The sequence below is a fragment of the Oreochromis aureus genome, linkage group 3 (assembly GCF_013358895.1).
Source record: "Oreochromis aureus strain Israel breed Guangdong linkage group 3, ZZ_aureus, whole genome shotgun sequence".
Classification (NCBI taxonomy): domain Eukaryota; kingdom Metazoa; phylum Chordata; class Actinopteri; order Cichliformes; family Cichlidae; genus Oreochromis; species Oreochromis aureus.
Window position 1 is genome coordinate 25,071,169 of NC_052944.1, and position 72,089 is coordinate 25,143,257.

A 72,089-nucleotide genomic window follows, 5' to 3' on the forward strand; every position below is an offset into this window, starting at 1 on the left:
TCCAATGTGTTTACTATTGTCCTAGGTGTTATGGTTCTTTCATAAATGTCACCAAAGCACAGACTCCTCCCTCCAACTCCTCCATAGACTCCAATGTTAAAATGGCTCAGAAAGTTCCTTTGAAAATCAGAAGAGCAGGCTGTCTTTACACTGTCACCACGTCCATATAATAAACTCCACAGGCATGAAAACTGAGAATTAGGTAGACTAGACATTGCTGCCGCTCACGGTGAAAGAATTTTGTCAATACGACATGTACTTTTCATTTGGGAAGGATTTGTTTTGGGCTGACTTTTCTGTTCATTTTAAGCAGCAAAAGTGAGGTGCATGTCTGTGTGCGTGTGTATGGAGCCCCTGGCTCAGTCACTATAGCAACCAGGCTCACACCTGCCTGCCTAATGAGCTCTCTCTCACTCTGCCAAGATTCATCTTGAACACTTCTCTTTCAACAGCTGCTGTGTCCACAGTGTTTGCTCTACAGCCATCATTTTACCCTCAAAACGAAGCCATCGTTCTTCTCTTTCCAACAGCGTGTCTTTCCAAGCTCAGAGATGTAAACCTTTAAAACTGTGTGGATGCAAGTGGAGGGATCATATTTTAGTCATTCAGTGATTCAAAGAATATGAACTTTTAATATTTATTCAGATGTTTTCTGACTCTAAATGTTTTTTTCTCATTTCTTATGTCTTTCTAATTTACATTTAAAACATTTTCAGCTCTTTTCCAACTTCTTCTCTGTGGATGTCAGCTTTTAGCAGTTCAGCACTTTTGTTTTTAGGTGCAAATTTTTGTATTTTCCATCTCATTCAACATTTTTAACTTAAAATTCAGCAATTAATTCATTTCAGTGCATACATTCAGATTCAAGCATTCACACTGCAGTTTCTTCAGAAAATGCATTTTCTAGTTATTATTAGTGTGAATGCTTGTAAAAGCATTCACAGTATTGTTCTTCTAATCTTTATTATTATTATTATATATTCCGTACGTTTTTTGTACTCTATCTCCTTCAAAACCGTTCAACTTAGAAAAACCATTCAAACACCGTTAGATTCCTCTTCTTTTGGACACGACTGCTTCTACTTTTCTCAATTTTAACATTTATAATTTTAATTTTATTCAACTTTTTTCACCCAAAATTTCCCATATATTTCAATGGGGAGACCCTTCAAATCCTCATTCAACTTACTCATTTTCAAACTGTATCTACTTCAACATACGTTGACATAGAGCCACCATTCAAACTTTAAAACGAAGACAAGACATTCAACTATTCAACTTGTATTTATCTTTTCAATATCTGTTATACTTTTCTTCAGTTCCAGTTTAAGTTTCATGATGTTTTTTCAGCCGTTTCAGCGTTTACAATGGGTGTGTATGGGACGGAATGTTTGGGCTAGAGTGAGCCAGCTCAACTGCTAGAGTGAGAGGAGCGACAAAATTAATCTTAAAATATTTTTAAAATTGCTGCTGTGTCCGCAGCGTTTGCTCTACAGGTCTGATTTTACCCTCAAAACGTAGCCATCGCTGTCCTCTTTCATCCAATGTGTTTACTATTGTACTAGGTGTTATGGTTCTTTCATAAATGTCACCAAAGCACAGCCTCCTCCTCCAACTCCTCCATAGACTCTAATGTTAAAATGGCTCAGAAGGTTCCTTTGAAAATCAGAAGAGCATGGTGTTTTTACACTGTCACCACGTCCATATAATAAACTCCACAGGCATGAAAACTGAGAATTAGGTAGACTGGACATTGCTGCCGCTCACGGTGAAAGAATTTCGTCAATAGGACCTGTACTTTTCATTTGGGAGCGATTTGTTTCGGCCTGACTTTTCTGTTCATTTTAAGCAGCTAAAGTGAGGTGCATGTCTGTGCGTGTGTATGGAGCCATTGGGTGCAGTCACTATAGCAACCAGGCTCACACCTGCCTGCCTAACGAGCTCTCTCTCTCTCTCACTGTGCCAAGATTCATCTTAAACACTTCTCTTTCAACTGCTGCTGTGTCCACAGTGTTTGCTCTACAGCCATCATTTTACCCTCAAAACGAAGCCATCGTTGTTCTCTTTACAACAGCGTGTCTTTCAAAGCTCATAGATACAAATGTTTTAAATTGTGTGCATCCAAGTGGAGGGATCACATTTTAGTCATTCAGTGATTCAAAGAATATGAACTTTTAATATTCATTCAGATGTTTTCTGACTCTAAATTTTCTTTTCTCATTTCTTAGGTTTTTCTAATTTTAATTTAAAAACTTTTCAGCTATTTTCCAACTTCTTCTGTGTGACCATCAGCTTTCAAAAGTTCTGCACTTTTGTTTTCAGGTTAAAAACTCTGTATTTCCAGCTCATTCAACATTTTTAACTTATAATTCAGCAATTAATTCATTTCAGTGCATACATTCAGATTCAAGCATTCACACTGCAGTTTCTTCAGAAAATGCATTTTCTAGTTATATTTTATTATATATTCCGTACGTTTTTTGTACTGTATCTCCTTCAAAACCGTTCAACTTAGAAAAACCATTCAAACACCATTAGATTCCTCTTCTTTTGGACACGACTGCTTCTATTTTTCTCATTTTTAACATTTATATTTTTAATTTTATTCAACTTTTTCAACAAAAATTTCCCATGTATTTCAATGGGAGACCCTTCAAATCCTCATTCAACTTACTCATTTTCAAACTGTATCTACTTCAACATAGGTTGACATAGAGCCACCATTCAAACTTTAAAACGAAGCCAAGACATTCAACTATTCAACTTGTATTTATCTTTTCAATATCTGTTATACTTTTCTTCAGTTCCAGTTTAAGTTTCATGATGTTTTTCAGCCGTTTCAGAGTTTATAATGGGTGTGTATGGGACGGAATGTTGGGGCTAGAGTGAGAAGGCTCAACTGCTAGAGTGAGAGGAGCAAAAAATTAATCTGAAAATATTTTTTAAAACTGCTGCTGTGTCCACGGTGTTTGGTCTACAGGTATGATTTTACCCTCAAAACGTAGCCATCGCTGTCCTCTTTCATCCAATGTGTTTACTATTGTACTAGGTGTTATGGTTCTTTCATAAATGTCACCAAAGCACAGCCTCCTCCCTCCAACTCCTCCATAGACTCTAATGTTAAAATGGCTCAGAAGGTTCGTTTGAAAATCAGAAGAGCATGGTGTTTTTACACTGTCACCACGTCCATATAATAAACTCCACAGGCATGAAAACTGAGAATTAGGTAGACTGGACATTGCTGCCGCTCACGGTGAAGGAATTTCGTCAATAGGACCTGTACTTTTCATTTGGGAGCGATTTGTTTCGGCCTGACTTTTCTGTTCATTTTAAGCAGCAAAAGTGAGGTGCATGTCTGTGTGCGTGTGTATGGAGCCCTGGCTCAGTCACTATAGCAACCAGGCTCACACCTGCCTGCCTAACGAGCTCTCTCTCACTCTGCCAAGATTCATCTTGAACACTTCTCTTTCAACAGCTGCTGTGTCCACAGTATTTGCCCTACAGCCATCATTTTACCCTCAAAATGAAGCCATCGTTCTTCTCTTTCCAACAGCGTGTCTTTCAAAGCTCAGAGATGTAAACCTTTAAAACTGTGTGGATCCAAGTGGAGTGATCATATTTTAGTCATTCAGTGATTCAAAGAATATGAACTTTTAATATTCATTCAGATGTTTTCTGACTCTAAATAGTCTTTTCTCATTACTTAGGTTTTCTAATTTACATTTAAAACATTTTCAGCTCTTTTCCAACTTCTTCTGTGTGGATTTCAGCTTTTAGCAGTTCAGCACTTTTGTTTTCAGGTGAAAATTTCTGTATTTTTCATCTCATTCAACATTTTTAACTTAAAATTCAGCAATTAATTCTTTTCAGTGCATATATTCAGATTCAAGCATTCACACTGCAGTTTCTTCAGAAAATGCACTTTCTAGTTATTATTATTTTTTTCCTATTCCGCACGTTTTTCGCCGACTATCTCCTTCAAAACCGTTCAACTTAGAAAACCATTCAAACACCATTAGATTCCTCTTCTTTTGGAATGGTGTGCTTCTACTTTTCTCATTTATAACATTTATATTTTTAAAATTATTCAACTTTTTTTCAACAAAATTTCCCATGTATTTCAATGGGGAGACCCTTCAAATCATCATTCAACTTACTCATTTTCAAACTGTATCTACTTCAACATACGTTGACATAGAGCTACCATTCAAACTTTAAAACGAAGACAAGACATTCAACTATTCAACTTGTATTTATCTTTTCAATATCTGTTATACTTTTCTTCAGTTCCAGTTTAAGTTTCATGATGTTTTTCACCCGTTTCAGAGTTTATAATGGGTGTGTATGGGACGGAATGTTGGGGCTAGAGTGAGACAGCTGAACTGCTAGAGTGAGAGGAGCGAAAAAATTAATCTTAAAATCTTTTTAAAACTGCTGCTGTGTCCGCAGCGTTTGCTCTACAGGTATGATTTTACCCTCAAAACGTAGCCATCGCTGTCCTCTTTCATCCAATGTGTTTACTATTGTACTAGGTGTTATGGTTCTTTCATAAATGTCACCAAAGCACAGCCTCCTCCTCCAACTCCTCCATAGACTCTAATGTTAAAATGGCTCAGAAGGTTCGTTTGAAAATCAGAAGAGCATGGTGTTTTACACTGTCACCACGTCCATATAATAAACTCCACAGGCATGAAAACTGAGAATTAGGTAGACTGGACACTGCTGCCGCTCACGGTGAAAGAATTTCGTCAATAGGACCTGTACTTTTCATTTGGGAGCGATTTGTTTCGGCCTGACTTTTCTGTTCATTTTAAGCAGCAAAAGTGAGGTGCATGTCTGTGTGCGTGTGTACTGAGCCATTGGGTGCAGTTACTATAGCAACCAGGCTCACACCTGCCTGCCTAACGAGCTCTGTCTCTCACTGTGCCAAGATTCATCTTAAACACTTCTCTTTCAACTGCTGCTGTGTCCACAGTGTTTGCTCTACAGCCATCATTTTACCCTCAAAACGAAGCCATCGTTCTTCTCTTTCCAACAGCATGTCTTTCCAAGCTCAGAGATGTAAACCTTTAAAAGTGGGTGGATCCAAGTGTAGGGATTACACTTTAGTCATTCAGTGATTCAAAGAATATGAACTTTTAATATTCATTCAGGTGTTTTCTGACTCTAAATTTTCTGTTCTCATTTCTTAGGTTTTCCAAATTTTAATTTAAAAACTTTTCAGCTATTTTCCAACTTCTTCTGTGTGAACATCAGCTTTCAAAAGTTCTGCACTTTTGTTTTCAGGTTAAAAACTCTGCATTTTCCAGCTCATTCAACATTTTTATTTTTAACTCAAAATTCAGCAATTAATTCATTTCAGTGCATACATTCAGATTCAAGCATTCACACTGCAGTTTCTTCAGAAAATGCACTTTCTAGTTTTTATTATTTCATTTTCCGTACGTTTTTCGCCATCTATCTCCTTCAAAACCGTTCAACTTAGAAAAACCATTCAAACACCATTAGATTCCTCTTCTTTTGGAATGGTGTGCTTCTATTTTTCTCATTTTTAACATTTATATTTTTAATTTTATTTAACTTTTTTCAACAAAAATTTCCCATGTATTTCAATGGGGAGACCCTTCAAATTCTCCTTCAACTCACTCATTTTCAAACTGTATCTACTTCCACATACGTTGACATAGAGCCACCATTCAAACTTTAAAACAAAGACAAGTCATTCAACTATTCAACTTGTATTTATCTTTTCAATATCTATTATACTTTTTCTTCAGTTCCAGTTTAAGTTTCATGATGTTTTTCACCCGTTTCAGAGTTTATAATGGGTGTGTATGGGACGGAATGTTGGGGCTATAGTGAGACAGCTCAACTGCTAGAGTGAGAGGAGCAAAAAAATTAATCTTAAAATATTTTTTAAAACTGCTGCTGTGTCCGCAGTGTTTGGTCTACAGGTCTGATTTTACCCTCAAAACGTAGCCATCGCTGTCCTCTTTCATCCAATGTGTTTACTATTGTACTAGGTGTTATGGTTCTTTCATAAATGTCACCAAAGCACAGCCTCCTCCCTCCAACTCCTCCATAGACTCTAATGTTAAAATGGCTCAGAAGGTTCGTTTGAAAATCAGAAGAGCATGGTGTTTTTACACTGTCACCACGTCCATATAATAAACTCCACAGGCATGAAAACTGAGAATTAGGTAGACTGGACATTGCTGCCGCTCACGGTGAAAGAATTTCGTCAATAGGACCTGTACTTTTCATTTGGGAACGATTTGTTTCGGCCTGACTTTTCTGTTCATTTTAAGCAGCAAAAGTGAGGTGCATGTCTGTGTGCGTGTGTATGGAGCCAATGGGTGCAGTCACTATAGCAACCAGGCTCACACCTGCCTGCTTAACGAGCTCTGTCACTCACTCTGCCAAGATTCATCTTAAACACTTCTCTTTCAACTGCTGCTGTGTCCACAGTGTTTGCTCTACAGCCATCATTTTATCCTCAAAACGTCGCCATCGTTCTTCTCTTTCCAACACCATGTCTTTCAAAGCTCAGACATTTAAACTTTTTAAACTGTGTGGATTCAAGTGGAGGGATCACATTTTAGTCATTCAGTGATTCAAAGAATATGAACTTTTAATATTCATTCAGATGTTATCTGACTCTAAATTGTCTTTTCTCATTTCTTATTTTTTCTAATTTACAATTAAAATATTTTCAGCTATTTTCCAACTTCTTCTGTGTGGTTGTCAGCTTTTAGCAGTTCAGCACTTTTGTTTTCAGGTGCAAAATTTCTGTATTTTTCATCTCATTCAACATTTTTAACTTAAATTCAGCAATTAATTCATTTCAGTGCATACATTCAGATTCAAGCATTCACACTGCAGTTTCTTCAGAAAATGCACTTTCTAGTTCTGTTCTGTTCTAACAACAAACAAAGTAAAACTCCTGTGCTGTGGTATTTGAATGTTTGTGTGTCTCTGTGAGTTAGTCATGTGACACAGTGGTGACCTGTCCAGGTCTGCTTCTGAATGGAGGAGTAATAATATTTTAAAAACAAACAGACAAATAATGCAGAGCTGCACCTCACAGTGTGTACTGACGATGTTTTCGCACCCAGCTGTGTTTTGTTCCTCTAGAAAGCCACATGTGGGACAAACACAGGACAGCGAGTGATGGCTCAACATCATCAAAGGCCATGACTGGATCATCAACTCACAGAGCTCTGGACACAAATATCACTGCAACCTAACTAACTTGTTTTAATGATCAGAGTTTTCTTTCTTTCTTCAATAATTAGTAATTAATAATAGTAGGAATGTTTATATGTGTAATACATGAACTCAAAGTACTTCTAAATGGAGAGCACTGCGCCCTACTGAAAAAATAAAAGGTAGTATCACAATACAGCTTCAATAAAAGCTTTAAAGCCAATCATAAAGCCAAGAAAATCTAATCAAGCCCAAACAATCTTAAATCTTTACTCAGATTAAAATACAAGAGAAAGTGAAGTCAAGGTCAAATGTATTTATATACCATGTTTAAAACAACAGAGCTGATCACAGTGCTCTACATTCAAAATAAATAACTTTTAAAAAACTATGTAAAATCCAGAAAAAGTGAGAACAGCAAACAACATTAAAATAAAATAAAAAATAACATTCACAGCTTCAGATTAAAATACAAGAGAGATACACTAAAACTACAATAAAAGTATCTGACATTAAATGAATCATGAAGCAGCTTTTTCATGTTTTTATACCAAATAATTATTTTTTTTACACAATATAGATCTTTACACTCAGACAGTAAAAGTATTTGTTGGTGTTCATACCAGCACTTCCTAATGTAACTCTGCTGACTTTAAGTTGCTGCTATCAGCTACTAAAAATCACAGACTTTTTTCTCTGTGGAACAGGATACATTCAAAGTTTTATACAAAAGCTCAACAATGAATAAAAATATCAGCTGAATATAAAGAGCATGAATCTGAAACAGGACACATCTCTGTGTGCTTTATGCTGAAAGACAGTATCAACTATATATCATATTATTATTCAATATCATAAAAACTAAAGACTGAGTGTGTCTGATATTTGGGCAGCAGAGGAGCAACAGTGGATTCATTAAATGCTTCTTTTTGGCTTTGTATGGGCTCAAAATGTGGTCATAAATATTTTGTACTTGTAAATCAGTTTTGTATGTGTAAAAAGAATTTGTGTGTGCCTAAAAAAGATTTGTATGTGTAAAAAAGATTTGTGTGTGTAAAAAAGATTTGTGTGTGTGTAAAAAAGATTTGTATGTGTAAAAAGAATTTGTGTGTGCGTAAAAACGATTTGTATGTGTAAAACAGATTTGTGTGTGTGAAAATGATTTGTGTGTGTAAAAAAGATTTGTATGTGTAAAAAGAATTTGTGTGTGTGTAAAAAAGATTTGTATGTGTAAAAAAGATTTGTGTGTGTAAAAAAGATTTGTATGTGTAAAAAGAATTTGTGTGTGTGTAAAAACGATTTGTATGTGTAAAAAGATTTATTGTGTGTAAAAGATTTGTATGTGTAAAAAGATTTGTGTGTAAAAAAAGATTGTATGTGTAAAAAGAATTTGTGTGTGTGTAAAGATTTGTATGTGTAAAAAGATTTTGTGTGTAAAAAGATTTGTATGTGTAAAAAGAATTTGTGTGTGTAAAAAGATTTGTATGTGTAAAAAATTTTTGTGTGCGTAAAAAGATTTGTGTGTGGACTTAGCCAAAAAAAACACCTGCAAGTTACAAGTACGAATTTTGACCCTATTTGCAGTTCAAAAAAGCGCCCTCCGACAGCCAAACCCATCTGTTCTCTGATTGGATTGTTACATTTGTGATTGACATGACATTGACCAATCAGATGAAAGGAAGAAAAATAGGGTCAAAATTCGTACTTGTAACTTGCAGAGTTTCACACGGTTTTTTTTGGCTAAGTCCACACACAAATCTTTTTTACGCACACACAAATCTTTTTTACGCACACACAAATTCTTTTTACACCTACAAATCTTTTTTTACACAGACACAAATTCTTTTTACACATACAAATCTTTTTTACGCACACACAAATTCTTTTTACACATACAAATCTTTTTTTTTTACACACACACAAATCTTTTTTACACATACAAATCTTTTTTACGCACACACAAATTCTTTTTACACATACAAATCTTTTTTTTACACACACACAAATCTTTTTTACGCACACACAAATTCTTTTTACACATACAAATCTTTTTTACGCACACACAAATTATTTTTACACATACAAATCCTGATTTACATGTACAAACTGTACCCACTTCAGTTTGCCTACCAACCTGGCATTGGAGCGGATGATGCCATCATTCACCTCCTACATCGTTCCCTCGCTCACCTGGAGACCGCTGGGAGCACTGTGAGAATCATGTTCTTTGATTTCTCCAGTGCCTTCAACACCATTCTTCCCTCGGTTCTGAAGGACAAGCTGGAGAACTCTGGAGTGGACCATCACCTCACTACCTGGATTCTGGACTACCTCACCAACCGACCACAGTATGTGAGGACTCAGGGCTGTGTGTCGGACAGGGTTGTACGGGGGCCCCACAGGGAACGGTTCTGGCTCCGTTCCTCTTCACCATCTACACTGCAGACTTCTCCCACAACTCAACCCAGTGCTTCCTGCAGAAGTTCTCTGATGACTCTGCTATAGTCGGCCTCATCACTGATGGGGACGACAAGGAGTACAGAGGACTGACTCAAGACTTTGTGGACTGGTGCCAGCTGAACTACCTCCAGATCAATGCCAGTAAAACCAAGGAGCTGGTGGTAGACTTCCGCAGGCACAAACATCCTCCACTGCAACCACTGAACATCCAAGGTATGGACATTGAGGCTGTGGACAGCTACAGGTACCTTGGTGTTCATCTGAACAGCAAACTGGACTGGACTCATAATTCAGACGCCCTCTCCGCCCTCTGCGGAGACTCAGGTCGTTTGGAGTGGAGGGCCCACTCCTGAAGACCTTCTATGACTCTGTGGTGGCCTCAGCCATCTTTTACGGTGTGGTCTGCTGGGGCGGCAGCATCTCTGCCGGGGACAGGAAGAGACTGAACAGGCTGATCCGCAGGGCCAGCTCTGTTCTAGGATGCCCTCTGGACCCAGTGGAGGTGGTGAGTGACAGGAGAATGGTGGCTAAGCTGTCATCCCTGTTGGACAACATCTCCCACCCCATGCAGGAGACTCTGACAGCACTGAGCAGCTCCTTCAGTGGGAGACTGCGGCACCCACAGTGTGGGACGGAGAGATTTCGCAGGTCTTTCCTCCCCACTGCTGTCAGACTCCACAATAAAAACTTCAACTGATCAAACACACACATCCACAAATGTGCAATAATCTTTTCTGGCATCGTTGTATTTTTACTCAGTTGTATATAGCATTTGTATTCTATTTTTATCTTATTGTATATTTTATCCTATTTTATTCTACTGTATATAGTATTTTATTTTATTCTATTCTGTACAGTTGTGTACGGTATTTATTCTTATTTTATTTTATTCTAATTTTTGCTTCATAACTTTTGCACTGTCCACTTCCTGCTGTGACAAAACAAATTTCCCACGTGTGGGACTAATAAAGGTTTATCTTATCTTATCTTATCTTAAAACTGATTTACAAGTACAAAATATTTATGACCACATTTTGAGCCCATAGCTTTGCTGCTGCAGCTCTCTTCACTGACCTGTAAGACAAACACACAAAGAACACAAATGTCCAAGTTTCAGGATGTTCGTCATTTAATAACTTGAAGAATAACTCATCCTGCACAGAAGCATAATTACCAGGAAAGCTTCCTAATGTGATTTCAGAATAAACTGCTGCATCAGCTGCAGGACTTGATTTTCCTGTGAGCGGAAAGAAGATTTTAAGATCAGATAAACATGTTGAACAACAGTCACTGGAGGTGATGGCAGACTTTGTTTACCTGCTTTTATCTTGGCTTTTTCTTGTTTGGGGCGTTTGACCTCAGCATACATCAGACTGTCCTCTAAGAGAGAAGTCAGAGCTCAGGATACATTTGATCAGCAGGTATATGACACAAAGCTGTTGGACACATGTGGATTTAAACTCTGCAGATCAAGTCTGATTTGAAAGTCCAAATGAGGAAGCAGTAACACGGTACAAAGTCTTCCAAGTCTTTTGAGAGACAAAAAAATAATTATTTCAGTTCATAAGTCCACAGTGATTGGGCAACTGAAACTTTTAACTGTGAACTCCACAGTGCTTTCTTCAGATGTTGCTGATGTTACTCATCTTTAGCAAACTACATAAAGAACCTCAAACCTTCCTAAACAGCTCCATTTATACTCATGTGCCCGTCTGCATCACTCCCTTCTTTCATCCCTTTTTAATATTTTCTATCCCCTACATCTATTCCACACACACACACGTTTCCATGCTATTGGCACATCTGATACTTTCCTGTATCAAAAAAACAGCTTAAACAGTGCTCTGCTGTGCTTCCAGTGATCGAGCACACACAGATTATGTGTTTTATTTTATGGTGTTTGGTTATGTCATTGGTGGTCTGGTTCAGAATCTATGGATGTTGTGATTCAGTAAATCCAGATGAAAAGTGGACTTTTTTGCCTCCGTGATTAAAGACTTTAATGAAAGGCAACCCAACAAACCTGCTGGTGAGATTAACCTGTGATCTGATGAAGAGACTGAACTCAAACTGTGGAAGAAGTTGTTTTGAGTTTTCATCGTTCTTTGCAAACATTCTGACCTGCTGTGTTTCTGAATCACTCATTAAATTTGTTCTCCAGCGTGTCTGTGTTTGAGTGCTTTGAACGACAACAACACAACAACAACACAGTATCATGTTAAACAAATACACCTGACTTAATGACTAACCCACCAAAACCCTAAATGACTGCAGATTAACTCTGCTGATGTGTAGTGGTAGTGTGTAGCAGCTAAGCTTGGTAAGTGAATAATTAAACTCCATGTTGACCTATAATAACCTGCAACATAATGAAATGACACATTTCAGTACAAACACTGAATGAGACTGTTGTGACTGTACCTGCAGCTCCCGTCTTCACCTCAGAGTAAACAGCACTCTGCTCTGGTTTATGATGCTTCCCTGTGAAGATTAATGGACATAAGGAAATAACTAAGTGTTAAATTTTTTAAAATGTTTATTTATTGTATTTTTACATTACATTTACATTTATTAATTTTAAACTGCACAAGTTTTATGTACTTACGCTTCTTTTCAAAGTTTTTAAGTTCAATAAGAGCGTATGTGACATCTTGATGCTCATCTGATCCTGAAATGTTCATATTTTAGTTACAGGATTGTAAACATGTCACATGGAATTAATTTTGTTAAATCAGAAACAAGTTTCATCTCTAACTGCTCTGTGCTTTTCATCACATATACTGCACCATTTCTGTTGTCTTCAACCGGCGTAACTGATTCATAGATGTGATTGGTACCTAAAAAAAAGACGAGCCAGGGTCACATTAATCATTTGAATAAAAAACTAAAGTTTAAATAATTCTGTTTAAGTCAAAACCAGGACTGTAAGATATTTTTAAACCATGATCCCATAATGTTGTTACTGTTGTGTTGTTATGATATGAAACAACAACATTGGATTTTTTCAGTCGAGTTAAAGATACAATCAGGCTGTAAAATCCTGTTTATTTCTCATTTTATGAGCATGTGTCAGTTTGCTGGATTTTGACAAACGTTCTTGGAAAAGCTGCTGAGCACAAAATGAACCTAAAAACTGTTACTGCTAATGAAGACTGATTTAAAAGTCAATATCAATAATGATAATAAAGATAGATTTAATGCTGACCATGTTGAAGAGAGTCGTACACATGAGTTTCATCCTGGTTGACTCCATGATTTGTGGAGGAGCCCGGACTGTGACTCTCAGACTGGATCGACCTAAAACAGGAAATAAACACAATAAACTCAAAAGTAACTGATGTTTGTTTAAAATAATAATAAAAAGTATTTTACCAACCTGGTGAAGCAGGAATCTGTGAAAGAGACAAATGTTATTACACATGTTTGTCATGTATAAATTGTTCCACAGATATTTTGTGTCATGAGGTCAGAATACATGTATATGTGTGAATAATTAAAGTGTATGTACTAAATAAACTCTCTAATACAGCATGAAAAGAAGAGGCTCTTACACTTGGACTGTCTGCAGCGATACAACAAGAGCAGGAGAATAATAATGAGAGAGACTCCACAAACCAGTCCAACCATCAACCACACAGGAGATGAAGAGCTGTCAGCTCCTGACACAGTTACTGTAACAACAAACAATAACAAGAAGCACTCTGAGAGCACAAATCTCTGCTAAGGCAGCTCACTCTGTTGACAGTATTTGCTTTTAAGGGGACAGTATCGTATTTTCTGTGGGTTTTTTATTTGTTTGTTTTATTTGTACTGTGAGAAGTTTGTAGTGCAGTAAAAATAAGTTCAGAGGCAGATTTGTTTCAACATGACAACAAAAGCAGATTTGAAATGTAAAAGTGAGGTCAGAGGTCAAACAAATGATATTTTAAATCTTTATACAGTATTTTATATATGTTGACAATACACAGCACCTTTGTAAGAATCATAGTTTCTGTGTTATAAGGATTTTTATTTAGTCATAAAGTTGACCTTGAAGACCTCGGTGGATGTAAGCCAAATGTTAATGGATAGTTAACATGACTGCAGCTCGTCAGTGAGGTAACCAGGCAGGTCTGCTGGGATCCTTTCTAGGAAAATAAGATTTGTATGCTAACAGATTTTCCCCTTGTTTCAGTGCCTTCCTGCTTCAAGATTTGTTTTCATGCCATCATTCACCTCCAGTCAGACGCCTGCCACCTTGGATCATTACCCCCCTATTCACCACCACTGCTGCCCCCCTCAGAGCCTCTTCCTCACTTGCCTGCCTGCCCATCCTTCAGCAGTTTCCACAGACCTCTGCCTTCATCTTTTACTCCCACCTAGTCTGGACTCCAAGTAAGTCATTGTTGCAGCCACTTTATGAACACTCTCTGTCTTGTCACATTCCCTCTCAGATTTCCTGCCCTAACTGCTCTCTCCTCTCCCACAGATCTGTCGCCCTCACGCTGTTATGTCCGCTCCTCTGGCCTGTCTCTCTCACCTCAGTTAAGATGTTTTTGTTGGACTCGCTCCTTAAGTTTAGGTTCATTTATGTGTTGTTCTTGTTGACTGAGTCAAAGCTCACAATCTGTTGTGTTAAATGAATTATGCTTTAAAGAAACTTTCACTCATTATTACATCCTCTGCTGTTTTCACCTGAGTCCCTCACTTGAGTCCTGAATCACAACGATATTAAACCTGACAGTATAGAGATATTACATAATAGTTTTATAAAAGTTCTTACAAAATTGATCCAGGTGACTTCAAGCCTTTAAACAGACAATCTAATGACCAGCATGAAACTCATTTACAAAAACCCATCAAATGTTTTGATCCTGCTCACCTTTAACTGACATCCAGCTCTGTGCTGACTCTCTTCCTGAGTACTGACACTTGTAGAAACCTTCATCAGACTTTGACACTGCAGAGATGTTCAGCTCCCCTCGGGTATCATTTTGAATAAGTTTGTCATTGTGATAGAAAAACACATTGGAAAGTATTTTTTGTGTTTTCAAACTGCAGCTCAGACTAACAGAAGCTCCCTCAGTCACAGGATGAACAGGACTCACCAGGATAGGAACATCATCATAATCATCATAATCTGTGAAAATAAAACAAACATATTGTTTCAGTCACATCAGCTGGTGCAAACCTTTGAGAAAAAGCTGTGAGTTGTGTCTCATGATCTACATGCAGACCTGGCTTCAGAGAGATTTTCTGAGATTTTCCTTTTGGAGATCTCAGCCAGGTTTTAATGATTGGAGACAATATTGAACTAGTGACAACATTTAAGGATTGAAATATTCAGTTACAGTGGGTTCATCATGTGGATCATTCAGCACTTGCATTTTTTTAGAGGGCTGAGGGTCCATGGAGTAAATAAATGCATCATGTTGCTATTTTATGTGGAGATTGCTGAATCTGTTGTCTGTTATGGTATCACTACATGGTTTGGCAAACCTTTTGTCAAACTCAGATCCCAAATTCAAAATCTAATTAAGATGACTGGAAATATAGTTGGCATATGTGCTCCCGTCATCTTCCCTGCAGGAGTCAAATTATTATCGATACAATTGCTGAACGGTTAAAGGAGAAATTGAAATGTTTGTAGGTTTGTGTTATTTTGCATGACGTGTTCCACTAAATTTCTCTGAACCGAGACATTAAAAGTTCATCTAATCTGATGACAGAGATGTTGAGCTTTTTTGAGTTTTATTCTGACAGAGAAAATAAAACCTATTGTTGTCAAATTTTGACAAACTGAATTATGAAAAGATTGAGTGAAATGAGACCAACAACCAAGAATATTTTGATGATTTGGTGCCTGAAATTGTCTGAAATTCTCATTTTTGTTTGTTTTGCCACACAGAATTTCTTCACATACAGCAAAGCTGGGACAAATGTTCATGTGACGTCTAAATCATTCAGATCCAAGAAGTAAATGTATAATAACATACTCTGTACAGTGATGTTGACTGCACTGCTGAACTCTCCTGATCCAGACTCACACCAGTACACTCCAGTATCTGACTTTGATGTGTAGATGTTACATGTGGATCCAGTCATTCTCCTACAGTCAGAGAGTCGGCCGTCCTCAGAGAACTTCCTCACTCTCCACTCCACAGTGAAGTTTCCCTCACAGGTCAGTGAGACAGAGTCAGAGGTGAAGTGTTGCACTCTGTCAGGACTCACTGTGAGAGACGCTGCTGAATGAACATCTGGAAACAACATGCAGTGAAGAGACAAAGCTCACAGATGTTAGGATTCAAAATATCACCGTGAAAATATTTGTTTGAAGCTTTTGTTTTGAAGATCAGTGATAATATTTCAATAAGATGCAGTGTTTGTCTGGTCAAACTGTAATTTTTAGCTTGAAAAGATAATAATCTTTATTACAGACTCAATGGTCCAGAATTAACTAAAGAAAATCACATAAAATAAATATTTAAAAAAAGAATAAAAGAATACATGGTAAGAAGCTTGGTACACGTCATGTGACATCATGAGCTTTGAGTCATCACTCTCAGCATTATCCACCTGATACAGATCACTCTGAACACACTTCAGTCATTTGCTGTAATGTTTCTGTCATAATTCTGTGATATTGTCTGTTTCACAGATTCCTTCTACAGTGAGATATTTTGCAGCAGCAGGACCAAAACTAAAAACGTTTGAAGGATATTTTAAATGAACAATAACAGCAGCTGTTATTTGTGACGTCTTCTTCTAGCGTCCATCTGTAGTCAGTGTTTTTCTTGTATTTGTCAGAGCTGTTAACCTGCCTGCTGACATCTTTGTTTCTTTATTAACTATATTTGACTTTTTTATCTGAACACCTACCTGAGCACTAAACAAAGAGTCTTAACTGTGTAAATCCTGTCTGTGCACTAAGTAAAAATAATCAGTACAAACAGTAACATGAGTTTAAATATCAAAGTAAAAGTATTCAAAGAGAAAACATTAAAAATCTCATTTATGTTTTTTGTTTTTCATGTTATCACATTAAATAAAAACTGAATGTTAAGAAAAGGAAACAAAGAAATTCAGTTTGGTTTGATCACAGAGAGAAAGGAAAATATTCAGTTTAGTTCTTCTTTTGGGGAGTTTTAATGCACACAGACATCAATGGTTGCCATGGAAATGGGATTTTAATGGTGTAAATATTGATGAAACGTTGAAAAACTATGATGACCTAACATGAGCTTATTGAAAGGACAGAGAGAAACAAACTGACCTGCAGACCAGACAAACTTTGGTTGACTGTGATCAGTGTGATACTCTGGGTCTCCTCTTCCAGCTCTGCACACATATCCTGCTGTGTGTGTCTGTCCATGAATGATGTAGGAGTCCTGTGCAGTCCCACTGCCATCAGGTAGCAGCTCATAACTGGAGGATTTCTGTGATAGATCAGGAACAGCTTTATACCAGTAGAAGCTCCATCCTGCAGACGGATGTTCAACCTCACAGTTCAGAGTTACTGAGGCTCCAGGACTCAGCCATGATGGAGACACAGTGAGGACAGGACGGGGTTTATCTGTTCAACAAAGATTTTCTCTCAGTGAACATGTAGTACAGTCTCTGAACAGTGAGCTCAGTTTATACAAAGAATAATAATCTCAGTCTATATGAACAGAAACACATTTTACAAAGTGTTCAAACAGCTTAAAGCAAATATGACTTACTGTCAGAAACTGTCAGTGTGACTGAATCACTCCACTCTGTTGTTTTATGCTGTGAACTTTTCATTCTGCCCTTACAGCGATAGTTTCCACTCTTGGATGATGAAGCAGATCTAATCCTGTATTCACTTTGATTTGGAGGTTTTATGGTGCTGTTTGTTTCCCACTCATAATCCCACTCAGTGTCTCCTCCATGGATCTCACATCTGACAGTGATCGTCTCTCCTCTGTATATCTCAGACCAGTTTGGATACAGAGTCACAACAGGCCTGTTTGACACTGTTAATGTTCAAGAAAGTACAATAAAAACACATGAAAGACAAAAAAGGTTCAATTACCATCAGATGTAGTGCTTTGTGGGAAGTTCAAGTTTAAACTCACCAGTTGTATCAATCCAAACTGACTCACTGTCCTCTGTGTAGTAAACTGGTTCTCCTCTACCTCCTCTGCAGCTGTAGCGTCCTCCCTCTGAGACACTGATTTGTCCATTTGATAGAAACACTGCATCGGGTGAGGTCACAAGTTTATAATAGCTGTCATATCTGTACCAGTAGTATTTCCATCTAGATGATGATGATGATGATGATGATGAGGGGTTCACCGAGCAGGTCAGGGTCACACTGCCCCCTACTGGAACAGCTGTCCTATCAGCTCTCAGTTCAGCCTTTGGTTTATCTGCAGTTCAGTTTAGAACAAGAACATAAAAGTAAAAATGACTGAATCAGAACAATTTAAAGATGAAACATGTAAATAATCAAATATCATGAAACCTTAATGGTGAAGATAAAACAAACTGTGTCACACATAATATTCTGTATTTCTGTTTTGATCAGCGCAGGGATTATTTTTTATAATTGCCAATGTATATTTACAGTTAATTACATACATGCACAGTTCAAATAGTTAATTTCAAGTATGACTGAGTTTATTGATCAGTAATGAGAATTTAACCCAGGTTAATATGATCTGATTGTGGGGTTATTATTGCCTTTTTATATTTTTATTTAACAGACACAGTTAAGAAAGGACAGGAAAGCGGGGGAGAGCGAGAGAAGGGGGAAGGCATGTGGGTCAGGCTCAAATCCGGGGCGGCCGCTCTCAGCTGTATGGCATGTGGTCGCCCGCTCAACACACTGAGCTAAAACCAGCAACTGGATCTGATTGTATTTTGAACATTTGAGAATTGCTCCTAAATGAGTGTGAGCAGTTATAATTTCATTGGTGTTATTTTGTACTTTTGTTTTTGGTGTATTGTTCCTTTATCACATGTACCAGTAACAGCCAATCAGTGTAACCACAGCGAGCAGGAGAAACCTGAGTGAGGGGAAGAGATTCAACAACAGAGCAAGTTGTGAACAGATGCATTTTTATTTCCACTCGTTGACAGTGATGGTGTTCAACTTCAGTCCTTGTGGATAAAATCTGTTTGATGGAGTTTGAATGAGGATTTGGTGAGTCACAGTTGGTTTTCTTTGGTGTCAGTTAGCATGCTATGTGCTTGTTCTTCACTAAATCTGATGTTGAAGCCTCTGATAGCTAAGATGAGACCTAGTAAGTGTGTTTTATATTCTTTTGCTGTGGAAGCTGACATTTCCTGTCAATGTGCACAGATGTCTTTAGGCCACACTAATAAGCATGGTGACCATCACCGCTGCCATTACAGGGAGCAGTTTGGATGTGATTTCCAGCTGAGCTGTCAGGAATGCTGGAATAAGACTTCAGTGTTTGTGTTGCACAACAGACCAGGTTTATTAGCCGAGTGCAGATCTCGGCACTGAAACCTGAGACTGTTGAACCTTGATGGTGATCCACGCCTAGCAGATCTGAACTTCCACTAAAGTCTTCTGTTCCTGCTGGATCAACTCATAGTCCAGAGATCAGGAAACTGACTCACACTTCTGAACTGTGGTAGGACTCCACCATAATCTCTGTTACTGCGACACACAGAGGACTTAATCCAAGAACTGATTCCACACCAGACTGTGACTGTGAAAGGTTTTCTCTGTAAATCTGTGGACAGCTGATTTTGTGCTTTCAGTGTTGTAATTCCATTCATTGTGTTGGTGTTGTACTGATAACTCACTGTGTTACTGATTATTCCTAACCAGCCACTCTGCAGGTCTAGTGAGTGAACTGAGTCGACTTATATTGATCAAAGTTTGCAGAGCAGCTGAAAGAAATCTGGTTAACCCTGAAAAAGCTAACACAGGTTAACTTGTAATTAACACAGATAAGAGTTCAAACTAACCTGAACTGGACAGAGAGAGATATTTATTTATATTGTTGCTTTTTTAAAATTTATTTTATTCTGGGATTTGGATCATAAATGAACGTACACTGGAAAGTTTTTATATATTTCTGCGTCTTATGTTTCCCATAAACAAAGTTCTGCTCTTTGGTCTGTTATTTTAGGGCTGCTAGCTAGAAACTGCTCGTGTGAACTGAGATTCAGTTTTAGCTATCTGTAAATGTCTCTAGTGCAATGAGAAGATGACCTCAGAATAAAAACAAAACATTTTATTCAAAAGCACGAAAGAAACAGCTACAAAGCTGTAAGAAAAACAAGTGGTTTCACTTATTTTGATAAAACAGATAATCTGGATGAAACATCTTCAACTTACTGTCAGAAACTGTCAGTGTGACTGAATCACTCCACTCTGTTGTTTTATGCTGTGAACTTTTCATTCTGCCCTTACAGCGATAGTTTCCACTGTTGGATGATGAAGCAGATCTAATCCTGTATTCATTTTGATTTGGAGGTTTTATGATGTTGTTTGTTTCCCACTCATAATCCCACTCAGTGTCTCCTCCATGGATCTCACATCTGACAGTGATCGTCTCTCCTCTGTATATCTCAGACCAGTTTGGATGCAGAGTCACAACAGACCTGTTTGACACTGTTAATGTTCAAGAAAGTACAATAAAAACACATGAATGACAAAAGGTTCAGTTACCATCAGATGTAGTGCTTTGTAGGAAGTTACATTTAAACTCACCAGTTGTGTCAATCCAAACTGACTTACTATACTCTGTGTAGTAAACTGGTTCTCCTCTTCCTCCTCTGCACCAGTAGAGTCCTCCCTCTGAGACACTGATTTGTCCATTTGTCAGAATCTGATAAGATTTCCCATCTCTGTACCAGTAGTATTTCCATCCAGATGATGATGACGATGGGCTCACAGAGCAGGTCAGGGTCACACTTCCCCCTACTGGAACAGCTGTGCTATCAGCTCTCAGTTCAGCCTTTGGTTTAGCTGCAGTTCAGTTTAGAACAAGAACATAAAAGTAAATGACTGAATCAGAACAATTTAAAGAACTGAATGGAAACACGTAAATGATCAAATATCATGAAACTTTGTCACAGAAAATACTTTAAAATACTCTGTTGATCAGCACTATTATTTTTCATGTGTATTTACAGTTAATTACATACATGCACAGTTCAAAAAAGTATTTTGAAGTATAACTGAGTTTATTGATCAGTAATGAGAAAGTAACCCAGATTAATATTATCTGATTTTATTTTGAACATTTGAGAATTGTTACCTAAATGAGTGTGAGCAGTTATAATTTCATTGGTGTTATTTTGTACTTTTGTTTTTGGTGTATTGTTCCTTCATTACATTTATCAGTAACAGCCAATCAGTGTAACCACAGTGAGCAGGAGAAACCTGAGTGAGGGGAAGAGATTCAACAACAGAGCAAGTTGTGAACAGATTTTTATTTCCAGTCTTTGACAGTGATGGTGTCCAACTTCAGTCCTTGTGGATAAAATCTGTTTGATGGAGTTTGAATGAGGATTTGGTGAGTCACAGTTGGTTTTCTTTGGTGTCAGTTAGCATGCTATGTCCTTGTTCTTTACTAAATCTGCTGTTGAAGCCTCTGATAGCTAAGATGAGACCTAGTAAGTGTGTTTTATATTCTTTTGCTGTGGAAGCTGATATTTCCTGTCAATGTGCACAGATGTCTTTAGGCCACACTAATAAGCATGGTGAATGTCACCGCGGCCATTACAGGGAGCAGTTTGGATGTGATTTCCAGCTGAGCTGTTAGGAATGCTGGGAATAAGACTTCAGTGTTTATGTTGCACAACAGGCCAGGTTTATTAGCCGAGTGCAGATATTGAATGTGAGTGATATTTGATTAATCATAATAATGATAGGACTTCTTTGAAACGTCTTGTAGGAATGGGGTCTAAAAGACACATCGATGGTTTGGAGGAAGTAATTACTGAAGTTTACTGAGAAAGATCAATTCTAGAACAAACTCTAAATAAATATCAATGGCACTGAACATAACTGTACATAATGTTACATCTGTGAGATGATTGTTAGTAATTTATATACTCATTAAATATCATTAATCTGAATAACATACCAGCACAGATCAGCGTCCAGTAAAATGAGGCCATATTGTCGTCTGCAGTTCAGAGTTCATTAAGTGAAAAAGATGCAGTGTGTGTTGCTCATGAGATCAGACTCTTTAACTAAAACCTGAAACCTCTAAGATTCATTTAAAAAATCTAAATAAATACTCTCTAAATAAATATCAATGGTACTGACCAGCGTCCATTAAAATGAGATGTAGTGCTTTGTGGGAAGTTAAACTTACCAATCTTGATTGTCTCGCTGTACTCTGTGTAGTAAACTGGTTCTCCTCTTCCTCCTCTGCACCTGTAGAGTCCTCCCTCTGAGACACTGATTTGTCTATTTGATAGAAACACTCCATCACGTAAGGTCACAAGTTTATAATACTTGTCATATCTGTACCAGTAGTATTTCCATCCAGATGATGATGACGACACGCTCACAGAGCAGGTCAGGATCACACTGCCCCCTGCTGGAACAGCTGTCCTATCAGCTCTCAGTTGAGCCTTTGGTTTATCTGCAGTTCAGTTTAGAACAAGAACATAAAAGTAAATGACTGAATCAGAACAATTAAAAGAACTGGATGGAAATATATAAATATTATATTATAATTACATTTGTGTATTTACAGTTAATTACATACACTCATATTCAAAAACTATAACTGATTTGAAACGGGACTGTTTTTTATTGAGTAATGAGAAGATAATGCTAAGACAGAACAACAAAGAAAGACTGGACATGAAAAAGGGAAGAGACATGAAAACAAACAAGAACCCAGAGGAGAGCTGCCTCCATCCTCAAAGACCCCACACACCCCCAACATGGACTGTTCACACTTCTGCCCTCGAGACGGAGGTTCAGAAGTGTGAAATCCAGAACATCCAGACTCATCAACTCCTTCTTCCCAACTGGCATCAGACTCTTGAACAGCTGACCTATTTTTGAACAGTAATAATAATTTCTTTTTTGCACATCAGGTCATCCTGCATATTAAGCTAGCATATTACGCTATAGCTCTTTTGCACACATCTCTGTTTCAAATCTCCACATTTTGTCTCCTTTTCTGTCTTCATTTATTTATTTGTACTATTTGTATTTATATGTTCTATTTCTATTATATATATTAATCGGCATATGTGGGTGGACAGCAAAGAAAGAATTTCATTGCACAGAGAAATGCCTTTTTGTCTCATGACACATGACAATCAAAACTTTGAATCTTGATCTTGAATATAAAGAAACAGCAACAAGGATAAAAAAAAAAAAAAAAAACCTAACACAACCTGAAGCAGAGGAAATCAGGATGAAGGTTTCAGCTTCCTTCTACAGTGTAAGAATTTGTCTTTCCAACTTTACAATTCAAGAAAAGAAGGCTGTCACATCCCCAAATAATGTGGTCTCACTCTTCACTTGCACACCTACAACTTAGGCAGTGGAGACTGTCAGAAAACTCCAGTAAGACAGCTCCTTAGAAACCAGAACCAGCTTTACCGCTGATCAGAGTTGCACACTGTTAGATCTCTGCCTTACCACCATATATTTTAAACACAAACAGGGTTTCTTCAGGAAAAACATGGCTGGGCTCTTTCAAAGGGTCAGCACCAAGTCACTGGCACAGTTATGTGGATGACCACAGAGTCAAAATCAAACCCAAAAGCAGTGAGCCTTCACTGCTGACATTCACTTATTAGATAGAAACAAAGTTCAGATACAAACGATAATAGTTTTCTGTTTCTGGATTGTGCTGTGCACACTGAGGAGGATAGAAGCCTCAACATTGAAATTTACTGGAAGAGCAAGGGTGTTTTTTCTTTCTATTTCTGTTTACAATCACAACTGAACCTCTCAAACCATTCACACTAACAATTCAAAGGAATCACAATTGGACTGGATGCAGAGTTGTCCTATGTGCTGATTACATTATTTTTGTCCAGTCTAAACAAATAAATTGTAACTAATCTTGTACAATAGATTAACTAGAATCCTGTAAAATAGCAACATTATGTAGTACTTTTTAAAATCCACATTTCAAAGTGTTTTATAGAGGCAACAAAAACAATTGAGGAAATCATTCGCATAAAAAAACTCTATATTTATAGAAAGAGTTAAGAGCCATGTGCACAAACTAAGAAAATGGGAACATTTTTATAAGAAAATAAAAGTATTGTTGAAAGTATTTTGATGTATTTTTGGATGAAACATTGTGCAATATAAATTAAAATGAGAGAAATACGTCCAACTTACGTAATATAGTCAATGTGGTGATATCACTCCACTCTGTCCAGGAAGAGCTGCTTCTACCCCGACACCTGTATTCTCCACCATCAGACTCAGTAACTTTGATGATTCTGTATTCATTGGATGATTGACGTGTGTTTAACTTCTCTGCTCTCCATTCATACGTCCACTGAGCTCCTTCACCTCCCTGAATCTCACATCTGACAGTGACTGTCTCACCGCTGTATATGTGAGTCCTGGATGGCTGCAGGGTCACAGTGGGCTTAGGACCAGCTGTTCAAATAAAAATAAGAAATAAATCACATTATCAGACTTATAGAAGTATAAAATTATTATTAAGCTGTCCTGGATTGTATTGCTCTTGTTAATCGTAATCATATTTTTGCATCTTATTGACAATTTGACTTCAAATCAACAATAAAATATTTTCTTTTTATTAAACAAATTAAAATAATTTGCTAATATTTAGAATCTACCAGCAGAGTGAAAACAACCACCTGTGTACAAATCTAAACTGTGAGACTGAATATCAACACTTAAACATACAATATCATGTAAACAACTTCAGTTTCTCAGATTTTAAATTGTACAAGACATTTTATAGTCAAATATCTCACTATTTACTAATTTGTACAGCTTCACACTTGCATATTTAAACATTTCTAAACATATAATCCATGAGTTGTCAGTTAGCTGTTGTTTCCTAACAATGCTGTTAAACCTCCAGTGATGGATTCAAAGCTGGAAATTGCTCTGCTCTCATGAAGTGATTATTAGTTCATAAATGGTGAAATACAAAGTTTTCATGTGGCACCAAAGTCAAAACTAGACTGGCAAAGAAAAAGAATGAAAAGCATTTTTCCGAGATCAGTTTTACAGAAAGCTCATCAACCATGTGGCCGGAGCCTTTCTGTGTGGAAAACGAATGTCCTCATATGTGGCTCTCATTTTTCTCAGAGACAAAAACTAGGAAAAAAAAAATCTGGTAATTCTTTGTTTTTACATTCATCAGGTCCCAATCTACAAGCGATGTGTCGGTCGCGAACGAAACGGCTCTTAGAGCCGACTCTTTGGAGTGAACGACGCGAGCCGGCTCCCGTGGGTTTTTTTTTTTTCTTTCTCTCACCCTCTCTCTTTTTTCTGCTTCACTCCGCACGCGAGCCTTGTGCTTTGCGCTGGGAAGGCGGGGGGGGGTGTAGTTACACTCGCAGTAGCACAGGAGAAAGACAGCCAGGGACAACAACGTCACATTAGAAAGGTATAGGGCTTTGGAGCGTGATGTCACGGGGGTGGGCGTGGAAAGGATTTTGGCCCGATCCGCCATTTTGGGGGTGTAAACAAAGCGCAAGCGAAAAAGGAGCAAAGGCACACACAACAGCCATGGTTCGTATGTGCTGTGTGGTCGGCTGCAATGTTCGATCGCACGACCGGCAAGAGAATAAGCTTGAAAAGGGTTTGTCTTTTCATTCTTTCCCAACCTGGAAGCAACATGAGGCAGCTCGTGTATCGATGTTACCAAAAGAAGGCGTCTAGTCTGGATAGCAGCTGTGAGACGAGCTGATATCCAGTTCTCTTCCATCTCCAAATATCTGTTGGTGCTCCAGACAGTTTCATTCCAGTAAGTTCTAAATATGTTCATATCACTCTTTATAGCCTATTAGTTTTGTTTTCGATGCGCTCTGAGGTCATAGCAAATTAGAACAAACATCCTACTGAGTGATTTTGCAGAACTACGTTCTATTTATACAGTTGCTAATTATTTTGCATTATTGCAGGCAAACCAGCCTATGAAATGGATGCAACACATCGTGACTGGGTTCCAGCGCTACACAAGGGACCTGCTTCAAACATACCACCATGCCAATCAGATTACTTCTTCCATGTGAGGGTGAAGAGGTGACCCTTCTGGATAAGATGGTGAAGGTTTGCTGCGTTTTGGTGAACAGTGTGGTAGTAAAACCAGGGAAAATGAAACTTGCGCCTGTTAAATATTCTTAAGTCTTTTGCTGTATAAATAGTGGGTTGTTTTTTTTCAAAAGATACAGTAAATAATGTTAGTAGTGGGTGATATCATGTATACACTGTCATGATTTTGTGTAAACATTTTGTCATTTGTAAACTATAAATGACATGGATTCTACACTGTAACGTATGTGATGTTCTATAAAGTGGTTTTAATAAAAAAAAAAAAGAGGCAAAAATTAGTTTGTTTCTTTATTCAACTTTTAAACAGTGGTACTCAGTCAGTACATATTCAGTAAATGCAAATTATTTACATGGCAGTGCACTACAGGCATAAATCTAGACCCCTATATAAAACATTATGGGTCATTCCCACAACCCACAGCTTTACTGTGTTCCAGCAAAGTATCCAATAGCAGTGACAACTCCTCCACAGTAGCAGGTGGGATTTTCCTTTTTGAGGACGGCTCCTTTTACCTTTCAATACGGATGGTCTGTTTATGTTTTGATCAAGAGCCTTTTTTTGGGCAGCTGAAGAGGAGAAGTCTATCTTATGGTCAACCACTGACTGTATCTTGGTCACATTACCCAGCAAAACCCAGTATGCACGTTCATCTGTAACAGTCCTTGTGCCACGGATCCGCACTGTTGCTTCTACATTAAACAGAAGAGCAGCGACATGGCTGCAGGTCTCCGCGACTCCGGCCATACAGGTGCAGTGGGCGGCTTCAACCTTCCCTGTGATGCTCACAGTGACCCATGGCTGCAATGCTGGTTCATTCAGTCTTTGAGAGTGCAGTACCTGAAACACACACAGACAAAGTTATTTATAGACAAGAACTATGAGCCAAGGCCGACATAAATGTGTTTTATCTACTTTATCATAAATGTAACAAAGTGTTTAGAAAGTTAGCCCATACATGTAATTTTTCATTTTTTTATGTATCCATCTATAGAACGCTGCATGTTATATTCTAAATCTGCCTGTTCTCTCTCAGAAACCTGCTTGCAGAAAATGAACCTAAAGTATGTAATGCAAGGATGTCATCACTTTAGAGATGGAGAAAGCATAAAGTGACAACTATGAATCACTTAATATGATAAGGAGATTCTGCAGGTCATTAATCAATGTATAAAATTAAAATAAAATGTATTTTTAGTGACACAAGATACAAATATTGAAGCAATATGTATAATTAGAGTTATTTATAATAAATCTGAATAAATCATTGCAATTTCTTTAACCATAAAGAATAACTAAATCCTTCAGGACAATGTCACATCAATGCACTGAACTCACTATGTTATCCCTCTAACAGAGCCTCCACATGTTCTCACTGTAATTTCCCCTCATGAATGAATTTATGCTGCACTAATCTGAATGTTTGCAGGGAAATCAAACGCATTTCACACGCAGTACTCGAGCTGACTTACCTTTGTTTGAATGACGACTTGTACGCGCTGATTCCACAGATAAGGTACGAAAATATGTCAGGCTATGTCAATAGCGGTTGGTCTTTAGGGTTTCTACTCCACGGCCGTATTTCATACGGGTCCACATTTCCAATGCACGCTATTTTCTTCAGTTCTAAGGGTCAATGGTGGTGAGTCCCAGATTTAAACCCAGTGGGAGTTTCCCCCCAAAGAGGGACAAAGGACAGGTAGAGGATCATCAGGGGTCCTTTGTCCCTCTTTGGGGGGAAACTCCCACTGGGTTTAAATCTGGGACTCTCCACCATTGACCCTTAGAACTGAAGAAGCTTCTCGGATGAGAGGTGAAACGTCTTCAAGCAACTCAAAGAAGTTCAGACGCTTTTCTTTCCAAGCTCCTTAGACTACGATGACCTGGATGACTGAGAACCTTCACAGACATATTGCCGTACATTTTGGGAGGAACACCCTTCAACTGGTGCGGGAGTATGAAAGGGAACCAAGAAAACTAGCGGATTAAAGGAACCATCTCCGTTTCAACCTGAGATGCAGACAAAGCAGAGTTGTTCCTAAGAGCCTGCGCCTTGGATCCACTGTCAGGGGATACAGAGCAGACTTGATTCTACAGAGAGCACAAAATCGGCTTCTAAGTGAAAGGATAAGACAGGTCCATTTCACTATAGATGCCCTCCAGAGCAAGATTAACTAGACTCTGCAGGAACTGGAAACCCTTCTACCCTCTCCAATTTTAGAAGAGGTTTACAAGTTTGTGGACAAGGCTCAGTGGGCCCAACACTCTAAAGGAAAAGAAAGACAATGCAGGAAATTCCACACCTTGCTTTCAAAAACACTCACTCCTCAGTCTGAATCTACACAACTCAGAGAAGAACACACACCTGAGGACAGTCAGGAAAAATGGGTGAAAAACTTTTCAGACCGGAATCTCACTGAACCTGAAAAGAAAGTATTAGCCAAAGGACTGAATTTTGCCATTGTTCCGCAACAGTTGCCCATAGTGGACCTCATCACAGCCACAGAAACTGCCATACGGATTAACAAATTATCACAGACAGAAGCAGAACAGATCAGGATGAAAGTCTCAGCCACCCTCTCCAGTGCCAAAGTCCCTCAGTCTAACCCAGGGGTGGGCAATCTCAGTCCACGAGGGCCGGTGTCCCAGCAGGTTTTAGATGTGTCCTCGAACCAACACAGCTGATTTAAATGGCTAAATTAGCTCCTCAACATGTCCTGAAGTTCTCCAGAGGCCTGGTAATTAACTAATCATGTGATTCAGGTGCGTTGACCCAAGGTGAGATCTAAAACCTGCAGGGACACCCGCCCTCGTGGACTGAGATTGCCCACCCCTGGTCTAACCTCACATTACAAGAAAAGAAGGCCGTCGCTTCCCTGAGCAAAGACCACAACATCACTATACTACCAGCTGATAAGGGAAGGTGCACCGTGGTCCTAAACACAACGGATTACCACACAAAGATCACTACTCTCCTCATGACAACAATACCTACGAAGCCTTAAAGCGAGACCCCACAAGCAGCTACAAAAAGAAAGTTATAGCTTGCCTTCAAGACCTTGAAAGGGACAAAATCATTGACCGCCTTACATATCACCGCCTTTACCCAGGGGATGCCATACCCTGCATTTACGGACTTCCTAAGATCCACAAGGAAGGTGTCCCACTCAGACCCATTGTCAGTAGCATAAACTCAGCCACTTACAACATCTCGAAACACCTTGCTACCATCCTTGCACCTCTCGTGGGGAACACCCCACACCACATCAAGAACTCCACCGACTTCACCGACAAGGTCCAGAAACTTTCCCTGGACCCAGATGAAACCATGGTGTCCTTTGATGTAGTCTCTCTCTTCACTTGCATACCCACTACGGAGGCAGTGGAGACTGTCAGAAAACGACTACAAGAAGACAGCTCCTTGGAAGACAGGACCAACTTCACCCCCCGATCAGATTTGCACACTGTTAGACCTCTGCCTCACCACTACATATTTCAAATACAACGAGGGTTTCTACAGACAAAAACATGGCTGTGCCATGGGCTCCCCGGTGTCACCTATTGTAGCCAACCTTTACATGGAGGAAGTGGAAAGAAAGGCTCTTGGCTCTTTTAAAGGGAGAGTACCCAGCCACTGGTACAGATATGTAGACGACACCTGGGTCAAAATCAAAAGACAAGAAGTGGAATCCTTCACTGCGCACATTAACGCCGTGGAAAAAAACATCAAGTTCACCAGGGAAGACACAAAGGACAACTGCTTGCCTTTCCTGGACTGCGCTGTGCACATTGAAGAGAACGGCAACCTCAACATTGAAGTTTACCGGAAGCCCACACACACGGACCAGTACCTCCTCTTTGACTCCCATCACCCTCTGGAACACAAACTTGGGGTAATCAGGACCCTACACCACCGGGCAGAACATGTTCCCTCTAAGCCTGAAGGGAAAAAGAAGGAACACATACATGTAAAGGAAGCACTTAAAACATGTGGCTATCCTAATTGGGCGTTTATAAAGTCAGCAAAGATGCACAGAAAAGAAGATCAGACACCAGCGAGGGAGGATAAGAAAGACAGACGCAACAACATTGTCATCCCCTATGTAGCCGGTGTATCAGAGAAACTCAGGAGAGTTTTCTCCAAACACGACATCCCAGTGTACTTCAGACCCAGCAACACACTCAGACAGAAACTGGTTCACCCGAAAGACAAAACTCCTAAACACAAACTTAACAATGTGAAGTACGCGGTACAGTGCAGCGAGGAATGTCCAGACCTCTACATCAGAGAGACCAAACAGCCACTTCACAAGCGCATGGCACAACATAGAAGAGCCACCTCCACGGGACAAGACTCAGCAGTTCATCAGCATCTAAAGGACAAAGGTCACTCTTTCGAGGATGCCAACATTCACATATTGGACAGAGAGGACAGATGGTTTGAAAGAGGAGTGAAAGAAGCCATTTACGTCCACTCTGAGCGACCATCTTTGAACAGAGGCGGTGGTTTACGACACCAACTGTCTGCCATCTATAATCCAGTTTTGAGATCCCTTCCCAGACGCCTTAACGCCCACTCACATCCTGGGCCATCTGACCTAAGGGAAATCACATGATAGGGTGGGGCCAGGTTTCACAGTGAGCTCACCCGAAACCCTGGCTGATTGGGACCCACACCCACTTTCACACCTTGGCTCATGTGATTAGGTAGAGGATCATCAGGGGGTCCTTTGTCCCTCTTTGGGGGGATACTCTTACTGGGTTTAAATCTGGGACTCTCCACCATTGACCCTTAGAACTGAAGAAGCTTCTCGGATGAGAGGTGAAACGTCGTCAAGCAACTCAAAGAAGTTCAGACGCTTTTCTTTCCAAGCTCCTTAGACTACGATGACCTAGATGACTGAGAACCTTCACAGACATAATCATCCACAACTATTTTCAGTTGCGGATGATAAAGGATTCAGAAAGTTTATTCATGCAGGCCCATATGACAGAGAATGTGCGTCTTATTTTTGTTTTCATATTTTTTCATATTTATTTTTAATTGTGTTGTGGTTTGCAGTGTTTTGTGCTGTTTCACTCTAAATTTGTTTAAAAGGAAAAAGCAGAAAATTTAAATAGTTAAAAGTTGAACTGTGAATAGTTGGTTTTTGTATTTTATGTTTTATTTATTACATTTTATGTGGAGTGAATAAATAAAAGTATATTTACTGTGGCCCCTAGAGACAAAGCACGTACAAACTCCAAAACACGTACAAACTCCAAAACACGTATGAACTCCAAAACACGTAAAAACTCCAAAACACGTAAAAACTCCATAGCACGTACAAACTCTGAAGCACGTACAAACCCCGAAGCACATACAAACTCCAAAACATGTAAAAACTGCAAAACACGTAAAAGCTCCGAAGCACGTACAAACGCGTACAAAACACAACAGAAGTGTTCCAGGATGCTAGGGGCAGTGTTGAGCTTTTGTTACCTAGTGGCTACACAAGCCAGCAACTACCAACGACCAGATTTGGTGTGTGGTAGGAACAGGTAAATGAACATTTTTTTAAAATTATTTGAATATATATGAGTGCTTGTGTATAAATACACAAACAATACACATATGCTTTCAATTGTGTAATTTAAGTGGTTAATCTAGGTAGCTCTGTTTTGGAAGTTCAGTTAACGCTAGAAATGTGTTTTAGAGTTTGTACGTGCTTTTTGGAGTTTGTACGTGCTTTGTCGCATATATTTATATATAAACATATATAAATAAAACCACAGGGTTTTTTTTTACATTAGTAATTCCTTTTGTGCATAATTTTATATTGTTGTTAATAATTAATTAATTAATTAAAGCAACAAAATAACCTGAAGAGCCGGTTGGGAGCCGAAAGAGACAACTCTTTTTAGTGAAAGGAGCCGGAAATCCTTTCACTACAATCAACCCAAATAGCAAAGAAAAATTAAAAATGCATGCGATGAAGGAGTTCGGGTCTTAGGAGGTTAAAATATATAACACAGAAGTGGATGTTTTTAGTAACAAGAAAAGGTGCACAAACAGATTCCACATATTTAAAAATCACAATAAAAATATTGTCATGGTTTTTATGTTTTTGATTATTGATATTCTTTGATTTAGTATTTTGTGATTTCTAGTTCCTAGGTTGTGTTACTGTGCCTCCTCCTATGTTCCCTATGTCATGCCTAGTCATGTTCTCATGTCTCTTCTTTCCCGTTTCCCGGTTCCAGCGTCAAGTCTGTGTCTCATTTTTCCTGTTTTTACTTTGATAGTTCCTCGACTTGTGTTAGTGTATTCTGTTTTGCTTCCTCAAGACCTTGTGTGTGTGTGTGTGATTAGTCCCAGCTGAGATTCCTTCCTGGTCCTTATACCCTCGTTACCCTTTTGTGAATTTAGTCTTCTGTCTTCCTCTCTCTGTTGTTGGGTTGTCTGCTTACCTCCCTCACAGTTCCAAAGTCCCAGGTTTTTCAGGTCTCAGGTTCCTTGTTCCCAGTTGCAGGTTTCGTGTTTCAGGTTTCAGTATTGTTTTTCTATGCATCTTGTGTCTTTATGTTTAGCTTTCCCCAGTTTAGTTTTTTGTTAGTTTGTCGCTGTCTCCTGTTGCCTTTTGTTTGCAGTGTTTTGTGCAGCCCAAAATAGAGGTTCGCTTTTGTTAATATCCACCTCCATTTCTATTGAATGCATTGGGGTCCACTTTCTTTTCACTCTATGCTGTCTGCCTTGGCAGATATGACAAAAATGAAACGACACCATGAACTCCTCTTTATCTGCGACATCACTAGCATCGATCCGAGCTCAAGGATATCTGGAATGCACCATAAAGTCACATAAATAGACCACCTGGTGGTCTGTTCTGACTGTGAAAGAAAGCCCGGACCTGAGCTTTGACTTACAGACAACTCTCCACACACATTTGCAGATGTGCTACAGGACAAGTGCGACAAAGGGCGCGTCACAAATTGAAAATCTGGTCAGCATTAACTAATCATTTGTATTTTCAGTGCAAGAAACCATGCCGCAGACAGGGAAGAGGAACTAAGAGGCTATCAAAGCCCCAGTGATGCGACGGTAAATAAAACCCACATTGTGCTGCAAATAAGAAACCAAAATCCAAAAATCAAAGAAACAGAACCCAATGACCATGACAGTCACAAAGAAATAAAGCTGGTACTTTGTGTAGTTTCTCTCATTTTTTACGAATGTGTGTGTTAAGCCTTATTCATTTCTAAATTCGACAGCTTTTAGAGGTATTTCCAGAGGACACCAAGGCAGACCATGCCAGTATGAATTTATAATAAGACTGCGGCTGCAATGATTTGAGTAATTTGGATAACTTCATTATTAAAAATATCCTTGACACAAATTCATTGCTTTCACGCTTTAATGACTCTGTAGCACTCAATCATCAGCATGAGTGTTTCACCCACATTTGGGAAACAGAGCTGCAGTAGAAAAGTATTTAGGCACACGTGTGAATAAAGAGTATGACGGCATTAAGCCTGGGCAGCACCCAGGCAGCAGCAAACTTCAGAATGCTGACGTGCTTGGTTTTCTTCATTGCAGCACCAACATGAAATTGTCCAAAATGTCTTGATAGTTCCTTTCACTGAAACTAATGGGCCAAGCCCAACTCTTGAAAAACAGCCGCACATCATAATCCCCCCTCCACCAAAGTTTGCACTTGGCAAAGTGCAGTCAGGGAACTACTGTTATCCTCGAAGCTGCCAAAACCAGACTCATTATCAGATTACCAGATAGAGAAGCGTGATACGTTACTCCAGAGAAAATGTCTCCACTGCTCCAGAGTTCAGATCCAGCATGCTTGACACCACTGCATCAAACATTTTGCATTGCACTTGGTGATGTAAGACTTGGATGCAGCTGCCTGGCCATGGAAACCCTTTCACAAGGCTCTCTATGGACTGTTCTTGAGTTAATCTGAAGGCCACACAAAGTTTGGACGTCTGTAGCGATTGACCGAGTAGAAAGTTGGAGACCTTTGCACACATCAGCATCCACTAACCCCTCTGTGTGATTTTAAGTAACCTACCACTTCGTGACTGAGTTGCTGTAATTCTCAATCACTTCCACTTTGTTATATTATCGCTAACAACTGACTGTGAAATATTTAGTAGTGACAAAATTTCACTACTGGACTTTGAATTGGACACAGGTGGCATCCTATCACGGTGCCACGCTGGAATTCACTGAGCTCCTGAGAGCGACTCATTCTTTTATAAATGTTTGTAATTTGTCTGCATGCATAGGTGCTCAATTTTATACACCTGTGGCCATGGACGAGCCGCAGGTCTCACTGTAAAGTCAATAATTTGGTTGCGTAAGTGAATACATTTGGCAATATAATGTACCTTTTGAATATTTATTCATACAAATTAATATAGTACAGGAAGTATTTACTTATCCATTTACTTGATTAATCAGTTGAATAATCAACACAGCGCTTGATTACTAAAATAATCAATAGCTGTAGCTCTAAATAAGACTTAGTACTGTGATCTGTTTGAATGGTCAGTAATAACAGCTGCCATTGTGAACTGGGACAAAAACACCATTTCTTACCTTCAGCATTTCCATAGATGACAGTACTGAGCACTATAAGAAGAAATAAATAAAAACTCATTAGACATTATACAACTGACTAAATCCAAATAAATATAAAGTAAAGCTTCTGTTAATGAGTCAGTGCCATTCAAACAATGTCAGACGTGTACTTACAGTAAAAGCCCATCGTGCAGAGCAAAGATTGCCCCATCGTCACATCCAGCCCTGCTGGACAAAGAGTTTTACTTTGAACAAAGAAGATGAAGAAAAAAGAGAAGTTGTGTTTAGTTTAGATACAACAAGAGTTTTTCTGCAGTCTCTTCTTCTGATTGGTCTCTCTGTGCTTCCTTCCCTTTCGCACACAAACTCAAACAGCTCCTGTAGCTTTGACCGCAGCAGTTAGGTGGCAGGTTTACATTTCCTGTCCACTGCAAACATAGAAGTTTGATTCTTTTGTTGATATCTTTCTCTGTAACAAACAAAACTGTTCTGTTGTTCCAAGTCAGGAGGTCATATTTTTTTTACCATTTTCTTCTTTAAAGCTCTTCTGTGATTTTTACAGTTTCCTGTGGATCATTGTCACGCTGCATTATTGCTCTTCTAACACTGCGAGTAGAAATATGAAAGCATCTTTTTCTGCTTTGGAGTTTTCTACAAAGTCTTTTTAATTCTTTTTTTTTGTTGTTGTTGTTTATGAGTCACTGCATGCAAACATGTAGTTTCTATTTGACAGTTAGCACAAACATTATCATGCAGTGAAAAGGCTCCTTTGATCTGTGAATGTTCACAACTTGTAGTTAAATTCTGGTTTTAAGTTTGGTTGAGACCCAAACACAGGAAATGACTCAGTGTGTGGCTGAAGTGAAACTAAAGACCTTTATGTTTCACCGACTAACGTAAGAAAGACAGCAAATAAATTTATAGTTAAATTTATTATCTGTTGCTATTTAAAACAAAGCACAAACTGATTAAGTCTGAATTATTTGTGTTGCTTTGACATCTTACCATCTGACTACATGTAAACACAATAAAGAATATAAGCAGATGATGTGAAATAATGATATAAACACTGTAATAATGATGTTTGTGTTGAACACTACATGTTACCAACTAAAATCATGTGATTCTGTTCAGAGTCAGTTCAAAAAGTAGACCCACATCCAGAGCAGGACTCAGAGTACCAAACAAAGGTGACCTTTATTTCAATAAGGACACATAGTTAGAAAGAATGAACATGATTTATTAATGAACAGAATATAGATAGTTGTTTGGCGGTCAGACTTTGATGGCCTATCTCGGTAGAACAGACCCCAGCTGAGAAAGGGATTAGACCAGGACCCCCCCGGAGACTAGACGGTGATCGGAAGAGCCCTGGGCCCTGTCCTCAGTCTGTGCTGGCCTCTGGGTACTAGAGGTGGGAGAAAAAAAGTGATATAACATAGTATGACTTGGATTGACTGTAGTCACTCTAGGAGATTGTTCAAGGTTTCAAATAAGTGCTGTCTAATTTATAAATGCAGACTAACTGCTGCCATGTTTCCATCAGTTTAACTGAGGCTTTGTCAGAGCACAGCTCAATGGGACTTGACTCAACTGGCTGCCAGTCAGTTATATTATTACTGAGTCCAACTGTAATAGTTAAATTTAATATCTGTTAAATGTGACTCTCTCTATGTAGACAGCAGCAGATATGTGATTTTCTACAATGTATCACAGTTAGTTGCTCTATTATGAGAAATATATTGCAGGTAATTACCAGCTTGACCCCATTCAATCACAGACTGATAGCAGCAAATTGCAAAATGTTAAAAACTGTAATTATATCATATTGCGAGTGAAATATTGTGATAATATAGTATCTTAGGTTTTCTGGTGATTCCCACCTCTATGTCCTACTTGTTGCCTTTTGTTGTGTGCGTGTGTGTGTGTGTGTGTGTTTATTTTGTAAAATTTGATCCTCATCAATAAAACACTGTATGCTTTAGGATGTTGCTTCCTTCTGAGTGAAAAGGCATGTGTGCTTTATCCTGATGATTTAAAGCAAACCATCTGCCACACAAAAGACTGCTGTATGAAACCACGCTGCATTTCCTCTTTTCTACATGACAAAGATAAAAGTGAGACCTTTCAGTAGATTAAAAATAAACTGTAACAGACTAGACAGTAACTGCCAACATCCCTTGACACACATGTAAGCACTGCAGCTGCTCAGAAAAACACAGGCGTTATTCTGTATTGTCATGTTTATAGTGACTTTAGACATAATGCACAAACAACTCAAAAATAATCTGCTTTGGGTTGAAGGTTTGAAGCTGTTTACATGACCAGTCCTTCTCAAATACTGGGGCAGTGCGATGCCCGGGAGGGGGGAAGCTGCTGCCAAGGAGAACATGCTTTTTTGCTGTACTACAATAAAGTGTAAGTGCACATCCACTACACCAGGTGGCAGGGTTGTTTGCACCGAGCATGCACACACACACACAGCACAGAGCAGGAGATATGAAGTGCAGTAAACAAACACTCGAGAAAAAATTAAGAAATTTTAACAGTGACAAACACAAAGGAGGGGGACGGAGATAAAAGACAAACGACAGTCTTCCAAAAGTTAAGACGAGGAAATATGATGAAGCGTATGTAGCGGTTGGTTTCACTGGGAGACGAGGAGACGAGGATTTTTAGACAGTGTGGGTCTAAAAATATTGGCCATTCAGCACAAATTGCTTTATTCATTTTTTTTTCTAGGTCAAAGGATAAAGTTATTCGTTATTTTAAGTTGATCTTTCTTTTTTCTTTTTTTTGTTTTCTTTCATGTTAATAAGGATACAATGTTATGCAGAGATGTACTTATAAGAACAATGTTATAGACAAATGATACTATTTTTAGTCATGGGGGAGAGTGGTTTTCAGGCTCTGTCACTTTGGAAAATCAATTTGGTTGATTTTTAAACTTTCCCATTCCAACTTTTAAGCGTTTCAGGAGTTTTCATCATCGGGTTTGATCTATGCACTGTCAAGCAAAGCTACAAGCTGGTATAGCATTAGTTTTTATTTTTAGTTAATTTTAAAAAATGAATATTTAAATTAAAAGACTCAAAATGTTTTCCTTCTTTATAAAATGTTTACATTTATTATATTTTCATGGGCTAATTCTGACCAATGGTAACAGCCCGTTTCACGCTCGTTGACTGTACACTTTTAAATCATCCTCTGCTGAGCAACCTCTGAACCATGAAAAACTTTCCTTGAGTTTATATTAACTTTATACTGCTGTGGATGCTGTATCTCGTAACGCTGGTGTGACATTTTACTGTGAGTCTGGAGTTTTGGTCATAGTGACCCTGCCTCCTGTTGTTTGAGATTTTTGCACCATAAGTGTCAGTGGGAATGAAAAAGGGAAATGAAAAAACTGTAAAAAACTTAGTCTGTGATTCATGAATGTGCTTTTCTTTTCTTTTTACAGTATAAATGTATTCCTTATGGCAGCACAGTATGCAGCTAATGGATTATAGTAAGGATGAAGTCACTTAATACAACAAATAACATTTTTTATTTAAAGCATAAAAGCACTAGAGTCAGATGGAGTCAGAGCTGGAGACTCTTCCTGTTTTATTTCATTCTTGAAAGCAGAGGTTGTTTTTATTGAGATATTTTAATGAATTCACAGCACTCGCTCTCTGGTGCTGTGAGTGAATGGAGCTCACCCAACAGTCTCTCTGTCTCCCACTTTCTCTCATCCATATGACAGTAATTATTCAAATAAATACTGGCATATCATTTATCTATTTATTTATATATCTATATAACATTTATTTGACTACACTTTGGATTCCAGTATTTAACTCAGTGATCTATATTGGTCTTTACAGTCCACAGAAAACAATGACAGATAAGGTATTGTTTTCTTTTTTACATGCAAATGTAATAAACAGAAACAGAAATGCTAGTAACAAAAACATAATTCAGTAACGCTTCAGTTCATTGAGGTTTGTGCACATGCACAGCTCTGTTAATGAGTCAGTGCCATTCAAACAATGTCAGACGTGTACTTACAGAAAAAGCCCATCGTGCAGAGGAAAAATTGACCCATCGTCACATCCAGCCCTGCTGCACAAAGAGTTTTAATTTGAACAAAGAAGATGAAGAAAAAAAAGAAGTTGTGTTTAGTTTAGATACAACAAGAGTTTTTCTACAGTTTCTTCCTATGATTGGTCTCTCTGTGTTTCCTTCCCTTTCACACAAAGCTCAAATAACTCCTGTAGCTTTGACCGCAGCAGTTAGGTGGCAGGTTTACATTTCCTGTCCACTGCAAACAGTGTTTGCTTTGTTTCTTTTGCTGATATCTTTCTCTAAAACAAATAAAACTGTTCTGTTGCTCTAATTCAGGAGGTCATATTTTTTGTCATTTTCTTCTTTAAAACTCTTCTGTGATTTTTGCAGTTTCCTGTGGATCGTTGTCATACTGCGTTATTCCTCTTCTGGCAGACTGGGAGTCACTGGGAGTAGAAATATCAAAGCATCATTTTGTACTTTGGAGCTTGTATTTTCTATAAAGTCTTTTTAATTCATTTGTTTTTTTCTTTGTTTATGAGTCGCTGCATGCAAACATTTGACAGTTAGCACAAACATTATCATGCAGCTCTATAGTGAAAAGGCTCCTTTGATCTGTGAATGTTCACAACTTCTGGTTAAATTCTGGTTTTAAGTTTGGTTGAGACCCAAACACAGGAAATGACTCAGTGTGTGGCTGAAGTGAAAGTAAAGATCTTTATGTTTCACAAAGTAAAGTAACAAAGACAGCAAATAAATTCATAGTTACCTTTATTATTATTATAAAAAAAAAAAAAGCACAAACTGATTTATTCTGAATTCTTTGTGTTGCTTTGCCAGCTTACCATCTGACTACATGTAAACACAATAAAAGGATAGAAACAGAAGCTGTTGTCTGGAGGCCGCCCTCTTCATTCTGCTCTCTTTTAAGGGGGTTGTTTGTTTTTGGACTGTATTTTGTTGCACGTGCAGCAGGTGGTGACCCATCATGCTTTACTTCAGCTTTGTCCTTTATTTTTTATCTTTTGTTGTTTTTCCACCTCATTTCTCTATCTCTATGTCTTTATTCTTTATCTCCTCTCCTTTCTCCTCCTAGTCTGCACCTGTCTGCCTGTCAGCTCTGACACTATTACACTACAAATCCACTAATGTGAGTAATGAAAGAAGAAACACATGAATAATGCGTGCTGTATGCTGATGACTTAAAGTACAAAAAAAAAACACGCTGCATTTCCTCTTTTCTATATGGCAAAGATACAAATGAGGACTTTCAGTAGATTAAAAATAAACTATGGCAGACTAGACAGTAACTAACAACAACCTTTGACACACACATAAGCACTTTAGCTGCTCAGAAAGACTCAAACGTTATTCTGTATTGCCATGTTTACAGTGACTTTAGACGTAATGCACAAACAAGTCAAAAATAATCAGCGTATGTAGTGCTGAAGTTGAAGTCCTTGCTTTTTTCTTTTTATGTTTTCTTTAATGTTAATAAGGATACAATGTTACGCAGATATGTACTTAAAAGAAAAATTTTATAGACAATTCATATTATTTATAGTCATGGGGGAGAGTGGGGGGCGTGAAATGTTTTCTTCTTCTTCTTCATCCAGGGTGTACCCCGCCTCTCGCCCTATGACAGCTGGGATAGGCTCCAGCACCCCCCACGACCCTGAAAAGGATAAGCGGAAGCAAATGGATGGATGGATGAATGAATTTGACTTTTCACCTCGTATTCTGACACATGATGGCAGTGCAGGGTAAAAAGTGCTCTGTGAAACAATATTTGAAGCGTTTGTGCTGTAGGTTTATCCCATTGTTCTCCACAGTGACACCTGCTGACCATTGTGACAATCACTATATTTTGATGAAGCTGTTCTGTGAAACAGTGACATAGACAAGCCCTGCAAAACTCCAAAGAAAGATACTCATTATATCAGACTGTCAATGATTGTGATGAACACATGTTTTGGAGAAATCACCACACAAGCAAGGCAATAAAAATATTGAAAAAGACAGTCAGCTGTGGCTTTAATGATCGATGTGCTTCAGCAAAATTCTCTTTCTGTTAACATTTGTGTTGCTGACAATAAATCAATTTATAAAGTAAAACATGCAGAGAAAAGACTGCAGTTTTTACTGTAATATCCAAACAGGCTTTCAGTTGTTTTCAGGCTTCGTCACTTGGGAAAATCAATTTGGTTGATTTTTAAACTGATGAGTTTTCATCATCAGATTTGTTCTACACACTCTCAAGCAAAGCGACAAGCATTAGGTTTTAGTTTTGGTCATATATATATATATATATATATATATATATATATATATATATATATATATATATATATACATACATCTTTTCTTTTACAGTATAAAGGTATTCCTTATGGCGGTACAGTATGCGACTAACGGGTTATGGTAAGGATGAAGTCACTTTATGCAGCAAATAACATTTTTCATTTAAAGCAGAAAAACAATAAAGTCAGATGGAGCCAGAGCTGGAAACTCCTCCTGTTTTATTTCATTCTTGAAAGCAGAGTCGCTTTTTATTTTTATTGAGATATTTTAATGAATTCACAGCACAGTGTGCCGCTCTCTCTCTCTGCTGCTGTGAGTGAATGGAGCTCACCCAACAGTCTGTCTCTCGCTTTCTCTCATCTATATGACAGTAATCATTCAAACAAATACTGACATATCATTTATCTATGTATTTATATATCTATATAACATTTATTTGACTACACTTTGGATTCCAGTATTTAAGTGACTCAGTGATCTATATTGGTCTTTACAGTCCACAGAAAACAAATAATGAGAGATAAGGTATTGTTTTCTTTTTTACATGCAAATGTAATAAAGAGAAACAGAAATGTTAGTAACAAAAACAGAATTCAGTAACACTTCATTTTATTGAGGTTTGTGCACATGCACAGCTCTGTTAAGGTCCCACAACACTGTTTCAACTGTGGCCGATGTTTAGCTGTCAGACAGATGACCTCACATTTGACTCTACAATACTTAAACCCTCATACTTCTTTTATAGATGTGCTTACACTTAGAAGGTGTACCCTCCGACAGACCTTAGTACGTGTGTGGAGGAGGAAGCAATGTTCACATTATCAGAGTGTTTTCTCCAGTGTATTAAATTATGTGGTCTCAGATATTAATATATGTTATGTATTGTCACTTGGAATGTTTTTCACTGTCTTAAGATTTTTTTTAAACATGTCAATGCTTTTCCACCATTTTCTGTTTCTTTGTGAATCATGTTTGGTTTTTCATTTTCCTGTAGGTTCACCTCAACAGTGAGGAATGTTTTGGAGAAATTACTTTATAAAAGAAAAGTGTGGGAGTCACACTACTGAAAACTTTTCACATACTGCTGAAACACTACAGAAAACAAGCTGTTTCAGGTGAACAGGATAGTGAGCATGAAAAAAATAGCATTTTCAAAATTTCAAAATCAGCCACATTACTTAGTCTCGAGACCATCAGAGTACTGTCAAATTCAACAGTTTTTGGACAGCAACCTTTTGCAAGTACAAGTGTGGATGCACTGGATGGTCATTTAGTATCTCTGTTTTCCTCATGAAACATAGCAGCTTGCACACACCAGTGGTGTCTACAGACAGGATACAATGTGCACCAAATTATCAAGCTCTGCAATGCTGAGCCTGGACATCAGGCACCAGAAGAAAAAGGTAGATACAAACAGAGTTTATAGGAAGTATAAAGTAGGTATTTTCCCCACACACTTACATATCATACTTGACTTTAATAGTCTTATATTTAGGACTATACCAGATTCACTAAACGGGGCAAAACAATGTGGTTACAATTTCCAAACAGATCTACTAGATGTAGTTAACTTTACAGGTGCGCTCTTTTCTAAACCCAGGTGCAGTAAGTTTATTTTAGTATCAAGCCTTAGTAAATCGGTTGATGGGCGTGATTTAAATTACCCCACCGCCTCTCCATATTTTGTACACTTAGAAATGAACTCTGTGTCAGTACAAGCTAGGTTTTGAGTTTATAACCCTATAACATGTGCATTTCTCAAAGTGTTAGTAACTCTAACCCCGATGTACTTTAATACCTTACTGTGAAATATGTCCATAAAGACAAAGGTTCCAATAAGACCCATGGCTAATGGCTGTGGCAACAAGCAGGTGTCTCCAAAGCTCGAAGTGGTCAGGAGCTGAATAGGATGCTATTCTTAGATGTTTTTTTAAACCAAATCCTCCTTGTGAGGCCATAAAGGACACTTTTAGTAAGTTCCTGTTTGTATTATTTGATATTGGTAAAAACAAACAAACAAAAAATTATCATTTGGGAGAAAAAAATTTTGGCTTATAGAAATATTGTATATATTGATTACAGGGCTCTAGAGTGCGACCAAATTTTTCAATGGTGTGACTAAAAAAACTCTTACTGTTCGAGTGAAAAAAAAAAAAAAAAAAGACTCCGCAACTCTGAAAGTCTCTGTGTGGTCATCAACAGACACACATTATGCCCCTATCGTGGTCTAAACCAATCAGAGATAGTCAGGGGCGGGACCTCTCTAATTGGCCGTGGTCCAGTTGAAAGTGCAGGTGGATAGAGGGAGTTGAGTAGCTTGAATAAAGCGATATCGATTCGTTAAATCCTGAATCGACTTTTAAATCTAAATGTATTTTGCCAGAAACGCCAGAATCTCAGGTTAAAGCTCACAAAACTATTTCAACAACCACCAAACAGCAAATGAGAGCAGGTACACGGATTCCACACAAAGAAGTAAACACAGAGCGGACCCGACGCGTCAGAATCAGCTTTCCCTTTCTCGGCTTTCTCACCCGACGGCCCGTACACGGACACGCCGTTGGGGCTGAAAGCTGACAGCTCACTGATTCTGATGCGTCGGGTCCGCGCTGTCTTTACCTCTTTTTTGCGCTAGATTCTGAGCTGCAGGTTTTGTCTCTCTCCAACCAAAATTTACCGAGCCAGCAGCAAAAGAAGCAGCAAACTACGCTTCACAGTTACTTTGACACAAAGGCATCTGCTGTGATGCTCACACCTCTGATAAAGTCTCACATGTATCAGTACTGATAAATGATCAGAATTATAATATTTCTGACTGTCTGAGGCAAAGTTGAATCGAATCGAAACCTTGTGAATCGGAATCGAATGGATTATAGAAATCAGTGATGATACCCAGCCCTAGTGAGCAGCCTAGGCCTACAGAAGTGGATGTACCTGTGGGTAATGAGAAAAGATGAAAAGAACGATTGATAACTTTTTTGTTAAGTTAAGGCCTGATCCATCTGAAATTCATAGCCAGTGCTCTGACACGGAGCCATCAATCTCTGAACGCTGAAAAAGCACAGAGTATCCAGAAAACATATTATATGTCGTGATAAATGTCCTGCCCAAGTGTCCTCTCTCCTCACTGCCTTTCAGCGGTAGGCAGCAGTAAACAGGTCGTCAGAGAAGGCCGATGTGATGATTAAGTTTAATATTGTCTACAATATTGCCAAAGAGTGCCAAAGCACCCTAAGCACAAGCACAAGATTGTTAGTTAATCATTTACAAATCAATATTGTCTGTATGGACCTCAAAAAAGTGCACATGTAAAACTGCGGTGTTAAGCGATGCGGTTGAAAAATTTGGGTGCGCCTAACTTTTGTGCTGGTGCGCCAGTGCAACCGTGGCAAAAAGTTAGTCTAGCCCTCTGATGCATAGTGGTCACTGGAGTGGACAGCTACTAAAACGTACATATCTCTTTAATGCATTGATTTCTATGGTGGAACTGCATATTAGCCTCTAGAGTGCTCTCTGCTGCCATACTCCATTGAGGTCAATTCAGTGTTCAGTTAGTGCAACTGCAAGTAAATTTCCTCTGAATCAAAGATGGCAGACAAATGCCACCCCTGCCGACCACTGCTGGCATATCCTGTCAATCCTTCTATGCTAGAAGAGCCCAACAGGTAAAAAAAAAAAAAAATATGATGATATGCAGTAACATCTAGGGAAGGGTATTATCAGTTTGGAATAAGAAATTGTTATGTCTAATATGTAGAAAACTACAATTAACCATGTGTCCAATGAAGTGGACATCATGCATTACCCATTATATTTTTTTAACATAAGTCATAAATTGTTTCACTGTTTCTTGGGACTGTTTTGGTTATAAGTAAGCGTATAATTATTACATTTATAAGCTACTCATTTAAAATATATATTTTTGTGCAGATCAGCTGTAGTTTGAGTTACTATAATTATTTTATCATATTTTGTAGACTTCAAATACAGCAATGAATAAGGCAGCGTACAGAATAGTCCAGGAAATTCCATCCAGCTCCAGTGATGATGATTTCATTGATGAGTGCAGTGATGATGAGTGGCTGCCAGAGAAGAACAGAGACATAGGAGCTATGGATGATGAAGACACAGTCAGGATACAGAAAGTGAGAATGATGAGGGGCAGGATGAAGAGTAAGGTCAGCATGATCAGGGAGCTGTGGGAGATGGGTACATGGCACCTGACCATACTCAAGCCCGCAAAAATATTTGTAAAGTCCAAGACAATGACTTTGATGGAGACTTGCCTCCTTTTCTAGGAGAGTGGAAATTGAATGTGGAGGGGAAGGATCCCATAGATTTCTTCATACATCTGTTTCCAGCAGATCTAATTGATAATATAACATACAACACCAACTTGTATGCTCTACAAAAAGGGAAAGAAAATCTGTCAGTAACAGGAGAAGAGATTCAGGTTTCTTTAGGGATCAACCTGATCATGGGGTACGTTCGGTATCCTAGGGCACGAATGTACTGGTCTAGTGAGGACTGTCTTCGTCTTGGAATAATTGCAAATGCAATGTCTGTAAACAGATATGAGCAAATCCGGAGATACCTGCACTTTGTGGATAACTTGACTTACCAGCCAGCAAACACAGACAGGCTCTTCAAAATAAGACCAATCCTATGTGCTCTTCAGGAGACATTCAAGGCAGCAGCAGACCCTGAGGAATTTCAGTCAGTTGATGAGCAGATAAATCCTTTCAAAGGCCTACTGTCCATCAAGCAATACATCCCAAAAAAGCCCAAACCCTGGGGAGTGAAGGTATGGGTGAGAGCAGGAACCTCAGGCTATATGAATAGATTTGAAGTGTACCAAGGCTCTGCAAGTAGTGGTCGCATCAGTGAATTGGGAATGGCTGGAGATGTGATGATGCGTCTTTGTGATGACATAAAACACAAAAATCACAAGGTGTTTTTTGATAACTTCTTCTGCAGCATTCCACTCATCGAGGCCTTGAAAGACCAAGGGATCTATGGCACAGGTACATGCAGAGCAAACAGGCTGAAGGGAGCAGATCACAAACTCAAGAGTGAAAAACAACTGAAAGAACTGGGCAGATGAGCTTGTTCTGTTGTCAGCAATAATACAAACATCACTGTCACATGTTGGCTCGACAGTTCTGTCATCCACATGGTCTCGTCCTGTGCTGGCCAATCCCCTGAAGATGTTGTCAACAGGACTGTTGATTGGTTTTGTTATTTACGCCTAAACATTGGGGCTATATGAGTTGAAAGTTCCAAAATATTGCTGAGATGTTTTTCAAAGCATACAAGCAAACAAGTGTTTGTATATTTACAATAGAACACAAGGTAATTCATTTTCACAGTAAGTTCACAGTATTTCATGCTGAGTGCTCGGGTGCATGTAGTCCACTGGATTGGACAAGTCTATAACTTTATAAAAAAAACATTTTTGGAAAAAAGGAGTTGAACATTTTTTTCATGTCCTGAGAAGAATAAAAGCACTTAAGAAAAAAAATCTTGACCAAGGCTTTCATAATTCATGCATCAGAGGGCTAGAGCCCTGTGATTTAAAACAAATGACTGAGAATAAACAAGATGGAGATTTATTTTGATCTGATAAAATAAATTATCTGTTGAGATCAATTATAATTACTTGCTTTTGATACATAATTTTGGTCTCTGTGGAAGAGTGATTCAGATGCAGACAAAGATCTTTCCACATCAGCTCCAAATCAGCATTAAGCAGATGCACAACTGCTAAGCACAGTGACGATGATGAGCACCAAAGCCACTACCAGGATTACTACAAGGTTTAGCAGTCAAGTTAAAGGTGACGACCCTGGCATTAGCGGTGATGAAGAAGATGGTACTGAAACCAACTGTATTGACAGGAGTGCTGGTAATAGACGAAGAGCAAAACAAGGAAGTGATGGGAGTACCATCTGTGATGAAGGCTACATATATCCCTGTCATGAGTGTTAATGATGAAGATTATTCTGCACATTTAACTCTCGTGGCGTCTCTTTATGGAGATTCTTCAGATGAGGATTTAAATGAAGCTATAATTGCCAGCTTGGAGAGTCACATGTGAGTAGCAAACCAACAGAATTTGAGCTTGAGAGGGGCAGTCATAGCTTTCCAGAATTGTCAAATTAATAGAAATACTTCTGGGTATAAATCGCTATGATCAGTATGACACATACATATTGTATTAACTGGTTTTCTAAGACCAGTTTCTCAAATTGTGTCTGTGTGGCTGATATGTTTTATTTTCTGTTTTTAGAGCAGAAAAAGTCTCAGTTCAAGAGATACTAGTGGAACTGTCAAGAAAATTAGCACAAACAGATTGTGTTCTTATTAAATTCTTCAAAGCTTTCCCCCCCCCTTCTTAAATCTAGAAGCAACATGAAAATAGATTGCAGCAGGATCCACTGACATATTATGCCCCATGAAAGATTTTTATAGCCAGTGTAGATGTTACATTAGCTACCAAATCCCACAGGCTCGTTATTAACAGCAGAGGTGAGGCAGATCAGTTTTACAAATCAAAATTTATTAAGAACTACTACTAAAACCATAGAACTCTAAAATTAGAGAAGTTCTTAAGGTAGCAGGACTGAGACAAGATGGTTAATTAAAACACTTTATTAACAAACAATGATTAAAACGACAAGGCTCGCTGCCACGGTGTTACCCTAGTAAAATAACAACTCGATAAAATAACTAAACAAAATGGTGGAGACCGGCCACTCGAGGAGGCAACCTACAGAGAGGAGTGCCCAAGGGTGCCACCAATTACTCACCCGTGTAGTTCCACTGCAAACCTCACTGTCACTCACACTGAAATCTAAATGGTGTAATCTACCTATGCCCGGTGTGTACACTCTCATGCATCGGGGAGGGGATTCCACCTCACGTGCCTAGCCCCTCAAAAAGCGGCCACCTCAGCCACCTTGGATGGGAAAAGACTGCCAAATGCCTCCATGTGGTAGTGAAGCGCAGCTGTTTCTCATAAGGCCGCTAATTATAAGCTGGGAAGGTGTGGATGTTAGTGCTGCATTCGCAGAGATCACGTAAAATCCTACCCCAAAATCTACTTCACTACAATCGCAAAAACAGAATGACTGAATGATTCACACACACATTCAGGATGACTGAATGTAGTGTAAAGCACTTTGGGGACTAAGTAAAGCGCTTTACAAACACAGGCTATTTACCATATTTAATATTAAGTACAATTGTGATTACGTTCAGTTTACAATATTAAGTAAATGGAACAAAATTTTGGATTAACTGACCATCTATATTTCAGTTACATTGACCAAGCATGTCAGTGTTATTTACTCAATTTTTTCATGTTTGTGTAACAACTACAATTATTCATTTCAACTTAATATGTTTAAGCTTTAGTTATTCAATTGATCAAGTATACTGAACAGATTTGACTGGTTTCCAATCTACTCAATATTTTGAAGTGTAAAAGTGTTGCCTCAAAAATTTTAAGTAAATGTCAGTTTTAGTTTTTAGAGTGTGTGTGTTATGCTAAACAACAGTAACAAGTCTATATCATATTATTATTCAATATCATCTTCATAAACACTAAAAAGTGAGTGTGTCTGATACTTGAACAGCAGAGGAGCAACAGTGGATTCATTAAATGCTTTTTGGCTTTGCTGCTGCAGCTCTCCTCACTGACCTGTAAGACAAACACGTTCTCACTTCTAACTCGTCATATGTGCGACGCTTGGTCAGGGTCCCTCTACTTCACTCATCAATGCACCAGGTACCCTCCTCGCGTCAAAAATTAACGTGCAGGGTACTCTTATTGAATACTACAGAGCTCCCTAAAAGTTACACATGACTGCACTCCTGTTGCACCAGAGCAACACCTTTGTGAAGTTTACAGACGACACCACCGTGGTGGGGCTCATCTCCAGGGGGGACGAGTCTGCTTACAGAGACGAGGTGGAGCAGCTGTCGTCATGGTGTAAGGCCAATAACCTCCTCCTCAACACTTCAAAGACCAAAGAACTCATAATAGACTTCAGAAGGAAAAAGACAGAGGTCCCACCACTAATCATTAACGGGGACTGTGTGGAGAGGGTGGCAAACTTTCACTTCCTGGGAGTCAACATGGAAGAGAACCTTTCCTGGAGCGTGAACATCTCTGAGCTGCTGAAAAAGGCCCAACAGAGACTGTACTTCCTGAGAATTCTCAGGAGGAATAATATCACACAAAGATTGCTGGTGTCCTTCTACAGAGCCACCATTGAGTGTGTACTAACCTATTGCATATGCATCTGGTACAGTAGATGCACAGTGGCTCAGAGGAAAGCACTCCAAGGGGTCATTAACACCGCCCAAAGGATCCCCTCTTTGACTCTGATTAGTGTTTAGTCCTATTTGTCATGGTCCCTCTGCTCTCGTCAGTCTAACCTGCCATTTTCGCCTTATTCTCTTCACGAAGCTCTCCCGCTCCCTCTACTATCTGTGCGCGCGCGTGCGTGTGTGTGTGTGTGTGTGTTCTGGTGTTCTCATCTTTGTGCAGTTTTGGGACAGTGAGGAGGGTTTCCACCTCTGGGTTTCAGAGTGCAGAGCTTCAGTTGATGCTGGATCATTGCAGGACAAACAGTCAGTGTCACTCTGGCTTGTAAGTCAAGACTTCCTTTTTGTGTGTGAAAATTACTTACCTGTTTTCTCCTTTATGTCCAGGAACCTTGGGGAGTGGACTTGTAGAGCTCAGGGACTTTTTATAAAGCTGTGGAAGGAGTTCTTTTGTATTTGGAGAATCAGACCGGGAGCTGGGGATTACACTGCTGTGGATGTCAGTTTTTTAACTGTTTTATTCTCACCATTTTCACTTATAAATAAACTCACTGTTTCTGCTAAGAAAGTCCTGCTATTGAGTCCTGCTTTCCTGCTCAGTGGCAAAATCTGAAACTGTTGGCTTAAAGTAGTTTGTTCATTCTCCTGACATGAACAAGGCATTTTCACCCAGATAACTGCCACTCACTGGGGATTTTCTCCCTTTTGGTCTCTTCTCTGTAAACCCTCGAGATGGTTGTGTGGAAGAAAATCCCAACAGATTCTCAAATAACTCAGACCAGCTTGTCTGACATCAACAACCATGTTACATTCAATCACCTTTATTCCTGATGCTCAGTTTGAAGATGAATAATATAGCAGACCAGTCACTAATAAAATGAGTCAATGAAATGTGGCCAAACCTGAACATTAGGCTTAAAATGTTCCTTTTTGAGAACGTTTATAGTTTGGACTGGATTAGGTGACCCTGAATCCCTCACACTGCAGTAGCTCTAGTTCTAATCTGGGGGATTCCCATGATGTGTTTATACACCAGGTAAGGAGTAAGATTTCATATTTCATGCAATAAAAAGTTATAAATGAGTGATCAAACTGTCATCATGATATCTCCTGATTAACTAACAGTGGGCGCAAAACAGCTCTTTGGGCATCAAAATCTGTTTTCCACATTCACCAAAAAGGCAAAGTGTCAGTTTTGTAATTAAAGCTGCGGGCCAAATTAGCATGATGATGTATTTGTAAAAATGAAATTGGAAAGTTGTGGTAACAGTGCGCTAATTTAAAAAGATGCAGTCATTTCATTTCAATAATTACCTGCCAGATTAACAGCTCAGAAACGAGCCCAGCCAATGAGGGAGGGTGAGAGAAGGATCTAATTGTTTTAAATAATGATTTATGTTTTTCTGTACATGCAGCGCACAGGTCAACTGTGACATGGATGTTAGGATTACAAAGTGGGTGAATCTTTGTGGATGAATCCTGCTTCAACATGAGTTCTCAAATTTATCTTAAACTTTCACTTTAAGTCTGTGAAAAGCTACAGAATTCAGCATCCATGTTACAGATAGAATCACCCCACAGATCAGGGAGAAGAGAGCTCAAAAATGAAATGCAGCTGAATAATGTAAACTTGTCACTGTGCTAAAACAGCCTTAGAAACAGATTTTAACTCAAATGTGTGCGCTCACATGTGGGTGAGGATCACGTGACCACAACTTAATGAGGTTTTAGCAACCCAGTTGCTGCAGGTGGCGTACCTGCTGCTTTTAGGTATTGCCAGGCGCAGGTATTCCCATTTTTTTTATTATTATTAACCAGAGTCTTTTGGGCTGGGCCTTGTAATCACTGAATTAATGCTTATGATGCTACTGCTTCAATTAATTACACGCACATATTTAAAAGTGAAAACTAATATAGACTATCCAACCACTTAAACATTGCAGTCCAAAGTGTAACCAAATAAACATTATACAGATATATAAATATCTTATTTTAATAATGGGAGAGAGCGAGACTGGTGAGTGAGTTCCATTCACTCCTATCAGCAAAAAGAGAGCGGCACACTGCGCTGTAAAATCAACAAACTATCTCACTAAACACCGCCTCTGCTTTCAGGCAGGAAACAAAACACTGAAAACACACATTTTCAGCTCTGACTCCGTCTGTTTTCAAGTTCTTTTGACTTTCAACAGAAAATGTAATTTGCTGCACCAAGTGACGTCACACACTGCGGTACTCACACACTTTGTCACCATAAAGAATATATTTATACCGCAAAAAGAAAAGGAAGAAAAACAGCTTTTTCATGTTTTTATACCAAATAATTCATTTTTACATGATGCAGATCTTTAAACTCAGACAGTAAAAGTATTTGTTTGTGTCCATACCAGCACTTCCTAATGTAACTCTGCTGACTTTAAGTCGTTGCTATTAGCTACTAAAAATCACACTTTTTCTCACTGCTGTTGTAACAGGATACATTCAAAGTTTGATATTAAAGCTCAACAATGAATAAAAGGTGAATATAAAGAGCATAGAGCCGAAACAGGACACACCTCTGTGTGCTTTATGCTAAAAGACAGTACCAAATCTATATTATATTATTATTCACTATCATCTTCATTAAAACTAAAGACTGAGTGTGTCTGATATTTGGGCAGCAGAGGAGCAACAGTGGATTCATTAAATGCTTCTTCTTGGCTTTGCTGCTGCAGCTCTCCTCACTGACCTGTAAGACAAACACACAAAGAACAGAAATGTCCAAGTTTCAGGATGTTCGCCATTTAATAACTTGAAGAATAACTCATCCTGCACAGAAGCATAATTACCAGGAAAGCTTCCTAATGTGACTTCAGAATAAACTGCTGCATCAGCTGCAGGACTTGATTTTCCTGTGAGTGGAAATAAGATTTTAAGAGCAGATAAACATGTTGAACAACATTCACTGGAGGTGATGGCAGACTTTGTTTACCTGCTTTTTTCTTGGCTTTTTCTTTTTTGGGGCGTTTGACCTCAGCACACATCAGACTGTCCTCTAAAAGAGAAGTCAGAGCTCAGGATACATTTGATCAGCAGGTATATGATACAGAGATGTTGGACGTAGAGGTGGATTTAAACTCTGCAGATCAAGTCTGATTTGTCAGCCACAGCCATTAACAGCATTAATGCTACGCTCCCCTTAATGATCCTTGCTCTTGGTAGTTTCACTAGGTCATTACTTTAGTGGCCAAGAAAGGAACAGACTACTTTAAGTGCTAAGAGCAACATGTAAGAACCATTGATGAGATGTGATATTTACAGTTAAAGTTTCCTTTACTGTTACACAAAAAGTTAACAATTTAGACTTTTGAATTTCCTTTTTATTTAAGGAAATTAGCAGGGGCAAAAATAAAGCTTAATCAACTAGTAATAATCACGCAATTCAATCAGCTGACTGTTATCCTAATGTAACCAATCTACTCAGTGCTAATGCTGATTTCAGATATAGTGTTGAGGTGAGGAGAGGGGTAATGCCCCGGTCAGTGCTGCACTCCTCTCCATCCTGTGCCTGAAAGTCCAAATGAGGAAGCAGTAACACAGTACAAAGTCTTCCAACTCTTTTGAGAGACAAAAATGATCATTTCAGTTCATGAGTTCACAGTGATTGGTCAACTGAAACTTTTGACCGTGAACTCCACAGTGCTTTCTTCTGATGTTGCACCATCCACTTTTTTCATCCCTTACTCATATTTTCTATGCACTACATCTATTCCACACACACACTTTCCATGCTGTTGGCACATCCGATACTTTCCTGTATCAAATAACAGCTTAAACAGCTGTGCTTAAGCTCTGCTGCTCCGCACTCAGATTATAGGCTTTATTTGTTTGTGTTTGGTTTTGTGATCAGTGCTCTGGTTCAGAATCAGTGGATGCTGTGTGTCCAAATTCCCTGCTGACGCGGCCTCAGGATGTCTAGAGGCAAGAATCAAGCGCACCCAAATGAGCACATCAGTGATCATGTGCGCATCATGCAGAGGGAGAGTGAGAGACGAAAGGCGCTGGGGCAGAGCATGGCAGTTGTAACGCAGTTTTGTGTGATTCCGTGTGCGTTAATGAAACTGTCTGGTATGATAATAGTTATAGTTGGTTGTGTATGTTAAAGCTAAAGTTATGCCTCAGTACACTGATATCATGTTAGTAGGTTTATTTAATTATTTAATTAATTTGCACTAAGTCAATATCAGTGTTGTGAAATCTGTTTATGTTGTCCTAGTAAGGCTACCATGGGGGCGGCCACTAGAGGTCGCTAGAATACTGTGTGTGTGTATATGTTTTCCAGAAATTGGATGTAGCCACGTACACTGCTGCTACAGTTCAATAAAAAGCGGTTCGTGCTTGAGAACCCGTCGTCTTATTGCCTCCGATCATGACATGGTGTCAGAATTGAGGACACCGAGTTACACGGAGAAATGGCTAAATTTGGACCTCTGGAGCCGTTCGACTTTACACAGCCGGCAGAGTGGCCGATATGGCGGCAGAGATTCTCCCGTTTTCGAGTGGCATCCAAGCTAGGGATGGAGAGCGGCGAAGTGCAGGTGAACTCGCTTCTTTACTCCATGGGGAGAGATGCTGAACCAATATATGGCTCATTTGTGTTTCCAGCTGCTACAGAGGCCAGGCCAAGTCCGCAGTTTGAGTATGATCTGGTTATACAAAAGTCTGATGAGCACTTCGTCCCAAAGAGAAACATTATCCACTACCGCGCCTGTTTTCACAAACGGAGCCAGAGGGCCACTAGAGGTCGCTAGAATACTGTGTGTGTGTATATGTTTTCCAGAAAATGGATGTAGCCACGTACACTGCTGCTACAGTTCAATAAAAAGCGGTTTGTGCTTGAGAACCCGTCGTCTTATTGCATCCGATCATGACAATCAGTGGCCTAAATCTCCTCCAATAATTACATCTCACGGTTAAAGGATTTTTCTGTTGTTTATTGTTTAGTTTAACTGTTGTTAGCTTGCCACGTTCTTGCCTTACTATTAGCAACTTGGAAGATATGCGCTATTTAGCCAACTTATAGTCTTACAGTGACCCCTTGTGGACATTGTAAAATATTGCTGTGTCTGAATTAGAGATGGACCGATCCGATATTACGTATCGGTATCGGTCCGATACTGACCTAAATTACTGGATCGGATATCGGCGAGAAATAAAAAATGTAATCCGATCCATTAAATATCAAAAAAACACCTCACAAAACTTGCGACACGGCGTAACTCGGCTCATAACCGTAGCACGTCGGAGCAGTGTGCTCACGTGATAGAGCGGCAGTGTGTATTTGTAGCCTCGCTACCAAACCAGCATTTCATCTCCGAGGAAGTTATCCCAGACAGAAGTAAAGCAAGTGTGTAAGTTCATCTCTGAATGTTTGTAAAGCAATCCAACGTTAAGCTTAACAACCGATATATGGCGCGACTGGCTCTCTCTCTCTCTCTCTTTCTCCTTCCCTCTGCTGCTGCTACTTCAATCATGAAACTGATCAATGATCAGCTGATCGGCTTTTCTGTCACGAGTCTGTCTCTCTTCTTTGTTTTTGGCCCACTTTGCACCAGAAAGAGGAAACCAGCGGCTGAACAACAGCAGCACGTTTAAGCTTGATAAGCTGTTGTTAGAATTTATTTAATATTACTTTCTACACCAGGATCCTTTTCTACGTAGCTGACGGCTGGTAACTGTGCAGGGGCGGATCTAGCAAAGTGTAGCCAGGGGGGCCGATAGGGCATTAACAGGGAAAAGGGGGCACAAAGACATACTTTTCTTTCTTATTCTCATTTAAAATGTCTAGCTTTTAATAAATAATTATCTGAATCTTACACCCAAAGTTTTAATCTGATGTAAAATGTATAGAAGTCCATTACTGTATATAGTAACTGTTAAGTCTAATATACCCTAGTAAGCTATAGTACTTTTTCCTTTGGGAAAGTACCATCTGTGAATTCTGCAATTCTGTTGAAGAAAGATGTTGAATCTATTTAATTATTCTTGAAAAATAATTTATTTCTGTGCATTTTTTTTCACCCTGCATCAAATTAAAGTTGATTATGTTGATTAAGCATCATGAGGTGGAGGGTGGGGGGTGGTTCCCTTTTTTTTTTGCTGGGAGTTTGCAACCCTATTAGTTAGGTTGCTTAATATTTCTGCTAAGTACTCTTTAAAATACCAGAATAGGGAGGATGGAGTAGGTTTAAGTTTATTAGATTGATCAGTATTGCTGAACTATGAAATATTTTGGGCGCAGTGTATTTTTTACATACAGGTATAACAGAATAGCTTTAGTGTTGTTGTTTATTTAAACTTGAGTATGAACTTATACAAAATGCAGCAAGATATTAAAAAAACAGTTTTATTGATTAAAAAACACACTATATCGGATTCATATCGGTATCGGCAGATATCCAAATTTATGATATCGGTATCGATATCGGACATAAAAAAGTGGTATCGTGCCATCTCTAGTCTGAATAGATGATGTGTTCTGATTGTTTCTTAAGTTATCTTTGATCCTACTAATCATAATATTACCTGTTTCTGTTTCCAGACAACCATGCTTATAGTCACCTATACTGCATCTGCTACAATTATAAGTTCATATCTGGCTGCATCACAGAGGAATTTATCATGGCAAGCCCTGATGTAACCAGTTCTTCTGTGCAGCTTAATTCCTCCTTAATTCCTCCGGGACTGCTGCAGTCTTTCTGACCGAAGACTTAGGCCAGACTTGTATACCCAGCACTTCCAGTATATATATATTCTACACTGTGATTCAGTAAATCCAGCTGAAAAGCTGACTTTTTTGCCTCCCTGATTAAAGACTGTAATGAAAGCCCCGAAAAGTTGATTTTGTTCATCTGGAAGTACCAATTTTTGGCGCAGCGTGTTTTGGGGTTTAAAAGCCACAGAGACGCGGTGTTTAGAGAAAATGCGTCTCAGCTGTTCCGATACACCGGACACATACGGGATCACTACAGGTTTTCACTTAGGTAACGGTTATCCTTCTCTCCTGGATCAGCTGGAGCTTTCTTTAGGTGCCTTCCCAGTTTTGACAAATGTCCAGCTGGGATAACCACATTTACTCAGGGCCTTCTTGATGTGATGTTCTTCTGCTTCCCTGGCCGCTGTGTCTGTGGGAATGGTGTTCACTCTGTGTTGTAGCGTCCTGATGACTTTTTGGGATTCACTTGCCTAGATGATTGAGCATGCATCAAGACACTTTAATGAAAGGCAACCCAACAAACCTGCTGGTGAGATTAACCTGTGATCTGATGAAGAGACTGAACTCAAACTGTGGAAGAAGATGTTTTGAGTTTTCATCGTTCTTTGCAAACATTCTGACCTGCTGTGTTTCTGAATCACTCATTAAATCTGTTCAACTTCACCAGTGTGTCTGTGTTTGAGTGCTTTGAATGACAACAACAACAACGACAACACAGTATCATGTTATACAAATACACCTGACTTAATGACTAACCCACCAAAACCCTAAATGACTGCAGATTAACTCTGCTGATGTGTAGTGGTAGTGTGTAGTAGCTAAGCTTGTTAAGTGAATAACTAAACTCCATGTTGACCTATAATTAGCTGCAACATAATGAAATGACACATTTCAGTACAAACACTGAATGAGGCTGTTGTGACTGTACCTGCAGCTCCCGTCTTCACGTCAGAGTAAAAAGCACTCTGCTCTGGTTTATGATGCTTCCCTGTGAAGATGATCAGGTTATTTGACAGAAGAAAATTATTTTTTTAAAAACTTTATTTATTGTATTTTACGTTATATTTACAGTTATTATTTTCAAACTGCAAGTGTTTTATGTACTCACTCTTCTTTCCAAAGGTTTTAAATTTAATAAAAGCGTATGTGACATCTTGATGTTCATCTGATCCTGAAATGTTCATATTTTAGTTACAAGATTGTAAACATTTCACATGGAATTAATTTTATTAAATCAAAAACAAGTTTCATCTGTAACTGCTCTGTGTTTTCAACACATATACTGCACCATTTCTGTTGTCTTCGATGTACGAAACTGATTCATAGAGGTTATTGGTACCTAAAAAAGATGAACCAGGGTCACATTAATCATTTTAATAAAAACATAAAGAAGAGATTAAATATTTCTGTTTAAGGCAAAACCAGGACTATGAAATATTTTCGGACCATGAACCCATAAAGCTGTTACTGTTCGTGTTGTTATAATATTAAACAACAAAATTGTGGATTCGTTCAGTCACAATCAGGTTGTAAAGTTCGCTGTTTGGATGTTCGTCCATCTGGATTTTGACTAAAATGTTCTTTGAAAAACTGCTGAACACAAATCGAACCTAAAAACTGTTACTGTTAATGGAGACTGAATGAAAAGTCAATATTAATAATGATAATAAAGATCGGTAAAATACTGACCATATTGAACAGAGTCATACACATGAGTTTCATCCTGGTTGACTCCATGATTTGTGGAGGAGCCCGGACTGTGACTCTCAGACTGGATCGACCTAAAACAGGAAATAAACACAATAAAGTCAAAAGTAACTGATGTTTGTTTAAAATAATAATAAAAAGTATTTTACCAACCTGGTGAAGCAGGAATCTGTGAAAGAGACAAATGTTATTACACATGTTTGTCATGTATAAATTGTTCCACTGATATTTAGTGTCATGAGATCAGAATACATGTATATGTGTGAATAATTAAAGTGTATGTAGTAAATAAACTCTCTAATACAGCATGAAAAGAAGAGGCTCTTACACTTGGACTGTCTGCAGCGATACAACAAGAGCAGGAGAATAATAATGAGAGAGACTCCACAAACCAGTCCAACCATCAACCACACAGGAGATGAAGAGCTGTCAGCTCCTGACACAGTTACTGTAACAAATAATAATAATTAATTATTAATAAAGTATAAAAGAAACACTCTGACAGCACAAACCTTTGCTAAGACAGCTCACTCTGTTGACAGTATTTGCTTTTAAAGGAACAGTATTGTATTTGTGGTTTTTTTATTTGTTCATTTTATTTGTACTGTGAGAAGTTTGTAGTGCCATATAAATAAGTCCAAAGGCAGATTTTTTTCAACATGGCAACAAAGGCAGATGTGAAAAGTAAAAGTGGGGTCAGAGGTCAGACGTAACATGAAATTTTAAATCTTTATACAGTACTTTTTATGTTGACAATACACAACACCTTTGTAAGAATCATAGTTTTTTTTATGTTATGAGGATTTTTTATTTTTATTTTCCCCTTGTTTCAGTGCCTTCCTGCTTCAAGATTTGATTTCATGCCATCATTCACCTCCAGTCAGACGCCTGCCACCTTGGATCATTACCCCCCTATTCACCACTGTTGGATTTGTATTGTTGATTGTCATTTATGCTTAGAAATATCTACCCATATATGCTGTAACAACAAATAATAACTGAGTGTTAATAAACTATAATTATACTGAATATTTCAAAACTTCTGCTTATCAGGGTCAGCAGGGGTGGAGCCTATGCCAGCTGTCATAGGGTGAGAGGCAGGATACACCCTGGACAGGTTGCCAGTCTATCGCTCGGCTAACGCATAGAGATAGACAACCATTCACACTCACATTCACACCTATGGGCAATTTAGAGTTAGCAACTAACCTAACCCCACTAACTGCATGTGTTTGGACTGTGGAAGGAAGGTGGAGTAGGAAGAGGAGAGGAAAACACATGGGAGAACATACAAACTCCACACAAAGACCCTGGCCAGGTTGATTTAAACACAGGATCTTCTTGCTGTGAGACAACCACTGTGCCACACTATTTTTAAAACATATTTTTATAAAATCAAAATCATTTAGAAAAATCCATCAAATGTTTTGATCCTGCTCACCTTTAACTGACATCCAGCTCTGTGCTGACTCTTTTCCTGAGTACTGACACTTGTAGAAACCTTCATCAGACTTTGACACTGCAGAGATCTTCAGCTCCCCTCGGGGATCATTTTGAATAAGTTTGTCATTGTGATAGAAAACACATTGGAAAGTATTTTTGTGTTCTCAAACTGCAGCTCAGACTAACAGAAGCTCCCTCAGTCACAGGATGAACAGGACTCACCAGGATAGGACCATTACCATCATCTGTGAAACAATCACACACAATTGTTTCAGTCAGACCAGCTGATGCAAACCTTTTAGAAAAAGCTGTGAGTCGTGTCTCATGATCTACATGCAGAACTGGCTTCAGAGAGATTTTCTGAGATTTTCCTTTTGGAGATCTCAGCCTGGTTTTAATGACTGGAGAGAAGTTTGAACAAGTGACAACATTTCAGTGTTTAGATGTTCAGTTACAGTGGGTTCATCATGTGGATCATTCGTGCCGTCAGCACTTGCATTTCTGTTAGAAGGCTGAGGGTCCGTGGAGTGGATAATTGCATCATGTTACTATTTTCTGTGGAGACTGTTGAATCTGCTGTTTGTGATATCACTACATGGTTTGGCAAACTTTCTGTCAAACTCAGATCCCAAATTCAAAATTTGATTAAGAGGACTGGACATATAGTTGGGATGCTCCCTTCATCTTCCCTGCAGGAGTGAAATTATTAACAGTGACATAATTTAATGGTTATAGTTGAAATAGTAAACATTTGTATGTTTGTGTTATTTTGCATCACGTGTTTGCCTGACTTTTTCTGAATGGAGACAATAAAAGTTTCATCTAATCTGATGACAAAGATGTTGAGCTTTGTAGAATTTTATTCTGACAGAGAACATATAAAATTACTGTCTGCAAATTTTTACAAACGTAATTATGAAAAAATAGAGTGAAATGAGACCAACAAATGAGAATATTTTGATACTTTTTTGTCTAAAATTGTCTGAGTTTTTTTGTTTTTGTTTTTCCACATAGAATTACTTCACATACAGCAAAGCTGGGACAAATGTTCATGTGACGTTTAAATCATTCAGAAGATGAAAGTGTATAATAACATACTCTGTACAGTGATGTTGACTGCACTGCTGAACTCTCCTGATCCAGACTCACACCAGTACACTCCAGTATCTGACTTTAATATGTAATCGATGTTACATGTGGATCCAGTCATTCTCCAACAGTCAGAGTACAGTCGGCCATCCTCAGAGAACTTCCTCACTCTCCACTCAGTGAAGTTTCCCTCACAGGTCAGTGAGACAGAGTCAGAGGTGAAGTGTTGCACTCTGTCAGGACTCACTGTGAGAGACGCTGCTGAATGAACATCTGGAAACAACATGCAGTGAAGAGACAAAGCTCACAGATGTTAGCATTCAAAATATCACAGTGAAAATATTTGTTTGTTTGAAGCTTTTGTTCTGAAGATCAGTGATAATATTTTAATGAGATGCAAAAAAATCACATAAAATAAATATTAAACAAATAACAGCTAAAAGAATACATACAGACCATTTTCCTACAAAAACTCAGCTCACCTCAAACGGGACTGAAATGCTATCACCCCATTTTACTTGAAACTCTGCCTGGCACACCAGTAAACCAGGACTCTCATGATTTTTGATCCCCTCTTTGACTCAGACTAACAAATAACTTTCTGCTAAGCATTTTTGTGGTCTTCTTTTGCGGCTGGTTCAGTGAATTTTGTTCGGAGTGTGGTGAAACTTGGTGTTTTGGAATCAGTGATAGCTCCAGAAGCTATCTAGCCTTTGTTTATGTAGCCAGATGGCCACTTGCCTCTTTTTCTTTCCTCTCTTTCTCTCTCTCTCTCGCTTGCTCTACTGCTCTCGCTCACCTGTGCTCGCCTCGTTACGCGGCTAGGTTAATTGCGAATCCACCTGTATATTGATTGCAAGGCGTCGGTCCGTATAAAAGGAAGCGTTTGGCGAAAAGCAGCAGTAAATGCTGACACACAGCTACAGATCAATTAGTAAGTGAGCAGATCATATGACCTCCGATTCCCTCAGAGTATCGGAGTTTATAGTAATATAGTTTGCCGGCCCCGTTGTAGCGCGGCCGTTTCTCTTTCACTCCAGTGTCGCAGAGAGAGGTGCTCGAATTATTTCCATCAGTGCAGTATAGTGCCTCCGGTAATGGGGTAAGCTGTTCAAACTATTTTTATTAGCGCTTACAATTAAAGGAGGCTAAGGTTATATTTATCCTTTGTTTTAGGGTTTGATTGCTGCCTTCACCTCTCTGTGGCGAATTTCCCAACCTTGATTGGAGAATTGAGGTGCCTGCCTAGTCGCTGTTTGAGGCTCCTCCTCAGTGGAGCTGCTGTCTTGTCCCGTCTTGTTTCCCTTTTCATTTATTGCCGGGTGAACTGTTATATTATTTTGCTCCTGCTGTTTTTGCCTTGCATCGTTGGGGTTTTGCATTTTTGTTTTTGTTTAGGTGGGCTTACCGCTCGCTTACCTGTTGTGTGTGTGTGTGTGTGTTTGTTTTTTGTAAGCCCATTCTGGATTATTGTCTGCAACCCTGCTTCTGTGGCTGACTAGAGTGATCTTCAAATATTTCCTCCGCTGGCTTCTCCCAATTTGCGGGGAGCTACACCGGACTGATCCAGGCTTGGACAATTATAGCCACCAAAAGCCGTGGTTTGATTCGCGTGGTGCAAGTCTCCAGTTTGCACTGTGTATGCGTGAGTAATTCTTTTATTAAAGCTATTAAAGATTGAAGTTTTAGTTTTGTTGTTTTTTTAGTCTCGTTTTATTCTTTTAACGTGTGGAGGTAAGCATGGACGACACAGAGCTCTTAATTCTCACTCCTTCTTTATTCCTCTCCAACATCAACTGAACACATCGCGCCACAAAACACAGCAACACACACTTCCTCAACACTGGGTGTGAGTGGAGCCCTCTAGTGGTCCACCACACATGCCGCCCCCCCCCCCGAACACCCAGCAGAACTAGCCCAGGACCCGGGGTTTAAGCAAACGGCCGGACAGGCTGAACCGAGGGGGTGGGGAACTGACTGAGGGAAACCCAGCCCGGGAGCAAGGCTGGCACTGGCGGCCAGAAAAAGCTGCAGACAACTCGGGCTCCATTGGTTGTGGGGCACTCCTAGGGGAAAAAGCAGAATCAATCAGCCCGGTGGCAGGTGGGCGGCCGCGGCGAGGGGCCTGGGCTGGGGCCACCTGATCATCTTGCAGAACATGTGCTGGTTTAAGTCTGTTAACAGAGACAACCTCCTGCCGACCGCCAAAGTCCAAAATGAATTTTTTTTGCCCGGTTTAAGAACCCTGTATGGCCCGTCATATGGTGGACGCAGCGGAGTCCTATGGGCATCGTGCCTGACGAAAACGAAACAAGCAGAGTCCAACGACCTCGGAACAAAAGTGTCAGGCAGGCAGTGGTGCACGGGGCCAGGAACAGGAAAGGAGTCCCTTGGGGGGCGAAAAGGCAGCACAGAGGTATAGAAACACTCAGGTAAGAATTCCCCAGGGACCTTTAGGGGCTGGCCGAGGACCAGTTCAGGTCTTCTTTAACCGCGCTACACAATCCCAGCAAAACTCACGGAAGACGGTCGACCCAGTCGTCACCTGTTAAGGAAGCCCGGAGCGCAGCCTTGAGTGTCCGGCAAAACCGCTCGCAGGGTCACTATGCTTGAGGGCATAGCGCCAAAGAAGCAGCTCTTTAAGGGCGGCATATTTTACTCGGGCAGGTGGGTCCCAGAGGAGGGTCATCGCGCGATGGGGTGGCCAGCGGGTCGAGTGAGGCCACCACATGGTGATACTTCGTGTCGTCAGCCGAGATACCGCGAAGGGCGAACTGAGCCTACACGTGCACGAACCACGACGGGGGATCGTGGCGCCAAAAGTCTGTCAGTTTTAGCGCAACAGCAAATGTAGCTGCAGCAGGAGGCAGAAAATATTCAGTTCAGTTCTTCTTTTGGGGAGTTTTAATGTCCACAGACATCAATGGTTGTCATGGAGATGAGATTTTAATAAATCTTGGTGAATAAAAATGATGACCTAACATGAGCTTATTGAAAGGACAGAGAGAAACAAACTGACCTGCAGACCAGACAAACTTTGGTTGACTGTGATCAGTGTGATACTCTGGGTCTCCTCTTCCAGCTCTGCACACATATCCTGCTGTGTGTGTCTGTCCATGAATGATGTAGGAGTCCTGTGCAGTCCCACTGCCATCAGGTAGCAGCTCATAACTGGAGGATTTCTCTGATAGATCAGGAACAGCTTTATACCAGTAGAAGCTCCATCCTGCAGACGGATGTTCAACCTCACAGTTCAGAGTTACTGAGGCTCCAGGACTCAGCCATGATGGAGACACAGTGAGGACAGGACGGGGTTTATCTGTTCAACAAAGATTTTCTCTCAGTGAACATGTAGTACAGTCTCTGAACAGTGAGCTCAGTTTATACAAAGAATAATAATCTCAGTCTATATGAACAGAAACACATTTTACAAAGTGTTCAAACAGCTTAAAGCAAATATGACTTACTGTCAGAAACTGTCAGTGTGACTGAATCACTCCACTCTGTTGTTTTATGCTGTGAACTTTTCATTCTGCCTTTACAGCGATAGTTTCCACTGTTGGATGATGAAGCAGATCTAATCCTGTATTCATTTTGATTTGGAGGTTTTCTGATGCTGTTTGTTTCCCACTCATACTCCCACTCAGTGTCTCCTCCATGGATCTCACATCTGACAGTGATCGTCTCTCCTCTGTATATCTCAGACCAGTTTGGATACAGAGTCACAACAGGCCTGTTTGACACTGTTAATGTTCAAGAAAGTACAATAAAAACACATGAAAGACAAAAGGTTCAATTGCAATCAGATGTAGTGCTTTGTAGGAAGTTACATTTAAACGCACCAGTTGTGTCAATCCAAACTGACTTGCTCCACTCTGTGTAGTAAACTGGTTCTCCTCTTCCTCCTCTGCACCAGTAGAGTCCTCCCTCTGAGACACTGATTTGTCCATTTGTCAGAATCTGATAAGATTTCCTATGTGTGTACCAGTAGTATTTCCATCCAGATGATGAGATCACAGAGCAGGTCAGGGTCACACTGCCCCCTACTGGAACAGCTGTCCTATCAGCTCTCAGTTCAGCCTTTGGTTTCGCTGCAGTTCAGTTTAGAACAAGAACATAAAAGTAAAAATGACTGAATCAGAACAATTTAAAGAACTGGATGGAAATATGTAAATGAACTAATATCATGAAACATTAATGATGAAGCTGTAAAATACTGTGTCAAACAAAATACTCTGAAATACTGTTTTGATCAGCACCATGATTTGTTATGTGTATTTGCAATTAATTCCATACATGCACAGTTCAAATAAGTAATTTGAAGCATGATCGAGTTTATTGATCAGTAATGAGAAAGTAACCCAAGTTAATATGATCTGATTGTGTTTTGAACATTTGAGAATTGTTCCTAAATGTATGTGAGCAGTTATAATTTCATTGGTGTTACTTTGTACTTTTGTTTTTGGTGTATTGTTCCTTTATTAAATCTACCAGTAACAGCCAATCAGTGTAACCACAGCGAGCAGGAGAAACCTGAGTGAGGAGAAGAGATTCAACAACAGAGCAAGTTGTGAATAGATGCATTTTTATTTCCAGTCTTTGACAGTGATGGTGTTCAACTTCAGTCCTTGTGGATAAAATCTGTTTGATGGAGTTTGAATGAGGATTTGGTGAGTCACAGTTGGTTTTCTTTGGTGTCAGTTAGCATGCTATGTGCTTGTGTTCTTTACTAAATCTGATGCTGAAGCCTCTGATAGCTAAGATGAGACCTAGTAAGTGTGTTTTATATTATTTTGCTGTGGAAGCTGACATTTCCTGCTGATGTGCACAGATGTCTTTAGATCACGCTAATAAGCACATTGAACATCACCGCTGCCATTACAGGGAGCAGTTTGGATGTGATTTCCAGCTGAGCTGTTAGGAATGCTGGGAATAAGACTTCAGTGTTTGTGTCGCACAACAGGCCAGGTTTATTATGACGCTGAAACCTGAGACTGTTGAACCTTGATGGTGATCCAAACCTAGGAGATCTGAACTTCCACTGAAATCTTCTAGTTTAGTTAAATTCTGTGATACACAATAAAATCCTTCCGTGGAATGTATATGAGTGATATCTCATTGTGCTATTAATAGTAGGAATGTCTGAAGTTAACTCAGAAAGATTAATTAGAGAAACTCTATCAGTGGTATTGAAAGTAACTGTACATAATGTTGTATCTTTGAGATGATTGCGAGTAATTTATATACTCATTAAATATCATTACTCTAAATTAATAACATACCAGCACAGACGAGTGTCGTCTGTAGTTCAGAGTTCATAAAGTGAAAAAGATTCAGTGTGTGTTGTTCATGAGACCACATTCTTTAACTAAAACCTGAAACCTCCATGATTCATTTAAAAACAGATTAAATGCTAAAAACAACTGAAGCAACTGCATCATATGTTGGTGCAACCAGTAGCTGTTTTTGATACGGGTGACACGGGCGGTTGCCAGCGGCATTGTGGTGGGGGGCGGCATCACGGGCATCGGCAAAAAAAAACAAAACAAAAAAATTGCTCGTACTCATGCTGCCCCGACGTCATGCCAGCGCATACTGGGAATGGCATAGGCACCGATCGGTTTTCTATCCCCCATTTGCTGGGAGTAAGGGCGCCCTCCGTTTGCGAGGTGCGCCTGCTGCTTGAGGCACAGGGAGGAGAGGGCGGGGCGGCGGGGGATTCTCTGGCTGGCTGGAGCGGCATCTAATAACCAACTCACAAAATAAAATAAAATAAAAACAAAACAACAAACACGAAAACACCAGACATCATGATACAGACTTATAATTTGGACCGATGTTTTTTTCAAAATTCTATGCGCGAAAAGTGAGTGCGAGAGCCCCTTGTTCCCCTCAGAGAAAGAAAAAAAAAAGGCTGCAAAAGTACAGGGAGGAATGGGAAAAGGAAAACACCTGGCTGGAAAAGTGCACGATAACACCTATAAAGAGCACTGCACTGTGTGCCGGCGCACTTTTTCCATAGGCATGCTTCTAATGGTGGGCACAGGAAGAACATGAGGGGCGTGAAAGCTCGGGGAACCCTTAACCAGTTTTTTGTCCACCAGGCCACGGCAGAAGCAGATCTGGTATGTAAACATTGGTTTGTTTTTTTTAAACCCTCTGGTTAAGGTTAATATGGGCATGTGCAGTGAATATCAGCGCTATGTGGCCAGAAGTGTGATAATATAATTTATTTTGTGTAATAAACAACTGCAAGGATAGATGATTACACAAATAGATGACTAATACATAAAAGTAATACATAGATGAATAATGATGAGTTATGATGCATAATCATGGGAACAAGCGGGTTTACAAACAGGAGCAGCTGATTAGCATTAGAAAAGCTGAAATAATGCCTCAACTGAAGCTAATTGTACTAAAAGCACTAAATGTGCACTGTTACAAGAATGTTTTTCGTTCTATTGTTTTCTATTAATTTATATAATTTTAAGTTAAGCAGGACAGTTCTTTAAAAGAAAGATTTACTTATATTCTCAAAAGTTAAGCATGACAGGCTTCTGTTAAAGAAAGAGACCTGTTTTATTGTGTTAATGTTGTCATTTTGAGCTAAAAATAAATGGCTAAATGATCATTTGTTTCCCATGTGTTCATATCACAAAGAATATGCATCTACTTAAATCAACTTCAAGTCAAATGGTTAAAAAAATAATTTCACACACACAAAAAAAAAGAGCTAAAAAATTCACCACACAGTGAAGGGTGAAGTCAATTGGGTCGCCCAGCCCTGGTCACGAGGTGTCCCTTATTTATTTTTCAGGGAGTTGGCAACCCTAACTAGGAGTAAAGGGATCAATAACAATTTAAAATTTATAATTTACAGTTTGCTGATTTAAAGTCTCACACACAACCCGTCGAAAGGGGAGGGAGAACTGCTGGTTCCAAATAGAGCACATTTCATTCATAATGTTGTCAATCCCGTTGCCCATTATGTACTCATGTTTTGAAATGCATCCTAGACAAAGTGAATCTGTGAACTAAGGTGTAGGTCTATTAGGTTATGTTGTGGCGATCCTTGGGTTGAGGGATGGGTGTTCATACTGAAGTGCAAAATTTAAACCAATGGAAGATGGACAAGAAAAGTTCAAAGCCATCAGGTCCTCAGTTTAGAAAAAAGAGAAAAGAAGAGGAGGAGAAACGACCCAAAGATACAGGTAAGCAGATGTGTCATTGGATAATGGCAGGTCATCCTGAAATAATCAGAATCACAATATTTTATTAATCCCTAAGGAAATTATGTGGGTTACATTTGCTCCAAGAAGAAATGGTAAAAATAGTAACAGTAACAGACTAAACTCCAAACAATAGATTATGTTACAGATTTTAATATTAGTTAGTCATTGTCAATTGTTGATTTGTCCTGTTCTCATTGTATGACGAATTATGATGGCTGTTTGGTAGCCGTTTGCATACTATGGATACTCTCTCTCTCTTCATATGTGTGTGTGTGTGTTTCTCTGGTGAAATTCAGTATGGTTCCGACAACAGTCTTATGTTAATGGCCAATCCTTTATATGTTTTATGTGTGTGGGGGGGGGGGCAAATTTCTCATCCTTGGGATAATGAAGGTTTATTCTATTCTATTCTAAAGACGCTGATGCAGTAATCTGGGTATGAAGAAATGAAAGCATGTGAAATAAAGTCTGTGTTTTTAGATTTTTAAATAGATCTTATTTTTTAATTTTGAAAAAGCTGCTGTTTCTGTGATATGGTGCTAAAAATGTCAGTTTCCGTGAATCCAAAAAATGTTTCTCAATGACAGATTCATCCTCACAAAGGCAGCGATTAGGAGAACTCGCCATGCCAGGGTCAAATGGTCTAAGTGTAACTACTGCATATCTGTCTTTCATCAGCATGAACATGAGAAGATGAGAATTATATGTCCACAGGAAGCATAAGATCAGGCCTCAGAACACTGCTGTAGTTTTACCACAATTTGTTTTCTAGAATATTTTATATAAAACGTGATTTAGAAAATAATTAATAAGAAAAGAGTCCAAACTGAAACCTTGAAGAATTAAGTTTAAAAATAGTAAGAATGGCTAAATAAGAAGCTGCAGTGATAAAAACTCCACATGTACAGCCACTGAGGTGAAGAAACTAGGACAACAACTTTTACACTTATTTTTTCATCAAACTGGCAAAATCTTTTTTTTTTCTTTTCCAGTTGTTTCACTCTGAGTGATTATTATATTTTATAACTGCATTAAACTGTTTTACACTACTTTTGATACTAAACCATAAAGACACGTACAGTACTGCTGAAAGACAAAATATTTTGTTGTGTTTTGGATGAAATGTTTCTGAACATGTAATTCAGGAGCCGGCAGTTAGCTCAGTGGTTCCCAAATTTTTTTTGCTAAGACCCCCTTTGTTTTACAAGTAAAATGTTCGCCCCCACCCCCACGCGCGCACACACACAAACACATCCTCCAACCACACACACCCCTATTTTGCTCCATTGCGGTTTATTTCACACCTCAAACATTAAGTAAACAATTAAGCAAATACAAGTAAACTGCAATAAATTACAGGTAGTAATAAAATAAACTACTAACTCTTTTACGCTACGTCCACATCTACACGGGTATTTTTGAAAACGTAGCTGTTTCGTCCACACGTAAACGGCGTTTCGAATCACCGAAAACTGAGATTTTTTTAAACTCCTTTTTTACATTTCCGTGTTGACGAGGAATACAGAGTTCGTCACGCAACGTCAAAGGTATGTGCCTTTTTTTTACGTCACGCTGTGCGCCACGTTATTGTTTACATGAGATGAATTGCAGAATGGCAGATAGAGACAAAATACTGTTATTTTTAGGCTATGTCCACACGTACACGGGTATTTTTGAAAACGGAGATTTTCCGTTTTCGTTTAAAAAAAAATTCCCGTCCACACGTAAAAGCCAAAAATGAAGGAAAACGCTACTAAGAACATGCCAAAGCAGCAGGTGGCGATATATTCCTAACCATGTAGAAATGTTGGCCAATCAGAAGTCTAGAAGCTTGGGCGGGAAAGAGTAAACAAAGATGGGGCATAGAAGCAGAACTGAGTCGTATGTGTGGAGGGACAGTAACTGTGTGTGTATATGTAAGCATTTAAACACTGCAGAGAGTACAATTAACAGTAACGGTATTTTGTCTAAGTCCGCCATTGTAGAAATGCATTTCACCAAAACAATAACCTGGCGCACAGTGTGACGTCAAAAAATGCGCACACCTTTGACGCTGCGTTTTCTCCGTTTTCCTCGTCCACACGTAAACGCAAAACCAGAGTTTTCAAAAATCTCCATCCTGGCAGGAGTTTTTAAAAATCTCAGTTTTCAGTGACTGAAAATGCCGTTTACGTGTGGACGGAAGGTGCAAACGCATAGAAAAATCTGCGTTTTCAAAAATACCCGGGTACGTGTGGACGTAGCCTTAATCTGACTATCTTCAGTTTTTAAACGCTTACATATACACACGCAGTTACTGTCCCCCCATTTAGAAATGCAGAGGCGTCACGGTGTAATTATTTTATGTGTAGTTTTTTTTTCTGTGTAATAATATTCAACATTGCTATCAATACATTTTTCAAAAACTGCCTCTGTGCAAAATGGGTTCAAAAACATAAACACCTGTGGGATACTGTTTGTCCCTGATTTGAACCGAGGGAACAAATCCTGGCAGGATGAGCCTGATATTATTTGTATCCCACTGTAACTTTACTGTATAAAGAGCTAACATCTCCAAAATGTTAGGAGTAGTTAGTCATTATGAGAAGTGTTTGTGAACTAAAAATCAAGAATGTGGGATACTGTTTGTCCGTGATTTGAACAGCCCAGCGCTGCTCCCAACGAAGGGAAAACCAATCCTGCAGGGGAGACCTACCTTGGCACTTGTGCAGGTGAAACCAGAGGGAAGATATTCTTCACCATATTTTCTCATCTTTGGCTTAGAATGAAGTTGGTTTGGAAACATATTCAGTGATGCTTCATCTCCTGCTTTGCGTTTGTGTGGGCGCCTCGTGCTAGCAGTGTCCAATAGTGATGTGCGGATCGATCCTGAAATATCGATTCCTCCGATACCAGTCATTTATGTTCTAGAATCGATTCTCACATTAAAATATTGATATTTTAGTAATATAGGGTAAAATTGCAGTTTATCATTAACAGGAACACAGTGGAAAGAAACTATAACATTTGGATTGTCTACATTCAAAGGAACTACTTCCTCTTCCGCCTTTCATAGTCATGTGCGAAATACGGCTGTATAAATGTCTCGCAGTCCCTTGGCGTGCGCACTCACAACAATGGCTGAGCGTAATTGTGCGGACGTATTTTACCTCCACAAACAGCTGAGACCTGGTTTGCGATACAAAAAAGTGGCAAAAAAGTGAGCTGTTGTGGCCATACTTGCCAACCCTTGTGACCTCAGAATTAGGGAGACATTCAAAAGGGCTGTTGGGGTGGGGGGTGATAAATACATTTTACAGTGTTTAAAGTCCAAAGAAAGCCGGGTAGTACATCACGAGCTCCCTCGGTGGAGTGAAACTCTGCCGTCTGCTCCTTGCTGTCTAAAATATAACAGGGCGCTGGCGTAAACTCTCAACCGTCTCACACTTCTGTTTAATCAGTTTTCTGTTTGACGTTTATTCAGCTGTGTGAAAACCCCGGAGGAACCCTCCCGAGGGATTAATAAAGTTAAAATTTAATTGAATCTAATCTAATAACGTCTGGACTTCTTTAAGTTGCTTGAAGACGTTTCACCTCTCATCCGAGAAGCTTCTTCAGTTCTAAGGTCAAATGGCCGAGAGTCCCAGATTTAAACCCAGTGGGAGTAACCCCCCCAAAGAGGGACAAAGGACCCCCTGGTGATCCTCTAATCACATGAGCCAAGGTGTGAAAGCGGGTGTGGGACCTAATCAGCCAGGGTTTCGGGTGAGCTCATTGTGAAACCTGGCCCCACCTTGTCATGTGAATTCCTGAGGTCAGATGGCCCAGGATGTGAGTGGGCGTTAAGGCGTCTGGGGAGGGAACTCAAAACTGGATTATCTCTCTACATTGGAGAGACCAAACAGCCACTTCACAAGCGCATGGCACAACATAGAAGAGCTACCTCAACAGGACAAGACTCAGCAGTCCATCTGCATCTTAAGGATAAAGGACACTCTTTCGAGGATGCCAATGTTCACATTTTGGACAGAGAGGACAGATGGTTTGAAAGAGGAGTGAAAGAGGCCATCTATGTCCACTGTGAGCGACCATCTTTGAACAGAGGCGGTGGTTTACGACACCAACTGTCTGCCATCTATAATCCAGTTTTGAGTTCCCTTGAACAAGTAATCTGATGTCCTGTAATCATTATGATGCTGTAATTTGAGATACAATAAAACATTAAGTTTTTGTACAAAGTATCAGTATCGGATCAGTATTGTCGATACCACCCTGAATTTTACTTGGTATCGGATCGGAAAGAAAATCAGTGGTACCGCACATCACTAGTGTCCAAACAGTCCCCCCCCCCTTTTCATACCGCGCCCCCCCTGCAGTGGCTCTGCGACTCTGAGTTAGCTGTTGTTTCCTAATAACACTGTTAAACCCCTGATGATGGATTCCACTGGCGTTTTGCATCTTGTCAAATATAAAAAATATACATAAATTAAAGCGACAGCACTGTTATAAAGCTCCCCGCCTGTGCATCCAGCCTTTACATTACCGCCATCTTGTGGCCGCTGGTCTGCTTTTACTGCTTTGAGATCAGTTACTAACCATGCCTGGTATAAAAGCAGTGTCAGCATTGCCAAGTTAACAAATTTTAGTAATTTGGTATCATAACAGTTGAATTTCTCTTTGCTAACCATACTTGGTCAAAATGTGTGATGAAGAGTTGTTAATAGCTCCTTTAG

General features: G+C 39.2%; 1 protein-coding gene across 1 annotated transcript; it reads right to left on the reverse strand.

Annotated features, from left to right (window-relative positions):
• Positions 1-10,624: 10,624 nt before the first annotated feature.
• LOC116311488 (obscurin-like) lies at positions 10,625-34,672 on the reverse strand. Its single transcript, XM_039609732.1, has 18 exons — positions 34,645-34,672; positions 34,489-34,521; positions 23,978-24,244; positions 21,975-22,247; positions 20,360-20,617; positions 19,985-20,260; positions 16,919-17,218; positions 15,642-15,902; positions 14,528-14,785; positions 13,218-13,337; positions 13,043-13,058; positions 12,872-12,963; positions 12,453-12,503; positions 12,272-12,334; positions 12,088-12,147; positions 10,984-11,046; positions 10,841-10,903; positions 10,625-10,740 (listed from the first exon to the last, which is right to left on the reverse strand). The coding sequence occupies exons 1-18, from the start codon at positions 34,655-34,657 to the stop codon at positions 10,733-10,735; spliced, it is 2,475 nt and encodes an 824-aa protein (XP_039465666.1). The 5' UTR covers positions 34,658-34,672; the 3' UTR covers positions 10,625-10,732.
• Positions 34,673-72,089: the final 37,417 nt, after the last annotated feature.

Coding starts and splice junctions, on each gene's coding strand:
- LOC116311488 (XM_039609732.1), bottom strand. Junction 22,248..23,977: donor CACCACATTGACTATATTAC/GTAAGTTGGACG, acceptor ACTGAACTGCAG/ATAAACCAAAGGCTCAACTG. Junction 10,904..10,983: donor AAAAGCCAAGATAAAAGCAG/GTAAACAAAGTC, acceptor TTCCGCTCACAG/GAAAATCAAGTCCTGCAGCT.